Consider the following 72089-nt stretch of genomic DNA (forward strand, 5'->3'; position numbering starts at 1 on the left):
CACCATAACCATCTGCTCATAGGCAGAATATGGGTTCTAACAGACAGGGAGGGGACAGAGGTGTCACTGTGATGGTAGAAGTCACCTAGAAAAAGTAACAAATAAAAAACAAGAAAGTGATAAGCTCTGAGTACATGTGGTGAAGATATACTTGATTTTTTTGTTGCATTTTCGGTGGCAAAGAGCTTGTTTGAGCTTGATGTACCTGATTTTCTTTGATAGGGAAAAACGAATCCTGCACTCCCCACCCACCCCACCCGTCGACAGTACCCTCGCCACAAAATAATTTCCCGCGGCCATAGGGCAGGGTCGATAGTTCTCTGAATAGATGGGCACCTCTTGACTATTCCAATTGTACCAGTGGATGCCACTGAGAGTCACTGTTGTACTACTAATAACCAAAGCCATTATGATGAGGAATAAAACACAGCGAACCAGCAACAACATAGGCTACTGACTGCGTCATATTAAATATAATTTTGTATTTGAAGTATCAGTCTATCAGAATGTATTGCTAATATTTACTTTACATTGTGCAGTGTTGTTATAGGGGAAAGGTAAACCACATTTAATTAATTTGTTTGATACAATTATTGATAATTGATCATTTGTAGACCTACATGTTGTTACAGGTTGCTGGCTGTAGTTTAGCTGATTCATCAGGTGTTTAGGTAAATAGTCAAGGAATTGCGTCTGTCAATTCACATTAACGATGTAAACTAAAACAAATATGTACATTTTATCCCGGAAGTCGCCATGCCTGGATCCTGCATAGTTCAAATCCTCCAGACCGTGCTTCGCGACGGCTCAGGGCAGCTGGAGGAGGTGACGGATGAGGGAGATTATTCTCAACGACTACGACGACGACGACGCAAGACCGACCAGTATACAGGCGCTTCAGACGAAGCGGACAGGTGGCTGCTTAGTAGAAAATGGGCAACGCTGACTCCAAACTCAACTTCAGAAAAGCTGTGATACAACTAACAACCAAAACACAGGTATGTTAAAAATAATGACGCTCTTTGGTGTAGGCCAATGCAGCATTTAAATATTTATTAACAGTTCTGTTTTTCAAGATAAAAATAGCAATTCAAGTGGACCAGATGGTAGCCTGCCTACAAGTTGTAGTTGACACACATGGATGAGTGGGTGGTGAAGAAATACAGTAATGGTTACCATCAATCCAAAAGCAGGGTTTACTGGTTAAATGTAAACTTTTGATTAAAATGTAGTCCTAGGATATTTATATTTAGCTATTGACTATAAACTGACAATTAGATTAATTGTAGGGTACTGTTATAAATACTGCGAATTTTGTGTTATCAAATAGTGGACTCATAATATCGGCAACAATGTATCTATTTTGTAATCAAATGTTTGTAGTCATACTTCTGTAGTTATAATAAACACCACCAAGAGCCTCATATCAGGTGCAGACAGTCATTCTAAGGTGTATCCTATTCACAGAGCTATGATGAGATGCAGATATGAATACAGTACATTCGTGGGTGCTTCTGTGGCTGTCACTTGATAATTTTTTTTGAAAAAAGCTAGCCTAGAAACCATTTCCAGCTACATTTCTGATGACATGGTTGTTGAATGAATCATAACACTCAGACAATGTGGCTGATTTAAGGTGGGCTGAAAGACATTAAAGTTAGTCAAATAAGCATCAGTCTAAAGTGCACTGTTTAGGTGACATTTACTCTGTCATCAAGGCAAATAAAGGTAGCTGAATATATTGTTTGTACAACAAAACAAAAGTTAATTTCATCATATGCGTTCTTCTTTGTACGGTTTAGTCCTGGACTAAAAAGCAATGCTCAATGAAGAATCTCCATCAAAAGTGATTTTTTAGTCCATGACTAAGTTTATTATGTCTATATTTATCTGCTCTCCTCCTGTAGGCTACAGCCAAGCAGGGCTCTGAATTAATAATATATGAGTTAATAGAGAAGGGAAATGGCAGCATCAATGAGAGCACACATACATGATGTAGAGTGGTGTGACAACTGGGACTGGGTTTAGATGGGGCCTGGCTCTACGGTTGTGTGTGTCTGAGAGTGGAGCAGTGGCGGCTCCTGAAAAAATTCTCAGGAGGGGCAATTTTTCTGATGATTTAGGTGACCTACACACATTTAAAAAAAGATATGTCCAGCAACAACATGAAGACAGGAGCAGCATATAAGTCAATACCAGAAGCATTTATTGACTGATCTCAAAAGTGTTGGCTTACCAGGGTTGGTGGAGCCCTCAGTTTCATCTTTGCCTCGCAAAGCTAACTCAAACACTCCGCAAAACTTCACACACTGGATTAGCCGGCTGAGGATGTGGCGGTTCTTGCTAATGTCGTAGTAAATATATTTGTTATAGTGAATATGGAATATGATATGTTGAGTAAAATGTTGTGCTAAGATCTATTTAGGTCAGGAGCTGGTTATAAGTTCTGTTCCTATCCAATAACAATGGACAAAAGGGTCCTATCTTGTCAGCCTTGTCAGCAGGTGGCCAAGGACAACACCCACGCCATAGGCCTCTCAGTTCTTCCAACTCACGAGTTCTTGCTCTGAGGACACACACACACACAAACACACACACACACACATCATCACTGTTAAACACACACACACACACACACATCATCACTGTTAAACACACACACACACACACACACACACACACACACACACACACAAAAATCCCCTCTCTTAGGCTGAACATTTGAAGACAGAGAACCCGACTCAGAGCCAATGCAACAGTGACAGTAGCCTGGAGGTGACCTCGCCCAACTCATCAGGACCAATCAGAAGATCAGAACTACTAGATTGAACCTACTTCATTTATTGCATAAAATGTCTGCACACAATGTTTCGGGGCTCTCTTCAGATAATAATAATAATAATAATAATAATATGCCATTTAGCAGACGCTTTTATCCAAAGCGACTTACAGTCATGCGTGCATACATTTTTGTGTATGGGTGGTCCCGGGGATCGAACCCACTACCTTGGCGTTACAAGCACCATGCTCTACCAGCTGAGCTACAGAAAGTGGATACTCATGGATGCGCATTGCAATTGTAAAATGTCAACACAATTGGAGACACCACGTCATTTTTGGAGACATGTTATTGACAGTAAACTATTGTAGATGCGACTGCTAACTAAATAAAACATTTTAGCTGGCTAGCTAATCATCTTAGCTAAATGTGGGGCAAACAATTCAGTTATTTACCGTTAATTTGAGGGATTGGGGTGAAAGAAATCGAGTTACATAGTGATACTTTACGATATACTGTATTGACAATATCGCAATATTTTAGCGCTAGTTGGCTGTACCTGCACCAAAACACCATTATTGTTCCTTCATAGCTTGTTCTCAATCTTTTCACATTGGGAGCCAATTTGTTTTCAGCACTTTTATTTCCATGACTGATCAAAACTCGTTCTCATGGCTTTCTGATCCCTCTGCAACAGACATATGGTGCGCAATAAAATCACAGTATCGAATCGCAATACGTATAGAATCATGAGACTCGCAATGCTGATGCATATATCTTATCGTGAGGTTCCTGGCAATTCCCAGCCCAAGTTCATTTGCCACAACAAATCTCTTCGCTAGCAAACGCGATGTCTTCTCCAAAACGGCAATGTGTCTCCAGCAATGTTTACTTTTTTGACGTTCTATGGCATCTCCACTTTCCAAGCATATATGACCACATGTAATATTTTGGTAAGTGATGCAAATAGTGAACTATGTAGGGCCAGGATGTAAAATATATGTAGCTGCAGCAATTTCTCTTATCTGATATGGTAAGTAATGGGGCTTAATTTATAGCTCCCTAAGAGTTTGACGAACGGGTCCGTGAACGCGATTCCAGATATATTTACCTCTGAATAAACTGCCTTTATTACACCATATCCACCCTGTCCAAAGTCTCTACTTGGTCTCAGTTGGTTCTCCAGTAAACTTGTGATTATCAACACTAACCTCATCGTTGTGGCGGCGGACAGCTAGCCTGTATCCCTCGTCATCCAGTTGAGTGAGTGGCAATGTCTTTTTTCGTTCGTACCAATTTTTGGAAAATCCTCGGGTGTAGGACTTTCCGCCTTTAGTAGAAACCTGTTGAATTATTAAATTTGGTCTGGGAGGTCCTAATTGTTTCGTTGCCAATTTATCTTCATTTGTTCGCCGACAAAAAGGAACTTCTTTCAAACAATCCACTCTTTTCTCAGTTACGTTCATGGTTACGTAACGTATGACGAAAGCGCGTAAGTGCAAGCCCACAGACACCCATTGAGATTGTATTGAAGGCTCTGAAATTTGAAAAAAATAGATTTTACATGGGAGTCTATGACAGACTTCTGGGCGATTTTCAACCTGACTGAAATCGCCCCAAAAGGGGGGGGAGCCATTTGTAGCACGACTTTAGCCTGATTCGACATTTAGTGGCAGTGTGGCACTGTGGCAGATCAGACGTATAGATTACAACACTGATAACTACTGTTGCCGTGATATAATTGATTAGAAAAAAAATCCCTTCCTTTTCCCGTTTGGCAGTGCGTCGCCCATATCGCCCTATTGAACAGGCCGCCCCTGGAGTGGAGTGACATCTGGGTCTATCAGTGCGATGGTGTGCAGAATGGAGATAATTTCCTCTGACTCACTGCTTGGGTCAAAGCGTCAGACTGACACATAGTGCATTGCTAGGTACTGGCCATCATGGAGAATATAAAGGATAAGAAGACCTGAATTTGTGGTTGCAACGCTGTCACCATTACCACTACATAGGAGCATAGACTGCAGTGTGCAGACTGAAGAGGCTCTTGTTACCATGCTCACATGATGGGAACAGATGAAGGAAAAAGTTGCACTCTCATTTATTTTTCTTGCTGTGGATTTATTTGACTAAGGTTTTGGCTACAGAGCCTTCATCAGACAGGGTGTTGGGATGGGGAATATATCTGATCCCTTTTGTTGCCTCATCTCCCCCAGCCCGTGGAGACTACAGATGATGCCTTCTGGGACCAGTTCTGGGCGGATACTGCCACGACCGTCCAGGATGTGTTTGCCCTGGTGCCGGCGGCGGAGATACGAGCCGTCAGGGAGGAATCTCCCTCCAATCTAGCAACCCTCTGCTACAAGGTAAGGTAGGGTACTAGGATACAGCATCGCAATATTTTTTCTATGGCAAAAATCAGAACACGAAGCAGACCAAACTCTTTGGTCCTTTAAAAACCTGCTGTATGTAAAATATTGTGTGCAATAGCTTAGAAAATAAATAAATGGACTCTGGATGACAACATAATGATGTTTGTTTCCAGCATTAGGGCTGTTGTCCTAAATAAGTTAAATCCACTTTGTGGATACTTTTAGCAAAAATGTTTATTTTCAATGTACAATCTGTAGAAACAATGAGAATAGAAGGGTTCAGAACTTTTGTGAAACAGTACAGTTAAAAAATATATGGCAAATAGAAATCCAATATGGATGGTGTTAAGAGAGATGGGAGGTGTTGAATGGAGCTGAAGGATGGGACTAATAACAACTAACAACAGCTAATAACAACAAGATAACTAATGTAAAGCATACTGTGTCCATAATAAGTATATAGGTTATAAGTTGAGAGCTTTTGTGAAAGAGCACAGTTAGAAAGATATGGCATATAGAAGCAAACCGGATGGACATCATGAAAATGATCGGAGAGGTTGAGAGTAGAGGAGGTTCAGGAGTAAAAACAAACAAAATATAATTATTGTAAAATTGACTGTGTCCATAAAATGTATATAGTATGTATAAGCTGTAAGTAGAGGCCTAAGCGTTGTTGTTCACTGGTTTACTCCAATTAGGGAAGGGGTCGTGGGGTTGGAAAGTAATAAAGGGAAATATATTTTTTAAAAGGATATGTGTATACAGTGAGGGAAAAAAGTATTTGATCCCCTGCTGATTTTGTACGTTTGTCCACTGACAAAGACATGATCAGTCTATAATTTTAATGGTAGGTTTATTTGAACAGTGAGAGACAGAATAACAACAAAATCCAGAAAAACGCATGTCAAAAATGTTATAAATTGATTTGCATTTTAATGAGGGAAATAAGTATTTGACCCCTCTGCAAAACATGACTTAGTACTTGGTGGCAAAACCCTTGTTGGCAATCACAGAGGTCAGACGTTTCTTGTAGTTGGCTACCAGGTTTGCACACAGATCTTCTCCAAGTCATTAAGGTTTCGAGCCTGACGTTTGTCAACTCGAACCTTCAGCTCCCTCCACAGATTTTTTAAATGGGATTAAGGTCTGGAGACTGGCTAGAACACTCCAGGACCTTAATGTGCTTCTTCTTGAGCCACTCCTTTGTTGCCTTGGCCGTGTGTTTTGGGTCATTGTCATGCTGGAATACCCATCCACGACCCATTTTCAATGCCCTGGCTGAGGGAAGGAGGTTCTCACCCAAGATTTGACAGTGCATCGTCCCTTTGATGCGGTGAAGTTGTCCTGTCCCCTTAGCAGAAAAACACCCCCAAAGCATAATGTTTCCACCTCCATGTTTGACGGTGGGGATGGTGTTCTTGGGGTCATAGGCAGCATTCCTCCTCCTCCAAACACGGCGAGTTGAGTTGATGCCAAAGAGCTCGATTTTGGTCTCATCTGACCACAACACTTTCACCCAGTTCTCCTCTGAATCATTCAGATGTTCATTGGCAAACTTCAGACAGGCATGTATATGTGCTTTCTTGAGCAGGGGGACCTTGCGGGCGCTGCAGGATTTCAGTCCTTCACGTCGTAGTGTGTTACCAATTGTTTTCTTGGTGACTATGGTCCCAGCTGCCTTGAGATCATTGACAAGATCCTCCCGTGTAGTTCTGGGCTGATTCCTCACCGTTCTCATGATCATTGCAACTCCACAAGGTGAGATCTTGCATGGAGCCCCAGGCCGAGGGAGATTGACAGGTCTTTTGTGTTTCTTCCATTTGTGAATATTCGCACCAACTGTTGTCACCTTCTCACCAAGCTGCTTGGCGATGGTTTTGTAGCCCATTCCAGCCTTGTGTAGGTCTACAATCTTGTCCCTGACATCCTTGGAGAGCTCTTTGGTCTTGGCCATGGTGGAGAGTTTGGAATCTGATTGATTGATTGCTTCTGTGGACAGTTGTCTTTTAAACAGGTAACAATTTGAGATTAGGAGCACTCCCTTTAAGAGTGTTCTCCTAATCTCAGCTCGTTACCTGTATGAAAATAAAATAAATAAATAATTGGTCATTTAGCAGACGCTCTTATCCAGAGCGACTTACAGGAGCAATTAGGGTTAAGTGCCTTGCTCAAGGGCACATCGACAGATTTTTCACCTAGTCGGCTTGGGGATTAGAACCAGCGACCTTTCGGTTACTGGCACAACGCTCTTAACCACTAAGCTACCTGCCGCCCTTAAAAGACACCTGGGAGCCAGAAATCTTTCTGATTGCGAGGGGGTCAAATACTTATTTCCCTCATTAAAATGCAAATCAATTTATAACATTTTTGACATGCTGTTCTCTCACTGTTCAAATAAACCTACCATTAAAATTATAGACTGATCATTTCTTTGTCAGTGGGCAAACGTACAAAATCAGCAGGGGATCAAATACTTTTTTCCCTCACTGTATATATGTATGTATTTATATGCATGTGTGTATGTATATTTTAAAAAACAAATAGAAAAAATACAATCAAAAACCGCTTCGTGTTTGGTTTCCTTGCCACAATACTAACGAGTATCGCGATACTTGCATTGTCCCGGCCCTAGTAACAGGTGTGTTAAGTTGTGCTGTACTGTAGTAGCAGTTGTATTCTGAGTGTTATGTGGTGCTGTACTGTAGTAACAGGTGTATTCTGAGTGTATTAAGGGGTGCTGTACTGTAGTAACAGGAGTATACTGAGTGTGTTAAGTGCTGCTGTACTGTAGTATCGGGCAGGTGTTCCACCTGGGTTTGCTTCCAATATGTCTCTAGTGGGTTTTAAATGGTGTGTTTCATCCTTTTCTGTAGTTAAGCAGATTATATTGGGTACCTTGGATACAGTTGGTGTAAAAGGAATGCTAGTGTTTGTTGTTCCCAGTTAAGAGAGGTCAAAGGCCATATTACTGCAGTAGATGGACTGTGTCGAGCCTCAAGGGTCTACTGTATAAGACCTCAAATCGAAACACTTGCATAAGCAAGAAATGAAGCAGTGTGTGCGAGGGTGTGTTGTATTTGACTAACTGTACATGTTCATGTGTCCATTCTCCACCAGGCGGTGGGGAAGCTAGTCCAGGGGGCTGACTCTGGTTGTCCCTCAGAGAAGGAGAGACAGATAGTCCTTAACTGCACCCGTCTGCTCACACGTATCCTACCATACATCTTTGAGGACGCAGACTGGAGAGGGTTCTTCTGGTCTATCGTGCCTGGAGCTGGGGTGAGAATACTGTACTACTCATCAACGGCACCATCCAATAGAGATAAAAAATGCTGTGTCCCTGAAATGTTCTGTGCTATCCTAGCCGATTGGACATGAAGCCCTTTGAAGTTGTGATTTCATTATATATGCAATTTGCGGGCCTCCCGAGTGGCGCAGTGGTCTAAGGTACTGCATCGCAGTGCTAGCTGTGCCACTAGAGATCCTGGTTCGATTCCAGGCTTTGTCGCAGCCGGCCGCGACCGGGAGACCCATGGGGCGGCGCACAATTGGCCCAGCGCCGTCCAGGGTAGGGGAGGGTTTGGCCGGCAGGGATGTCCTTGTCCCATCGTGCACTAGCGACTCCTGTGGCGGGCCAAGCGCAGTGCATGCTGACTCAGTCGCCAGGTGTACAGTGTTTCCTCCGGCACATTGGTGCGGCTGGCTTCCGGGTTAAGTGGGCACTGTGTCAAGAAGCAGTGCGGCTAGGTTGGGTTGTGTTTCGGAGGACGCACGACTCTCGACCTTCGCCTCTCCCGTGTCCGTACGGAAGTTGTAGCGATGGGACAAGACTGTAACTACCAATTGGATTACACGAAATTGGGGAGAAAAAGGGGGTAAAATTCCCCCCCCCCCAAAAAAAATATATATATATATAATGCAATTTGCGTGGTTTATCAGTGGTCAGGGTCATTTTAAATAAAGTTTGTTCCCTTTATTATTTTTGGCTCCCCTTGGGAAATTAAGAGGGATGCATTTTCTATCGCATGCTGCCAAGGATGCCAGTCTCGCTTTCCCCTTGTCTAGAGAGTCGAGATTGTATCCTGGAGGCTTGAGTTGAAAAGATTGCCTGTTACGTAATCCGTTAAATTAACTCCCTGTCTCAGACTCAGCATGTTCTCTTCTCCCCATGAAGTTACATCATAATGCCTGCCTTGTATCTACCGAGAGAGGTGATTGGATCAGACCAGTGGGTTCATGACTGCTTTCTCCATAGTCCTGACTTTTACCCAGTACTGCCACTGACCGAACAAATAATCAGATGAATTAATTTATGTGTGTAGGTAGATGTAGGGGAGAGTGGGGTATGGTCAGCCATTTATTACGTTCAGCATCACTAAATCAAGATAAATATAGTAGTCTTCCTTTCCTTTTCTTTTCTTTATTGAACCTTTATTTAACTAGGCAAGCCAATTAAGAACACATTCTTATTTACAATGATGGCCTACCAAGAGGCAAAAGGCCTCCTGCGGGTACAGGGGCTGGGATAAAAAATAAAAATGTAGGCCACACATCACGACAAGAGAGACAACACTACATAAAGAGAGACCTAAGACAACAAGACAACATGGCAGCAACACATGACAACACAGTATGGTAGCAACACAACATGGCAGCAGCACAACATGGTAGCAGCACAAACATGGTACAAACATTGTTACGCACAGATAACAGCACAAGTGTCAGTAAGAGTGTCCATGATTGAGTCTTTTAAAGTAGAGATGGAGATAAATCTTTCCAGTTTGAGTGTTTTTTGCAGCTCGTTCCAGTCGCTAGGTGCAGCAAACTGAAAAGAGGAGCGACCCAGGTATGTGTGTGCTTTGGGGACCTTTGACAGATGACTGTCAGAACGGGTGTTGTACAGTGCTTTCGGAAAGTATTCAGACCCCTTGACTTTTTCCAAATGTTGTTACATTACAGCCTTATTCTAAAATTGATAAAACATTGATTTTTTTCTCATCAATCTACACACAATACCCCATAATGACAAAGCAAAACAGGTTTTGAGAAATGTATGCTAATTTATATTTAAAAAAAACCTGAAATAGTACATTTACATAAGTATTCAGACCCTTTACTCGCACCTTTGGCAGCGATTACAGCATAGAGTCTTCTTGGGTATGACGCTACAAGCTTGGCACACCTGTGTTTGGGGAGTTTCTCCCATTCTTCTCTGCAGATCCTCTCAAGCTCTGTCCGGTTGGATGGGAAGCGTCGCTGCACAGCTATTTTCAGGTCTCTCCAGAGATGTTAGATCGGGTTCAAGTCCGTGCTCTGGCTGGGCCACTCAAGGACATTCAGAGACTTGTCCCGAAGCCACTCCTGCGTTGTCTTTGCTGTGTGCTTAGGGTTGTAGTCCTGTTGGAAGGTGAACCATTGCCCCAGTCTGAGGTCCTGAGTGCTCTGGAGCAGGTTTTCATCAAGGATCTCTCTGTACTTTGCTCTGTTCGTCTTTCCCTCGATCCTGACTAGTCTCCCAGTCCCTGCTGCTGAAAAACATCCCCACAGAATGATGCTGCCACCACCATGCTTCACCGTAGGGATGGTGCCAGGTTTCCTCCAGACATGACGCTTGGCATTTAGGCCAAAGAGTTCAATCTTGGTTTCATCAGACCAGAGAATCTTGTTTCTCATGGTTTGACGGTCTTTAGGTACCTTTTGGCAAACTCCAAGCGGGCTGTCATGTGCCTTTTACCTAAGAGTGGCTTCCATATGGCCACTCTACCATAAAGGCCTGATTGGTGGAGTGCTGCAGAGATAGATGGTTGTCCTTCTGGAAGGTTCTCCCATCTCCACAGAGGAACTCTGGAGCTCTGTCAGAGTGACCATCGGGTTCTTGGTCACCTCCCTGACCAAGGTTCTTCTCCCCCGATTGCTCAGTTTGGCCGGGCGGCCAGCTCTAGGAAGAGTCTTGGTGGTTCCAAACTTCTTCCATTTAAGAATGATGGAGGCCACTGTGTTCTTGGGGACCTTAAATGCTGTAGATATTTGTTGGTATCCTTCCCCAGATCTGTGCCTCGACACAATCCTGCCTCGAAGCTCTACGGCCAATTCCTTCGACCTCATGTCTTGGTTTTTACTCTGACATGCACTGTCAACTGTGGGACCTTATATAGACTGGTGTGTGTTTTTCCAAATAATCTCCAATCAATTGAATATACCACAGGTGGACTCCAATCAAGTTGTAAAAACATCTCAAGGATGATCAATAGAAACAGGATGCACCTGAGCTCAAATTTGAGTCTCATAGCAAAGGGTCTGAATACTTACACTACCAGTCAAACGTTTGGACACACCTACTCATTCAAGGGTCTTTCTTTATTTTTTATTATTTTTTACATTGTAGAATAATAGTGAAGACATTAAAACTATGAAATAACACATGGAATCATGTAGTAACCAAAGAAGTGTTAAACATATCAAATATATTTTATATTTGAGATTCTTCAAATAGCCACCCTTTGCCTTGATGACAGCTTTGCACATGCTTGGCATTCTCTCAACCAGCTTCATGAGGTAGTCACCTGGAATTAATTTCAATTAACAGGTGTGCCTTCTTAAAAGTTCATTTGTGGAATTTCTTTCCTTCTTAATGCGTTTGAGCCAATCAGTTGTGTCGTGACAAGGTAGGGGGTATACAGAAGATAGCCCTATTTGGTAAAAGACCAAGTCCATATTATGGCAAGAACAGCTCAAATAAGCAAAGAGAAACGACAGTCCTTCATTACTTTACGACATGAAGGTCAGTCAATAGGGAACATTTCAAGAACTACGATGAAACTTGCTCTCACGAGGACCACCACAGGAATGGAAGACCCAGAGTTACCTCTGCTGCAGAGGATATGTTCATTAGAGTTACCAGCCTCAGAAATTGCAGCCCAAATAAATACTTTACAGAGTTCAAGTCACAGATACATCTCAACATCAACTGTTCAGAGGGGACTGTGTGAATCAGGCCTTCGTGTTTGAATTGCTGCAAAGAAACCACTACAAAAGGACACCAATAAGAAGAAGAGACCTGTCCAAATTGGAGATTTTGGGTTCCAAACGCTGTGTCTTTGTGAGACGTGGTGTGGGTGAACGGATGATCTCCGCATGTGTAGTTCCCAAAAAGCCAAGGTGTTATGGTGTGGGGGTGCTTTGCTGTTGACACTGTCTGTGATTTATTAAGAATTCAAGGCACACTTAACCAGCATGGCTACCACAGCATTCTGCAGCGATACGCCATCCCATCTGGTTTGGGCTTAGTGGGACTATAATTTGTTTTTCAACAGGACAATGACCCAACACACCTCCAGGCTGTGTAAGGGCTATTTGACCAAGAATGAGAGCGATGGAGTGCTGCTTCAGATGACCTGGCCTCCACAATCCCCCGACCTCAACCCAATTTATGTACATATTTATGTACATATTACTTCAACTACCTCAACTAGCCGGTGCCCCCGCACATTGACTCTGCACCGGTACCCCCCTGTATATATAGCCTCCCTACTGTTATTTTATTTTACTTCTGCTCTTTTTTTCTCAACACTTTTTTTTGTTGTTTTATTTTACTTTTTTATAAAAAATAAATGCACTGTTGGTTAAGGGCTGTAAGTAAGCATTTCACTGTAATGTCTGCACCTGTTGTATTCGGCGCATGTGGCCAATAAAATTTGATTTGATTTGAATTGAGATGGTTTGGGATGAGTCGGACCGCAGAGTGAAGGAAAAGCAGCCAACAAGTGCTAAGCATATGTGGGAACTCCTTTAAGACTGTTGGAAAAGCATTCCAGGTGAAACTGGTTGAGAGAATGCCAAGAGTGTGCAAAGCTGTCATCAAGGGAAAGGGTGGTTACAGTGAGGGGGAAAAAGTATTTGATCCCCTGCTGATTTTGTACGTTTGCCCACTGACAAAGACATGATCAGTCTATAATTTTAATGGTAGGTTAATTTGAACAGTGAGAGACAGAATAACAACAATAAAATCCTGAAAAACGCATGTCAAAAATGTTATACATTTATTTGCATTTTAATGAGGGAAATAAGTATTTGACCCCTCTGCAAAACATGACATAGTGCTTGGTGGCAAAACCCTTGTTGGCAATCACAGAGGTCAGATGTTTCTTGTAGTTGGCCACCAGGTTTGCACACATCTCAGGAGGGATTTTGTCCCACTCCTCTTTGCAGATCTTCTCCAAGTCATTAAGGTTTCGAGGCTGACGTTTGGCAACTCGAACCTTCAGCTCCCTCCACAGACTTTCTATGGGATTAAGGTCTAGAGACTGGCTAGGCCACTCCAGGACCTTAATGTGCTTCTTCTTGAGCCACTCCTTTGTTGCCTTGGCCGTGTGTTTTGGGTCATTGTTATGCTGGAATACCCATCCACGACCCATTTTCAATGCCCTGGCTGAGGGAAGGAGGTTCTCACCCAAGATTTGACGGTACATGGCCCCGTCCATCGTCCCTTTGATTCAGTGAAGTTGTCCTGTCCCCTTAGCAGAAAAACACCCCCAAAGCATAATGTTTCCACCTCCATGTTTGACGGTGGGGATGGTGTTCTTGGGGTCATAGGCAGCATTCCTCCTCCTCCAAACATGGCGAGTTGAGTTGATGCCAAAGAGCTCGATTTTGGTCTCATCTGACCACAACACTTTCACCCAGTTCTCCTCTGAATCATTCAGATGTTCATTGGCAAACTTCAGACAGGCATGTATATGTGCTTTCTTGAGCAGGGGGACCTTGCGGGCGCTGCAGGATTTCAGTCCTTCACGGCGTAGTGTGTTACCAATTGTTTTCTTGGTTACTATGGTACCAGCTGCCTTGAGATCATTGACAAGATCCTCCCGTGTAGTTCTGGGCTGATTCCTCACCGTTCTCATGATCATTGCAACTCCACGAGGTGAGATCTTGCATGGAGCCTCAGGCCGAGGGAGATTGACCGTTATTTTGTGTTTCTTCCATTTGCGAATAATCGCACCAACTGTTGTCACCTTCTCACCATGCTGCTTGGCGATGGTTTTGTAGCCCATTCCAGCCTTGTGTAGGTCTACAATCTTGTCCCTGACATCCTTGGAGAGCTCTTTGGTCTTGGCCATGGTGGAGAGTTTGGAATCTGATTGATTGATTGCTTCTGTGGACAGGTGTCTTTTATACAGGTAACAAACTGAGATTAGGAGCACTCCCTTTAAGAGTGTGCTCCTAATCTCAGCTCGTTACCTGTATAAAATACACCTGGGAGCCAGAAATCTTTCTGATTGAGAGGGGGTCAAATACTTATTTCCCTCATTAAAATGCAAATCAATTTATAACATTTTTGACATGCGTTTTTCAGGATTGTTTTTATTGTAATTCTGTCTCTCACTGTTCAAATAAACCTACCATTAAAAGTATAGACTGATCATTTCTTTGTCAGTGGCCAAACGTACAAAATTAGATATATATACATCAAATATATAATATATATTGATTTGTTTAACACTTTTTTGGTTACTACATGATTCCATATGTGTTTTTTCATAGTTTTATGTCTTCGCTATTATTCTACAATGTAGAAAATAGTAAAAATAAAGAGAAACCCTTGAATGAGTAGGTGTGTCCAAACTTTTGACTGGTACTGAATGTAAATACGTTTTTCATTTTATTTTTTATTTTTTGTAAATTTGCAAAACATTCTAAAAACTAGTTTTCACTTTGTCATTATGGGGTATTGTGTGTAGATTGATGAGAATTGTGTTTCATTTAGTCAATTTTAGAATAAGGTTGTAACGTGAGAAAAAGGGAAGGGTTATGAATACTTTCCGAGTGCACTGTTGAGCTCTCTGCTCAATATCACTTACCTTTCCATTTCTTGACCAGTTGTCTGGAAAAGAGATGTTGTTTTGATGTTCCAATTTGTAGGCAAGTTCTCTGAATTTGAGTCTACTAAGCCCATGAAACTAGTCTGCGAGATTCTTGATATGTTTAGCAAGCTCAGGCACCATGTCATCAGATAAGACCTTATGTGCCTCTGCTACTCTAGCATAGCCTCTCTTTCACACAGGTCTTTTTTGTCAATGTACTGTACCTCTTCAGTGTCATTGTCTATTTTGTCAGCCCCTTGCTGCTGCTCAAATGGACTTCTTTCCTTCTCTCACTTCCTTGGCTGCTTTCTCAAGAACCTCAAGGGGGGCTAGAACCCTGCTTGTTTTATGTTTAATTACACGGTGTATGATGATGTCTGCTCTGTAACAATACAAATCTTGAGTTCAGATGCATGACACATTGCAAAAATACTATGCATAAAACTGACAGAAAATGTAATCATCATTTGTATGGTGGCCATTGGCTCAACTTACCCCAAGGTAAACATTTGGTCTATATTAGCACACACAGTTGTCAGAGCAGCTTACCGATCAATGCACCTGTACACAGCCATTCTGAAATTAGCCCACCCAACTACCTCATCCCCATATTGTTATTTATTTTGCTAATTTGCACCCCAGTATCTCTATTTGCACATCATCTTTTGCACATCTATCATTCCAGTGTTAATACGAAATTGTAACTATTTTGCACTATGGCCTATTTATTGCCTTACCTCCATAACTTACTACATTCACACACACTGTATATATATTTTCTGTTGTATTTTTGACTTTATGTTTTGTTTACCCCATATGTAACTCTGTGTTGTTGTTTTTATCGCACTGATTTTCTTTATCTTGGCCAGGTCACAGTTGTAAATGAGAACTTGTTCTCAACTGGTTTACCTGGTTAAATAAAGGTGAAAAAAAAATAAAAAAAATAAAAAAATAAACACAGCTATAAGGATGCACTTTCATGCTATGTTTAGGACCTTGTATTGTAGCTTATAGAGACCCCAACTGATGTACAAAACAATCTTTAAATGATCTACTTTGGTTTCAAGCATCATGAGACCTATAACACAATAAAATCATTGGACTTTGTGAAAATCTTTTTTTAAAAAATTTTTTACCTAACTTGCTTACCACTTTTTCCATGTGGTTTTTCCTTCACAGACTCCATGAAGTGATGTCCTCATCCTAAATATTTGGTCAAGTGATTCATTTTGTGTATGGTTTCCTAGAAACAAGGGAAGGCTCAACTAACCCTTTGGCTCAACTTACCCCACTCTCCCCTACTTGTTACAGATCATTGGATAGAATAGGTTTGTCTTATGGTGAAAAGGATGCTGTTTATTTAGCACGAAACATGCACTGTGGGTTGGAGAATAGACAGACAGACAGAGGAGGACCATTCTTCCCGAGCCTCTGGTTTGATTTTTCATAACCCTTTTCAGCTTCGTATGGAACAGATTTTCTTCTTGAATCTGTGAGTGAGCGCCCCTCTCTCATACTGACTGTCCCCCACTACTGCAGCCGCTGCTGTGCTGTCTGTTGGGAACTGGAGGGAACTGCGTTTATTCAGGTTTTCAAAGTTCTGACCAGCCAGCGTTGCAAGATTAGCCCAAGCTGGGTTGTGTTCATTTGGACACACCATAGCAAAATGAAAATGTACGTTTCTTATTAGACAAGATCAGGTAGTACCTCCCTGTTTCAGTCCATTTTCTTCTGGGGTTTTTCCCCCTAATGAACACAGACCTGGTGTTGAGTCAGGTCACTGTCCCAGGCAGAGAGAGCTCTTTGAGTAGGGGATTTCCTTCTCCCTCTATGTCTGCTAATTGTTGGACCAGCTGGGTCTCCTGTTACCTGGCCTGTAGAGCAGCTCATTCTGCCTGATCACTACTCATATTGTGTCTCCCTCCCCCATCCCTCCCTCCTGGCCAGTGGTTGAATTGGGGAGGGATTGGATAACCTTTTAATTAAAGTGAGAGGCTGGATGGGTGAATGCCAAACTATTATGGGAGTCGGTGTGAATGCGGAACGGTTGTGCTAATCGGTGAAGAGGCATTCTCTACTACACACTGAACTGGTTGGGGTACTATGTTTGTCCCTATCGCTTCAAGGACCCAGGCAGTCACACACAGTCAGGCAGTTAAGGCGAAAGTGGCCTGAATGACTGCTACGTATTTGGAAAGGGTACTATTGTCTGGAAATACAATTGAGTTTTATATTTTTTTTGTCACATTCGTTATTGATAATCCTTAATGCAGTTCTACTTAACCCATTTTATACTAAATAATATACAGTGCATTCGGAAAGTATTCAGACCCCTTCCCTTTTTCCACATTTTGTTATGTTACAGCCTTATTCTGAAATGGATTATATTATTGTTTTCCCTCATCAATCTACACACAATACCCCATAATGACAAAGCGAAAACAGGTTTTTAGAATTGTTTGCAATATAAAAAACAGAACTATCTTATTTACATAAGTATTCAGACCCTTTGCTATGAGACTTGAAAATTGAGCTCAGGTCCATCCTGTTTCCATTGATCATCCTTGATGTTTCTACAACTTGATTGGAGTCCACCTGTGGTAAATTCAATTGATTGGACATGATTTGGAAAAACACACACCAGTCTATATAAGGTCCCACAGTTGACAGTGCATGTCAGAGCAAAAATCAAGCCATGAGGTCGAAGGAATTGTCGGTAGAGCGCCGAGACAGGATTGTGTCGAAGCACAGATCTGGGGAAGGGTACCAAAAAATGTCTGCATCATTGAAGGTCCCCAAGAACACAGTGGCCTTCATCATTCTTAAATGGAAGAAGTTTGGAACCACCAAGACTCTTCCTAGAGCTGGCCGCCCGGCCAAACTGAGCAATCTAGGGAGAAGGGCCTTGGTCAGGGAGGTGACCAAGAACCCGATGGTCACTCTGACAGAGCTTCAGAGTTCCTTTGTGGAGATGGTAGAACCTTCCAGAAGGACAACCATCTCTGCATCACTCCACCAATCAGGCCTTTATGGTAGAGTGGCCAGACGGAAGCCACACCTCAGTAAAAGGCACATGACAGCCCGCTTGGAGTTTGCAAAAAGGCACCTAAAGGACTCTCAGACCATGAGAAGCAAGATTCTCTGGTCTGATGAAACCAAGATTGAACTCTTTGGCCTGAACGCCAAGCATCACGTCTGGAGGAAACCTGGCACCATCCCTACGGTGAAGCATGGTGGTGACAGCATCATGCTGTGGGGATGTTTTCAGCGGCAGGGACTGGGAGACTAGTCAGGATCGAGGGAAAGATGAACGGAGCAATGTACAGAGAGATCCTTGATGAAAACCTGCTCCAGAGTGCTCAGAATCTCAGACTGGGGCGATGGTTCACCTTTCAACAGGACAACGACCCTAAGCACACAGCCAAGACAACGCAGGAGGGGCTTCTGGACAAGTCTCTGAATGTCCTTGAGTGGCCCAGCCAGAGCCCGGCCTTGAACCCGATCGAACATCTCTGGTGAGACCTGAAAATAGCTGTGCAGCGACACTCCCCATCCAACCTGACAGAGCTTGAGATGATCTGCAGAGAAGAATGGGAGAAACTCCCCAAATACAGGTGTGCCAAGCATGTAGTGTCATACCCAAGAGGACTTGAGGCTGTAATCACTGCCAAAGGTGCTTCAAGAAAGTACTGAGTAAAGGGTCTGAATACTTATGTAAATGTGATATTTCATTTTTTTTTTTATACATTTGTAAAAAATGTCTGAATCTGTTTTTGCTTTGTCATTAGGGGGCATTGTGTGTAGATTGATGAGGGGGTGAAAAAACATTTTTTTTTTACAATGACGGCCTACAAGGCTGTAATGTAACAAAATGTGGAAAAAGTCAAAGGGTCTGAATACTTTCCGAATGCACTGTGTACATGCACTATTAGTATCTAAAAGACATGTTCTTTCCTGTGGCCAAAACTCTTTGTCTGTCTCCTAGAAAGATGAAGGTGATGATGATGATGAGGAGGATTGTGTCCTAGGATGAGCCTGATGATGCTGAGGTCTGTCTCTCAGCAGGATGTTGATGATTATGACGATGATGATTATTATTATTGTGTCCCAGCAGGATGAAGGTGATGATAATGATGGAGCAAGGCCCCTGGCTGAGTCTCTCCTCCTGGCTGTATCTGACCTGCTCTTCTGTCCAGACTTCACCGTCCAGAGCCACAAGAGAGCCGGCCAGGTGAGTAACCTCGTCCAGAAACGCTATGAGAAAATTAGTGTTGACCAGTGTTCCTTTCATGAGAGGAAAAACCTAAACTACTTGACCATTTTTATATTTTAATATTTTATTTGATATTTTATAAACAATACAAAACAAATGACAACATCATACAAACATCAACATCACCCTGCCCAGACCCACCAGCTCACACCCCCATCTTCAGCGCCCGCATCACTTTCTGCCACATGGCCTCAAACTGCACCATTTTGTTTCTCTCCGTTGCCCACACACTTTAAACATCTAGATAATAAAGCATTTAACCTTTCCATTGCATTAACAACGGAGGATTGGTCGATTTCCAGTTAAGTATAAATTTTTTAAAGATGATTGACGAGAAAAGTATTGTCCAACCCATCGGGTATCTCACTGCACCCTCATATGCCATGTCTTGAAATATGCAGACAGACGGATTAAAAGTTAATTTACATTGTAATAGTTCAGACAGCCAACTTTCGAACTCCGCCCATAACTTTTGGACTTTATAACATTCCCAGAAGGCATGGATTATTGAGTCAATATTAGTTTTACACTTCAGACATGACTCTGCCGTTGTGCTGTAGAATGTGAATTTTGTCTACATTGGTCAAAAATTGCTTTTTAAAGCTGTCATTGAAGTAAATATATTTCCTATTTCCAAGTAATTTACAGTTTTTTTGCCTTTAGTTTTCCATGTACACCAATTTATCTGTGAATTCTGAAAAGCTATCCAAGGTTGTGTTTTTAGGGAGTGATATTGGTTCTTGTAGAATACGTTTAATTTTCTTCCATATTGTTATAGTGTTCTTAACTATGAAGTTATTCATGTTCTTAGCTTTATCCTTTGAAAATAGAGAAAAAAAATATTTTGGGGATGAGCATGCGCATCTTCAATTGTACCCATTGTTCCTCTAGTGCATTTAACTAAATGTATTAAGTAAAAGCCTTGGGTAGCGAGTTGATACAATTCCAAGTCTGGAAGGTTAAAACCACCCTCAGATTTAGGAAGATGTAAAACTTTCCTTTTTATTCTATGAATTTTATTTGCCCATATAAAGTATGTTATGACCGAGAATACTTTTTAAAAAATGAGTGTCTTCGGTGGAGTAATTGATATTACTGAAAATAAATACAAAAACGGTGAGAGCCATGCCATTTCTGAATAGGTTTATTCTACCTGTAAGATTTATGGGACGATTGTTTCATTTAATTAGATCTGCTTTCATATTGTTGAGTAATGGTATAAAGGTATTTGTGTGTATATACAGTGGGGGAAAAAAGTATTTAGTCAGCCACCAATTGTGCAAGTTCTCCCACTTAAAAAGATGAGAGAGGCCAGTAATTTTCATCACAGGTACACGTCAACTATGACAGACAAAATTAGATTTTTTTCTCTCCAGAAAATCACATTGTAGGATTTTTAATGAATTTATTTGCAAATTATGGTGGAAAATAAGTATTTAGTCAATAACAAACGTTTCTCAATACTTTGTTATATACCCTTTGTTGGCAATGACACAGGTCAAACGTTTTCTGTAAGTCTTCACAAGGTTTTCACACACTGTTGCTGGTATTTTGGCCCATTCCTCCATGCAGATCTCCTCTAGAGCAGTGATGTTTTGGGGCTGTCGCTGGGCAACACAGACTTTCAACTCCCTCCAAAGATTTTCTATGGGGTTGAGATCTGGAGACTGGCTAGGCCACTCCAGGACCTTGAAATGCTTCTTACGAAGCCACTCCTTCGTTGCCCGGGCGTTGTGTTTGGGATCATTGTCATGCTGAAAGACCCAGCCACGTTTCATCTTCAATGCCCTTGCTGATGGAAGGAGGTTTTCACTCAAAATCTCACGATACATGGCCCCATTCATTCTTTCCTTTACACGGATCAGTCGTCCTGGTCCCTTTGCAGAAAAACAGCCCCAAAGCATGATGTTTCCACCCCCATGCTTCACAGTAGGTATGGTGTTCTTTGGATGCAACTCAGCATTCTTTGTCCTCCAAACATGACGAGTTGAGTTTTTACCAAAAAGTTCTATTTTGGTTTCATCTGACCATATGACATTCTCCCAATCCTCTTCTGGATCATCCAAATGCACTCTAGCAAACTTCAGACGGGCCTGGACATGTACTGGCTTAAGCAGGGGGACACGTCTGGCACTGCAGGATTTGAGTCACTGGCGGCGTAGTGTGTTACTGATGGTAGGCTTTGTTACTTTGGTCCCAGCTCTCTGCAGGTCATTCACTAGGTCCCCCCGTGTGGTTCTGGGATTTTTGCTCACCGTTCTTGTGATCATTTTGACCCCACAGGGTGAGATCTTGCGTGGAGCCCCAGATCGAGGGAGATTATCAGTGGTCTTGTATGTCTTCCATTTCCTAATAATTGCTCCCACAGTTGATTTCTTCAAACCAAGCTGCTTACCTATTGCAGATTCAGTCTTCCCAGCCTGGTGCAGGTCTACAATTTTGTTTCTGGTGTCCTTTGACAGCTCTTTGGTCTTGGCCATAGTGGAGTTTGGAGTGTGACTGTTTGAGGTTGTGGACAGGTGTCTTTTATACTGATAACAAGTTCAAACAGGTGCCATTAATACAGGTAACGAGTGGAGGACAGAGGAGCCTCTTAAAGAAGAAGTTACAGGTCTGTGAGAGCCAGAAATCTTGCTTGTTTGTAGGTGACCAAATACTTATTTTCCACCATAATTTGCAAATAAATTCATAAAAAATCCTACAATGTGATTTTCTGGATTTTTTAAAATAAATTTGTCTGTCATAGTTGACGTGTACCTATGACTAAATACTTTTTTCCCCCACTGTGTATATATATATTGAGTTGCCAGTGCAAACAGGAGGGGGGGAGAGGGGACATCCCTGTCTTGCGCCCCTTTCTAAAGCAATTTCATCAGATAATGTACAGTATTAGTTGTGTATATTTTAGCTTTAGGACATTTATATGAATGTATTTTCCACATCAACAGCCATTATTGATAAATCTATAGCTTGTTATTTTGCATATTGTATAAAACTGAAACATTTTCTTGTATTTGTTTGTCAGTGTCTGTTTTTATTAAAGCCTGTTTGATTGATATTTATCAAGTCTGGTAAGACTTTTGCCATTCTATTGCTTATAAGCTTTGTTATTATTTATTTCAACTTGGGTCTATAATGAGGAAGAGACTCTCCAGATTTTCCTGGTTTTAATATAACTGAAATAACTGTTTGATACATGAAACTAGGAAGTACTGAATTGAGTGACATGTGTGTTGTCATTTGTGTAAATAGGGGGGCTACTTTGTCCCAAAATGTTGAATAGAATTCTATGGGAAAGCCATTCATTCCTGGTGCTTTTCTCCGTGCTAGGGCGGCAGGTAGCTGAGTGGTTAAGAGCGTTGTGCCAGTAATCGAAAGGTCGCTGGTTCTAATCCCCGAGCCGCCTAGGTGAAAAATATGTTGATGTGCTCTTGAGCCAGGCACTTAACCCTAATTGCTCCTGTAAGTCGCTCTGGATAAGAACGTCTGCTAAATTACTAAAACATAATAATAAAACAAATGTTTTAACAGTATCTAATATTTATTCTTGGGTGATCTCAGTTTTTAGTGATTTATTTTTGGTCAGCTGATAATTTCTTCAGAGTTATTGAGTCTAAGAAAGCTATAGGGTCCGTCCAACTGTTGTTTAATGTACAATGTGTATTTCATTTTCTGGAGGAAAATTGTAACTCAAGATCTGCGCACAGAAACGAGATTATGCAGACTTTCACATGAATCTCAAGTTAAGATTGGTCCATAAGAGAACAGAATGTCCTATTAGACCCCTTTTGGGGTTCCATGCTGTGTGTAATGTACCTGTTAGCTCCTTTAGCTCTGTTAGCTCCCCTGTGCAGACTAGGCTCCAGGGTTAATGAGTGACTCCAGTCCTCAGTGTGAGGTGAGGTGTGACCCTGGGCCATGTTTGTCAACTGGGCTGAGGAGTAGGGTGGTAGACACTCCTTATCCACTGTGTAAACACCTCTATGGTGTTGTTGCCGGCCACACAGGGCCCAATGGTGTTTGACAGGGCCGTGAAAATAAAATGGTCACCCTTCACCCTCCCGATCCTCCAGTTGACCACTCACTCACAGCTACTCAACACATGCGCGCGCATACGGAAATGTCACACTCAGTGGAGCACTTGATGGTGTGAGAAAAATGGACAGCAGAGTTGTGTGGATCAGGGTGGAGATGGAGAACAGCCAGGGGCTGTGTGTGTTCTGTTTGTCCCTATCTCTTCAAGGATCAAGGCAGTCACACACAGGCAGTTAAGGCTGAATGACTGCTAACACGCACGCACGCACAGACACACACACACGTATCTATCACTTCCAAGGTTAGAGTCAACTATTTACTAGAGTGAATAATATCATGACAGAGTTCCTACACAGCTGAACTTAATATAGTAATCCATGAAGATAAAAAATGGGGCTGCTGCTGACACACCTTCTAGGCAGTTAAAATGGCTGCCACAGTTATTTCCCTCTGCAGAGGTGTTTGACAGAAGGTGGGTAGTCAGATGAGTGCTCAGCTCAGGCCACTTGTAAAATCACAAGGTGGAAGGAAGTGTGAACAAAGACTGTGTCCCAAATGGCACCCCATTCCCTATATAGTGCACTACTTTTGACCAAAGCCCTATAGGCCCTGGTCAGGAGTAGTAATCTATGTAAAGCAGGGATGGGCAACTTTGATGGGGGTGGGGGCCACCAAAAATCGGAACTCATCATGAGGGGCCGGTCTGCGTACCCACATCTGTACCAACACATGCAGTCAGAGCCAGCCCTATCCTTTTGGGGGGCCATAAGCTACATTTTGTTGGGCCCCAAACCCCCCCCACCTTGCGAGCAAAACATTTTAGCGGCCCCCCTCTTGACAGTGGAGAGAAGTTTTAGAGTTAATTTCCTGCAATTCTACAGATTTTGCCGTGGGGCGTTGAGAAAATGTTGCAGTTTTAATGCAAGTTTGCTGCAATTCTATACATTTTGACATGGAACGGAGATAATATTTAGCAATTCTATAACTAATTTCATGCAATTTTACTAATTTTGCTATGGGGCGGAGAGAAATATTAGCAGTTTTTACTATGATATTGAATGAGAGTGAATAACAAAATCAGTTGTTGCCCCCGGTCAATAGTTTGACCATGATTAATACAAGTTTAGATAGCTGGCCGCTAGACTAACTTACCAATTTTCTAACTGACATTGGCTAATTGAGTGACTTGGCAGTGACTGACATAACAAAATAAAAACTGCTGATGCACAACCACATTTTGAAATTGCACCTTGTGTATTCTAACTCTCAACCCCGACTGAGTCCCCCCCACCCCCCTACAAAAGGGACGCCAGTTGCCCATCCCTGATATAAGGGTTAGGGTGCCATTTGGGAAGCAGCCACAGTCACGCTGCCTCGTGCACATGACCATGCTTCCCCCTGTCGATCAGGCTATTTGTCTCAGTTGACTGCTACTGTAGTGCCATGCTTCATCTTGCCAGTCACCCACTCATTACCGACAAGCCCCTATGCATTCAGTTCATGATTTATCTCTCACAGTCCAGCACCCCCATCCCTCTGCTGATATGAATAAAGCACCATCCACCATGTCCTCTGTGATCACTGCACTGTAGGGTGGCAATAGTGAGTAACTGACATCCCATTTGACATTCATTAATTATTTACATGACACATTGTGCAATGAATCATGTTTTCTAGTAAACCAAACAATAATTGTGCTACATTAGAGTGTAACAACATTTATTAGAATTTTGTAGGATTTCATAAAAATAAATACTACTAGATTAGGTTTGAAGGTCACATCAGTGTTCTCCTTTTTCCAAGGACACAGAGGAGGACATGCAGTCGATAGACAGCTGTGAGTACATCTGGGAGGCAGGGGTGGGGTTCGCTCAGTCACCCCCTCTCAACTACATCCACGACCTCAACAGGTGAGACCGCTGCACCAGGAAGGATGGAGAGAGGGCATCCCTGAATTCCTAGATCTACTTGTGTAGGATTGGATAGATATAATCAATACAGCGACAATTCCACTTCGCTTATCAGGGGGCAAGATGGAACTCCCACTATATTGCTTACACATATCCAACCCTCTCAGATCTAAACAAGTGCCTAGAGCAGTTGGGTTTTAGTTTGTAAAATGGATTCAGAAAATCTGTTCCCAAGTATTCCCACAAATAACAATACACGTCATCATGTCTCAATGTAATCAAGGTATGAAATGATTGTTCAAATACAATCTCTTTTTGGGCTTACTTGTGGTAAATTTGCAGTGTACAAATTATTATAATTGTTTTCCGAAACCTGACCGTTCGCTGGGATAAAAAAATTGGCCCGTGGCTGAATCTAGTTGCCTTCCTCTCTGGCCTAGAGGGTAGGGGCTAGGGGTTGATTTGGGATTTAGAAGATTTTTCCATCTTTCTCTCCACTGTCTTGGTCAGGACGGAGCTGCTGAAGCTGCTACTGACCTGTTTCTCTGACGCCATGTACCTGCCCCCCTCTGCTGAGAACAACATCCTCAACCCCTGGGTTACCTTCTTCAGCTCTACAGACAACCGGTAACACACACACACACACTTTATGACTGATGATTTAGTTTAAAGCGTGTGCGTGTGTTACACTAATCCTAACCTCTTCCTCCCCGTCCCAGACATGCCCTGCCTCTCTTCACGTCTCTCCTCAACGTGGTGTGCGCCTATGACCCAGTGGGGTACGGTATCCCCTACAACCACCTGATGTTCTCTGACTACCGAGAGGTGCTGGTGGAGCATGCTGTCCAGATCCTCATAGTGACTCTGGAGCACGAGACTGGGGCAGCCCAACACAACCTGGACCACTCAGACTCCCTCTCCGCCTCTGCCATGGAAGACCAGGAGGTAAAAGAGACCCTGAATCTCAAATCCCTTACCCCACAGATATCAAACTCATTCCAAGGAGGGCTGAGTGTCTGCAGGTTTTCGCTCCTCCCTTGTACTTGATTGATGAATTAAGGTCCCTAATTAGTAAGGAACTCCCCTCACCTGGTTGTCTAGGTCTTCATTGAAAGGAAATACCAAAAACCAGCAGACACTAGGCCCTCTATGGAATGAGTTTGACACCCCTGCCTTACCTCTGAGAGATCTGGACAGGAATAAACAACATGGTGGTAGCTCCAGCTTGCCTTTGGCCACGTGGAATTGTTGGTTGTTGTATCATCTGATAACTTTTCTCTTCCTTGTGTTCTCAGCCTGTGGGACCATACAACCTGTTTGTAAACTACCTGTCAAGGATCCATAGGGAGGAGGTAAGAGACTAATGTACACTGTTCAAACGGTCAATCCAGAGCCATATGACTCAATGGGTCAATCAGAGGTCCTTTTTTAACCCTTCAAGTCACAGTAAAGTGATAGAAGGTTGTTGTTTTGTCCTTCCTGTCTTTCCCCAGGACTTCAACTTCATCCTGAAGGGCCTGGCCAGACTGTTGACCAACCCTCTGATCCAAACCTACCTGCCCAACTCTACCAAGAAAATCCAGTTCCACCAGGAACTCCTGGTGCTCTTCTGGAAGCTCTGTGACTTCAACAAGGTTCGGACTGGAGCGCTAGCACCGGCATCCCATCATACCTACATTGAAGGATACAACAGTGCTCTAGTAGCCTTAATACTATCCTAGATGGACTAGTAGTCTCACCCCATCACTTCTAGCCTGGTCCCATATCTGTTTGTGATTTCAACAAGGTTTTGGAGCACATAGAGTGCTTCTGCCTAAGACCATCCTAGGTCACATGGTTCCTAATTTCTGTTCTAGCCTCACTCTTCACAGCTGTCCCCCCTTCTAGCCTCATGCTTCACAGCTGTCCCCCTTTCTAGCCTCACTCTCCACAGCTATTCCCCTTCTAGCCTCATGCTTCACAGCTGTTCCTCCTTCTAGCCTCACTCTTCACAGCTGTCCCCCCTTTCTAGCCTCACTCTCCACAGCAAATCCCCTTCTAGCCTCACGCTTCACAGCTGTTCCTCCTTCTAGCCTCACTCTTCACAGCTGTTCCCCCATCTAGCCTCACCCGTCACAGCTGTTCCCCCATCTAGCCTCACCCGTCACAGCTGTTCCCCCATCTAGCCTCACCCGTCACAGCTGTTCCCCCATCTAGCCTCACCCGTCACAGCTGTTCCCCCATCTAGCCTCACCCGTCACAGCTGTTCCCCCATCTAGCCTCACCCGTCACAGCTGTTCCCCCATCTAGCCTCACTCTTCTCAGCTGTTCCCAACATTAGTGGTCCTTAGTCGTATATTTACAGCTCATTGAATAAGAATAATTTAGCAGCTCTCGTTTAGGTTAATTAAGAACACTGTGAGGGGTATCTAGAGAGTAGGGTAAAGTGGCACATCTGTGTTTGTTAGGTGCCACGGTCTCTGGAGCTCTGTGCCACACACTGCCTCTCACATCCATCCACCTCTCAACACTTTCTGCATCCCAATTCTCTACCCTTCTGCACCTCAACACTGTGCCATTTATCGATCTGTGCTGCCTGGTATATGCCTCATTGCGTCGCACGTTGACTACATGTTTACGTCCTCCTCTCTCTCACATAGGGGATGCACTGAGGAGATGAGGTGCCTTTTAAAGTGTTTCTCTCTAAATAAATGTTTCATGTTTCATCACTTAAGTTTGCAGCTTCTCTAGAGGGCAAGGTCTAAAAGATTGTGATAATAATTTAATTTTAACTTTGACAAGTCCTGTCTAAAGTGTTTGTGTCTAACCTCTGGGTTTCTGTCTCTGACATTTTTAAGTACAGTACTGTTGTTCCTAACTGTTTCCACACTGTACAGGCTAGACTATTCATATAATATTGAAGCTCACTCTCATAGCCCCTTTGTGGGCTAAAAGAGATTTAAAAAAAAGAACTTTCTGTTTTTTTGTGTTTCAGAAGTTTCTGTTCTTCGTGTTAAAGAGCAGTGATGTTCTGGATGTCCTGGTGCCTGTCCTGTTCTACCTGAATGATGCACGGGCTGACCAGTGTGAGTCACACAGAACTGTGTGTGCGTGCACGTTCCGAATGCAGTCTGTGTATGTCTTGGGATTGTTGGGTACTAGGGGTACATGCACTCTGTCTTAGTTTATAGTGTGTGTTTGTGTGACATGTACTGTGTGTGTGTGTGTGTGCAGCTCGTGTGGGCCTGATACACATCGGTGTGTTCATCCTGCTGCTGCTGAGTGGAGAGAGGAACTTTGGTGTGCGTCTGAATAAACCCTACTCGGTACGAGTCCCCATGGACATCCCTGTGTTCACTGGAACACATGCTGATCTGCTCATCATGGTGAGTAGTGCTACTGGTGCTGTGTGGATGGGAGACGTCTCAATGCTTCCCTGGATGGGTGTGGAATGAGGGAATTATATATTTTACCATGCACTGATGAAGGTCTTTGTTGACCGAAAAGCCTGGCACATAAACGGAAATTAGCATTGATTCAAGTGTGTGGAGACTATTCATAGTACGCTATTAAGATAACTGTCCACAGTTGCCTTATGTTAGTTCATTTGTGATTGTCTAGATTTTCCACAAAATCATCACGGGTGGACACCAGCGCCTGAAGCCTCTCTTTGACTGCCTGCTTACTATCATAGTGAACGGTGTGTTACTATTCTATTTAAATCTGTGGGTGAGTGTCTGACTGTCAGTGAAATGGTCGCCACCTGTTGGCTGCATCTGGGTATTGCAGTTTCTTGACACCAGTACTCCTCCATCCTCCAGTGTCTCCCTACCTGAAGAGTCTGTCCATGGTAGCAGCCAACAAGCTGCTCCACCTCCTCGAAGCCTTCTCCACCAACTGGTTCCTGTTCTCTGCCTCCCAGAATCATCATCTGGTCTTCTTCCTGCTCGAGGTCTTCAACAACATCATACAGTACCAGTTTGATGGTAAGGCCCAGCTGTTAGTTAGCTCGGGTCCCAGATCACTTTGTGCTGTCTTGCCAAACATGGCAATGAGTGACAAGGAGTTGGCAAGACAGCACAAAGTGTTCTGGGACCCAGGCTCTATAGACTCACGTTGTCAGTCGTCACACAGTAGTAGAGCAAACCTGGGGTCGAGAGGTTGGCTCACTCCTCGAAAGATTTTAGCGAGCACTGACTTGGCAGTATCTCTTGGCGGACAATGAGATTGCGTCAACATGGTTGATGTTAAATGACCAGAACATAAACTACCAGACTGACACTATTTAAAAGCACTTTTTTCTGGAATGTGCCTTTAAACGTTGACATTATAAACATGCCCACTGTTTGTTCCTCCTCCTTCCAGGTAACTGTAACCTGGTGTATGCCATCATCCGTAAGCGCAACATCTTCCATCAGCTGGCCAATCTGACCTCTGACCTGGCCACGATCCACAAGGTAAAGAGAGAGCGAGAATATGCTCTCTAATGTAGAACTCTATCCTTTATAGAATACAACTTTGTCCATGTTACAGTGAACAGGGGATCTTAAAATGAAAAAGGGGCCAGCACTCACTTGACACAGTTGCAGCTGAATCATTGAAGCTTTAATTTATAATGTCCTTCTCCATCCACATAACAAGGCCCTACAGATGAAGAAGAAGACCCTGGCTGGTATCTCCCGTACCAACTCCCAGGAGACCATCTCCATGGATGGGTCCCGACCGGCCGTCCCAGCCGAGCCAGGGACCCTCAAAGCCAGCCTCGTGGCAATACCAGGTACCCCCCTCCTCTTTGGAGCTCTCCATGCATGCATGTATTTTGCAAAGCACATTTCCCTATCGTATGTTAATGTTTTCTATTAACTGGGCTTTGCCGGGTGTCCACTAAGCTTCACTCTACAACTCGGTTCATCACAGATATTGGAATTCTCAAAGCCCTTTTATCAAAACATTTTTAAAAACAGCAGTTGATTTGGTTTTGTCATTTTCACGAAATATCATAGCAACCCCTTATTTGAGATCAGTTTCATTGTTAGAAACCATTGAACAATTCTCTAAGGGTCTGTGTTGTCACTGTAGCTATTGACAAGCTGACAGAGAAGGCTCAGGTCTCTGAGGATGGCACCATGGTCTGTCTCCAGCACAACACACACTCCCCACAGATGGCCGCTGACCAGCACACACACTCTCCGCAGCCTCAGACGGCTGGTGACCAGCACAAACACTCGCCACAGTCTGCTGACTCTAACACCAGTGGTAAAGCAGGAGCCAGCGACACAGAGTCCAACTCAGGGAGAGACACCGAGGTAAGAGCTCTGATTAGGGTCATGAACCCAGCTCACTGGAAAGCAATCCTTGGGGGAATCATTTAGAGTGAATAACGAATATGTATCGGGACAATGTATACAGATATACAGTACGTAACTTCTCCGTGACATGATTTCGTGAAGAAAATGCTGTTGAGCCTAGTGACTACTACAATGGTTATTATTTTTCCTGTCAGGAGGCCTTTCAACCAGAGTCAGAACCGGCCAGGAGTCGTTTGTCCAGAGTGTCAGCATCAGCTACATACTGGAACCCCACTCCAGACTGGGTAAGAGCCCTCCCTCCCCTTTCCATTGAACCCTAAACATGCAGTACATTCACAGCTGGGGTGTTATGGACATCATTGGTAAGATCCTTCCTTCCTTCCTTCCTTCCTTCCTTCCTTCCTTCCTTCCTTCCTCCCGATAGATGGTGACCTGCTCTCCTTTCTCTGTACTGTTCTCTGTCAGGTCCTCTCCTGGAAGAGGAAGCTTCCTCTCCAGACGATCATGAGGCTGCTACAAGTCCTGGTTCCTCAGGTGGAGAAGATCTGCATAGACAAGTAAGAGAGGTGGATCCTACTCTTTCCAACAGAGTTAAATAGGGGAGAGGGGGGTGGGTCACATTTCAATTCAAGAGAGTAGGACTGAGAGAATCTGTAGGATTCAATAGGATCATGTGATTTTGATTGTGGAACCCATAAGTGACCAGAACACAGAGTGATCAATAGAATTCCCTAGAACTGGATTAGCATAGATGAGAGAGATTAAATGTATGGGTATAACCTGCCCAGGGACCGTAGTAAAAAAATAGCTGTCTGGCTAAAACGGGCACTTTTACAGTAATGTTGATTAATGTGCACTGGCTAAAACTGGCACTTTTACAGTAATGTTGATTAATGTGCACTGTCCCTGTAAAACTAATTGTACTGAAGTATATGTCTATCTCCTCCAGGGGCCTGACAGACGAGTCAGAGATCCTGAAGTTCCTGCAGCATGGTACCCTGGTGGGCCTGCTACCCGTGCCTCACCCCATCCTCATCAGGAAGTACCAGGCCAACGCGGGCACCGCCATGTGGTTCCGCACATACATGTGGGGTGTCATCTACCTACGGTAAGCAACATGGGCCAAATGAAAAGGGAAACATTAAGATATTTACAATAGTTCATGATGGTGATGACAGTAAATACTTGTAGTAAAAGACCCAATCCATATACAGAATGAATAAGACAAGACACTATAGATTAAGTTAAGATCTACTTTGGAGTAATTACAAAAGAGCAGTGCAGGGTATTCCTGAATCCCGAAAGCAGGATTATTAAATTGGCCAGCTAACTTTGATTAATAGCCACATTACTTGATTTTCTGGTTGATAAAGAAAACAACATTTGTATATTGGTTGTTGTCAAGTCAGTTATACATTATCATTATATTTCTCAAAATTATGAAGTTATTTCAAGCAATTTTGGTCATCTGCTTAACTCATTGATCCAGCCATCTGTACCAGCCCCCAGGTCTAGGAACAAAGTGTACCAGCTGGTGGTCAGTCAGTGTGTTTGTAACATCTACTTGCCGAGTCACTTATTCCATGAATCACAGGTGATTGTCATGGTCTCTCAAATCAAATCTGATCTTTGTTAACAATGACATGATTCCTCCATCTCCTTTCCCCCGGGGCTTTTGTTGTTACCGTAGTAACGTGGATCCTCCTATCTGGTACGACACTGACGTCAGACTGTTTGAGATCCAGAGGGTCTAAGTGGAGGAGGTGAAGAGGTCTCTACGACTGCGTCCGAAATGGCACCCTATCCCCTATATAGTGCACAACTTTTGACTGGAGCCTTATGGACCCTGGTCAAAAGTAGTGCACTATATAAGGGGATAGGGTGCCATTTGGGAAGCACTACGTCTCTCTGGAACTGGGTTGTCTGGCTGGTTCCCCCTCAGAACCACCAACCAATAACCCTCTCCTACCAACTGCCATCTTCAAAGCTGAACAGAAGTCTGGATGAGGAAGAGGACAGATGAAGATTAACGGACAAGAATTGACAGTGTTTGTTTTCTGCATTTTGTTTCTTGCCAACCCGTAAATCATCATGTAATAAACCACTTTTACTACAAGCTGTCTGCCACTACAACTGCCAAAAGATCTGCCATATCAACCCTGTACTCTACTCTACTGGTGTAGATTTTACATGTCGGTATATTCCTTCACTTCTTCAACCTTGATGTATCTTTTTTTGCCAAACAAAAAACATGTATACACTACTGTATTTTTTAAACATTTTTAGTCATTTAGCAGACGCTCTTATCCAGAGCGACTTACAGTTAGTGAGTGCATGCATTATTTTTAAAATATATATATATATTTTTTTTATGCTGGCCCCCTGTGGGAATCGAACCCACAACCCTGGTGTTGCAAACGCCATGCTCTACCAACTGAGCTACATCCCTGCCGGCCATTCCCTCCCCTACCCTGGATGACGCTGGGCCAATTGTGCGCCGCCCCATGGGTCTCCCGGTCATGGCCGGCTACGACAGAGCCTTGATTCGAACCAGGATCTCTAGTGGCACAGCTAGCCCTGCGATGCAGTGCCTTAGACCACTGCGCCACTCGTTACGTGAGGTATGAGGTTTGCCATTGTTTTAAGTTTTTGTATGTTTTAGATTATGTATTGCACTTATTTTCAGTATCTCCTTCATTTTTGGTATCCCTATTATCGCGTTAAAACTGCTTTTCATTTTGATGTGAAATAGAGACTTAGACTAGCGTGAGCCTCACTAAAGGATGCAGCTTTAAGAAACCTGTCACGTCTGAATTATAAAGGGAGACCAGGGCTTAATCCCAAATCACCCCTTCATTAGATCCTCCGATAGCCACTTCGACCGAGTCAGCTATGCTGCTGGCTTCAGAGTGAAGTGGTATCCCATAACTCACTGCATTATTTTTGAGTTTGCGTAATTTCACACAAAATAAATGCGGTGGGGCTATGAGACACCTGCATTTGTTTGTGTCTGATGTCGAGGCTTGACACATGTATCATGAAATACTTCCCACATTAAATGTTTGTTACCAAGGTTTATATCTTGTGAAATGATGGGGAATTTTCTCATTTGAATTTAATGCTTTTTTAAATTATTGAAATGTTGAACATGAATTGCATCATTGAAGTCACACGTGTCCTGAAATTGATGGGTTTCTTCGGTCCCCTCACCACTCTTGAAGTCACCCTCTGTTTCATCAGAAACACATGACAACGGAGGGCCCTCCAAGCGAGTTGGTAGGGGCGAGGGGCTGGTTTGCAATTCACCATATGTGCACTGACCGGGACCTCGGTGAACTGACTGACGGAGACAGGGAGGGATATCTCTATGAAATGTATTGGCTTTTGAACTGCATGCAAATTGCATTGCTGGTGAAGATACTGTTGTATTCTGTGTCTGATTTCATAATGTCAATATATTCATAAAGTACCGGAGATATATGTAATATATAATTATATAAAATTATGAATCAAAGTTCACGTGTAATTAATGTCAAAACATATATAGTGGGTAAAGTATTTTAAACATTGTCAGTTTTAAAATCGAAGTCATTCCGTAATGGAAATGTTTACATCTCATCTTTACAGTTAACTGATATTTAGCTAGTCCCTAGTAGTCAGTCTGCACAACTTTTCACCAAGGATATGAAAAGGTGGAGGGATCTCATTATGGCCCAGAGGTGATGAAAAGTAAGTCAGTTTGTCCCAGTAGAAGAGAGAACAGAGGAAGAGAGGAGAGGGGAAAATGGCACTGTAGTTAGCCCTATCCATCATGCTGTGATGAGTAGCTCCATTAGGGCTCCCACAGAGTGCATCCTGTAGAAGACTCCCAGAGGCTGACCCAGGTTGACTAGGACAAACCAGGCTGAGAAGCCAAAGAACTGCTTCCACAGACCGTTCTCAAACTGGGAGTGGGCTCCAAACGCTGGGATCACCTGCAGCTGAGGTGGGGAGAGAAAAGATAGGTGTACAAATTAAATGACATTCAATTGGAAAATGGATAGAGCCTGACCCCAGATCTGCATGCGCTTTCTTGTCAATTCCTATGCCAAAGAGAAAGCATAGGAGTTGGCAAGAAAGCACAAACAGATCTGGGACTAGGCTAGGTAAATACTGTGTAACACTATAAGCCCACATAAATAATAGCCTCAGCACTACTCACCATGATATTAGAGAGAATGAGGCAGGCACAGATCTCCTGTGTGGCTCTCTTGTACCAGGTCGTTTTACCATCCCCTACATGGTCACCAGGTGGTGCAGATGCTGCCTTTCCTGTCTCCAGTAGAGCTATACCTCCTCTGGCTTTATCCATGTCTTTCCATTTCTCTATGGTCTTCGTCTTCTGCTCTGGGACAAGAGAGGGGTCACATTATCAGTGTGTAACTATAGTTATGTGCACAACTGAATGTGTTCAACCAAAATGTGTTTTCCGCATTGAACCCTTCTTGAATCAGAGAGGTGCAGGGGGCTGCCTTAATCAACGTCATCGGCGCCCGGGGAGCAGCTGTTGTTGGGGGTTAACTGCCTTGCTCTGATGAGATCCGAGCCACTTTGGTTGATCATGTGGTCAACCATGGTCTAACAATGAGGGAGGCTGGGCAAAGAGTACAGCCAAATTTGAGCAGTTACACTGTAGCATCCATCATCCGGACATTCCGAAATGAGAACAGGTAAGAAATCTACTCTCACTAGAAAATTGCAGTACTGCGTATCAATACAGTACTCAATGAGTACAGTAGTACAGTATTGCCTGTGGGACTGTTCTGTAGGACTGTAAAAATAAAGTATATTTCAAGTATTTGGGAAATGTATTTCTACTTTGTATTTACAGCATTTTACTATTTGTTTGGCAGAACTGAAAGATTACCAACACAAGGTGGTCGGGAACGTGTTCTGTCTCCTGAACAGGAAACTGAAATCATGAACATGGTCCTAGAAAATAACGCCATAACATTACGGCAAATACAAAGAAAAATAATAGAAAACAATGAGATATTTCAAAATATTGATAGGGTAAGCTTATCAACACTGGACCGTGTCTTGCGCAGAAATAATCTCAGGATGAAGCAGGTCTACAGGGTGCCATTTGAACGCAATTCAGAAAGAGTCAAATAATTGCGATATAACTATGTGCAAGTGAGTCCTATACAATCCCACAATTGATGCATACTCTCAACACTGTATAAATTATACATATTTCAGTATTGTAATCATAATGATTGTGCTTCACAATAGTGACCACTCCATGTCTATTTCTGATATTGCCATGTGTTTTTCAGAGAGTCCTTGAGCTAGAGGTGGCTGCAGTGGAGCACCAGTTAATCTTCATTGATGAGGTTGGATTCAACCTCACAAAAAGACGAAAGAGGGGAAGGAATATCATCGGCCAGCGTGCCATTGTTCAAGTCCCTGGCCAGCGCGGATGGAACATCACAATGTGTGCAGCGATTACCCACCACGGCGTCATCCATCACCATGCTACCCTTGGCTCCTACAACACCGCCCATCTGATCACATTCCTGGACACCCTACACAACACACTCATTCCACCAGATCAGGTAGATGGCCCAGAGCAGCTCAGGTACATTGTCATTTGGGACAACGTAAGTTTCCACAGGGCTGCTCTGGTTCACTGCCCACCCACGCTTTTTAGTTGTTTATCTCCCTCCATATTCTACATTCCTCAATCCTATTGAGGAATGTGGTGGGCATCTTCTGCCTGGAGATGGAAAGTGTATGACCGAAATCCACAAACGCGTATACCTCTTCTCCAAGCTATGGAAGACGCATGTGGAGATATAGCAGCTGATGCTTTTCATGGCTGGAATCGCCATGCTAGGCGATATTTCCCCCGCTGCTTGGCCAGGGAAAACATTGCTTGTGATGTGGATGAGGTGCTGTGGCCAGACCGCAACAGAAGAGTATACATTAAATTCTTCTGTTTTGTATGTAGACCACTGTATGTGCAACTTTGTGTTGGTTGGGAATGGGAACATTGTTTTTGTGGGAAAAATGAAATATATTTGTTACCGTGTATTTGTGTGTTCTGAGTATAAAAACAATATTCTCAAATATTTTACAACACACTTATGTATGTACTGTCTGTAGTAATGGCAACACTGAACCAAAAAAAGGCCTAAGTCATTATGATGAAGAAGTGTTTTCCATTCATCATAGTGTTTTACATTGAGCACATCAGTATTCAACTGGTTCTTATAAATGTCTATTCATATGATGGTTTGTGTGTGTCATTTGAAAACAAAATACAATTTTGATAAGAAATAACATTGTTTTGAATGTAAAGTTTCATTTTGCTGGAGAATTGAGGGGTTTTGCCCATTGTGTGTGTGTTTTTTGATTTGTGTGTAGAGTCCTTTGTTGCCTTGGCCGTGTGTTTTGGGTCATTGTCATGCTGGAATACCCATCCACGACCCATTTTCAATGTCCTGGCTGAGGGAAGGAAGTTCTCACCCAAGATTTGACGGTACATGGCCCGTCCATCATCCCTTTGATGCGGGGAAGTTGTCCTGTCCCCTTAGCAGAAAAACACCCCCAAAGCATAATGTTTCCACCTCCATGGTTGACGGTGGGGATGGTGTTCTTGGGGTCATAGGCAGCATTCCTCCTCCTCCAAACACGGCGAGTTGAGTTGATGCCAAAGAGCTCGATTTTGGTCTCATCTGACCACAACACTTTCACCCAGTTCTCCTCTGAATCATTCAGATGTTCATTGGCAAACTTCAGTGTGTTACCAATTGTTTTCTTGGTGACTATGGTCCCAGCTGCCTTGAGATCATTGACAAGATCCTCCTGTGTAGTTCTGGGCTGATTCCTCACTGTTCTCATGATCATTGCAACTGCACGAGGTGAGATCTTGCATGGAGCCTCAGGCCGAGGGAGATTGACAGTTCTTTTGTGTTTCTTCCATTTGCGAATAATCGCACCAACTGTTGTCACCTTCTCACCAAGCTGCTTGGCGATGGTCTTGTAGCCCATTCCAGCCTTGTGTAGGTCTACAATCTTGTCACTGACATCCTTGGAGAGCTCTTTGGTCTTGGCCATGGTGGAGAGTTTGGAATATGATTGATTGATTGCTTCTGTGGACAGGTGTCTTTTATACAGGGAACAAGCTGAGATTAGGAGCACTCCCTTTAAGAGTGTGCTCCTAATCTCAGCTCGTTACCTGTATAAAAGACACCTGGGAGCCAGAAATCTTTCTGATTGAGAGGGGATCAAATACTTATTTCCCTCATTAAAATGCAAATACATTTATAATATTTTTGACATGCGTTTTTCTGGATTTTTTTGTTGTTATTCTGTCTCTCACTGTTCAAATAAACCTACCATTAAAATTATAGACTGATCATTTCTTTGTCAGTGGGCAAACATACAAAATCAGCAGGGGATCAAATACTTTTTTCCCTCACTGTAGTTGACTGCTTTTGAACATATCTTGAAGATATACATGGTTTATGTTCCTCTTGTAAACAATGGCGTAATGCAACTTTATATTGTGGGTAATGACAAGGTAAGACAGGTGCGCTACGCTCTTTAAACATTTATCAGTTATAGGCTCTTATTTAAGGGGTCAATCTGCGATTGCTACTTTAATTGTTTTGACTTTTAAATTATTTACACACACCCATTGATTCTTGAATGAGTAGGTGTGTCCAAACTTTTGACTGGTACTGTATATACAGTACCAGTCAAAAGTTTGGACACCTTCTCATTCCAGGGTTTTTCTTTATTTGTACTATTTTCTACATTGTAGAATAATAGTGAAGACATCAAAACTATGCAATAACACATATGGAATCATGTAGTAACCAAAAGTGTTAAACAAATCATATAGCCACCCTTTGCCTTGATGGCAGCTTTGCACACGCTTGGCATTCTCTCAACCAGCTTCATGAGGTAGTCACCTGGAATGCATTTCAATTAACAGGTGTGCCTTGTAAAAAAATTAATTTGTGGAATTTCTTTCCTTCTTAATGCGTTTGAGCCAATCAGTTTTGTTGTGACAAGGTAGGGGTGGTATACAGAATATACTGGGAGACAAATTCACCTTTCAGCAGAACAATATCCTAAAACAGAAGGCCAAATCTACACTGGAGTTGCTTACCAAGAAGACAGTACATGGGTGAAAGACCAAGTCCATAGAATTATGGCAAGAACAGCTCAAATAAGCAAAGAGAAATGACAGTCCATCATTACTTTAAGACATTGAAGGTCTGTTACGGATACAGGTATCCTGTGTGTGTTTTTGTGTTTTTCCTCTCCTTCTGCCCTAATCACAGGTGTCCTTTATGTTCCTGATTGGTTGTCGTTGGGGTGTCTCACCTGTCCGACATCCGTTTGGCTGCTGATTGCTGAGGTGGTCCAATCAGTGGACATTCCTCTGTATTGCACCACCTGTTTCTGTTTTTTCACTTACACCTCCCATTGGGAAAAGGGGGATTTAAGCAAGTTGCCCTTGGGCATACATTACCCGTAGGAAGAAAATTGTCTAAAAACACTAGTTAGACCTGAGTGGACCACCCACTGTAATTTTTGTATGATTAGCAGTAGCTTAGCGGTTCTTGAGGCAGGCAAAATCAGTTTAGGGTTTTCTTACATTATTGTTTAATTTCTTGGGTCCTGCTCAGCCCTTTTTCCCAAACCTTTACCGTGTGTTCAAAATAAACATCTTGTGTTTGATGGTAGTTTATGATTGTCGGTGTATTTTTTGTTCTCACTGTTTCCATGTCATGATTCTAATTGTGTTACGGGTCTCTGTTCCATCCACCCTAGACTTTTAAAGCCACGGGGTTCATAACAAGGTCAGTCAATACGGAACATTTCAAGAACATTGAAAGTTTCTTCGAGTGCAGTCACAAAAACCATCAAGCTCTATGATGAAACTGGCTCTCATGAGGACCGCCACAGGAAAGGAAGACCCAGAGTTACCTCTGCTGCAGAGGATAAGTTCATTAGAGTTAACTGCACCTCAGATTGCAGACCCAATAAATGCTTCACAGCGTTCAAGTAACAGACACATATCAAACATCTGTTCAGAGGAGACTGCGTGAATCAGGCCTTCATGGTCGAATTGCTGCAAAGAAACCACTACTAAAGGACACCAATAATAAGAAGATACTTTATTGGGCCAAGAAACACAAGCAATGGACATTAGACCGTTGGAAATCTGTCCGTTGGTCTAATGAGTCCAAATTTGAGATTTTTAGTTCCAACCGCCGTGTCTTTGTGAGACGCAGAGTAGGTGAACGGATGGTCTCCGCATGTGTGGTTTCCACCATGAAGCATGGAGGTGTGGGGGTGCTTTGCTGGTGACACTGTCTGTGATTTATTTAGAATTCAAGGCACACTTAACCATCATGGCCACCACAGCATTTTGCAGCGATACGCCATCCCATCTGGTTTGCGCTTAGTGAGACTATCATTTGTTTTTCAACAGGACAATGACCCTAAACACACCTCCAGGCTGTGTAAGGGCTATTTGACCAAGAAGAAGAGTAATGGAGTGCTGCATCAGATGACCAGATGGCAAAATAATTTGGACACCCCTTCAAATTAGTGGATTCGGCTATTTCAGCCACACCTGTTGCTGACAGGTGTATAAAATCGAGCACACAGCCATGCAATCTCCATAGACAAACATTGGCAGTAGAATGGCCTTACTGAAGAGCTCAGGACTTTCAATGTGGCACCGTCATAGGATGCCACCTTTCCAACAAGTCAGTTTGTCAAATTTCTGCCCTTCTAGAGCTGCCCCGGTCAACTGTAAGTGCTGTTATTGTGAAGTGGAAATGTCTTGGATCAACAACGAGTCAGCCACGAAGTGGTAGGCCACACAAGCTCACAGAACGGGACCGCAGAGTGCTGAAGTTCGTAAAAATAGTCTGTCCTCGGTTGCGACCCTCACTACCGAGTTCCAAATTGCCTCTGTAAACAACGTCAGCACAAGAGCTGTTCGTTGGGAGCTTCATGAAATGGGTTTCCATGGCCGATCAGCCGCACATAAGCCTAACATCATCATGCGCAATGCCAAGCGTTGGCTGGAGTGATGTAAAGCTCACCGCCATTGGACTCTGGAGCAGTGGAGTTCTTTGGAGTGATGAATCACGCTTCACCATCTGGCAGTCCGACGGACGAATCTGGGTTTGGCGGATGCCAGGAGAACGCTACCTGCCCCAATGCATTTTGCCAGCTGTAAAGTTTGGTAGAGGAGGAATAATGGTCTGGGGCCAATTTTCATGGTTCAGGCTAGGCCCCTTAGTTCCAGTGAAGGGAAATCTTAACGCTACTGCCTACAATGACATTCTAGACGATTCTGTGCTTCCAACTTTGTGGCAACAGTTTGGGGAAGGCCCTTTCCTGTTTCAGCATGACAATGCCCCCGTGCACAATGCAAGGTCCATACAGAAATGGTTTGTCGAGATCGGCGTGGAAGAACTTGACTGGCCTGCACAGAGCCCTGACCTCAACCCCTTCGAACACCTTTGGGATTAATTGGAACGCCGACTGCGAGCCAGGCCTAATCACCCAACATCAGACCCCGACCTCACTAATGCTCTTGTGGCTGAATGGAAGCAAGTTCCCGCAGCAATGTTCCAACATCTAGTGGAAAGCCTTCCCAGAAGAGTTTTAGCTAGCTAACTGCTCTGCAGTGCAAGATAGCTTGACTTGCTGTAAAGTTAGAGAAACAAGTTGAGGAAAAAGTAACTAAACAAAACATGTTTTATTACCACCTGAAACAATATATTTATCCTGTCTTGAATGAGGTCATATTTTTCAATGTCCCAAAATAAATGCAATCTATGATGTGAGACAGGCTCTCCTCCATCTTGCATTACAAACACTACACTTGTCTATTCAGTAGCGGGGCAAGACTCTGTGAAGATGATGTACGGCGTAATTAAATACATTACGATGTGTACGGGGCATTTTGCCCCATTCACATTCAAATCTGAGCAGTCCATTGCATTGGATGTCATTCATTTCCAATTGGGACCTCCGCAACAGAGTGGAATCGCAATACCCCCTTGCAGTTGAAGACTCCGTTGCGAGACGGATGCCGCATACTTCTCATTTTTTCCAACTTTGTGTCGTCTTTAGTGCAGCCAGAGTCCGTTATTGGAACAGGAAGTTACCAAACCACAGAACAAGATGGAAATGTGGTTTTTGGTGATGGCTTTATGACAGGATAGCTAGCAACTTGCAAACAATACCCATTCCTATAAGTGAGTACTATTTTAATAGTAATGTTAAATAATACACATTGGCTATTAAGCCATCTATATTATGACTGTTGCCTTCAGTTTGAGTTTATTGTGATGGTAATGACGTTTGTTTTTTTATGATGATTATTAGGTGGAGGTCGCAAGCTACAGCATCTTCATCCTAGCCTAGCTTTTAGCTAGCTAGCTGCTCTTTAAGCTAGTTTGACTTTCTAGAAAGTTAGAGATACAAGTTGAGGAAAAAGTAACTAAACATGTTTCATTATCACCTGAAACAATAGGTTTCTCCGGTCTTGAATGAAAAGGTCATATTTTGCAATATCCACCAGGCTTTCCTCCACCTTGTTTTGCGTTGTGAAACGCTATGCTCTCTGTCCAGTAGCGGAACCAGATTGCATGAATATGACGTATGGCGTAATTAAAACGTCACAATGTAAACGGGGCATTAGTTACAGAGTTCTCTAGCTAGCTAAAATAGGAGAGCCATTTTGCGCAACAGTGGCAGCAAAGATTTTTATAACTAACCCTGTCGTGGCAGTGTGGATTCGATTACATCGACTTCGTAAGTATGATAGCAACATCACAAGGCCAGAGAGGTTGTGCCCAAGTCAGACCTGGGGTAAAATAGTAGCTAGCTAGTTGGCTATTTGTTTTCATAAACTGGATGACAAAGTTGGCTATTTCCCCCTGTGTTTTCTTCTACAGTGCACTAGCTACCTATTTGACAGGTGTAAACAAGAGACAAAATATCCACAGGAAAATATTGTAGCTATCCTCATTATATGAGCCATGTTACAAGTTGGATGGCGGCCATGAGGCAAGCGGAAAGCACTGCCCAGACATGTTTGGGGGCTGAGTAGTCGAAGCACAGGGTGCATGTTTTGGTTTTTGCCCTAACTACACATCTGATTTGAATAACCAACTCATCATCAAACACTGATTATTTGAATCAGCTGTGTAGTGCTAGGGCACCCAGGGGGACCCCAGGACCGAGTTTGGGAAGCCCCTGCTGTACACCATCCCATGGTTCCTGGAGAGCTACAGTCCTGTAGGTCCAACCATAATCTAGTGAAATGGTTCCCAACTCCGGTCCTCCCAACAGCACACACATTTGTTGTAGCCCCGACAAGCATACCTGATTCAACTGATTGAGGGTCTGATGATTAGTTGAATCAGGTGTGCTTGTCCGGGCCTACAATAAACATTTGTACTGCTGAGGGTACTCGAGGACCGTAGTTAGATCTAGTGCATCTGATTCTAATAATTAGCTGGTTGATAAGCTGGATCAGGTTAGTTACAACTGGAGTTGGAGTGAAAACCTAAAGGAGAGTAGCTGGTACTCTTCGCTGGTATGCACATTAGGGAAATGAAGGTTTGATGGAGAAATTAGGTGGGAAAAAAGTCAATTTAACATAAACACACAGGATCACATTAAATTCACTATTCAATACGGAAGAAAAACATGTCGATATGTGCCTGTTGTCTCAGGTGCTGTTTCCTAACATGACTCACAGCTGTACACACTAAAAATAAAAGGTTCCTGAAGTATCCTTTAGGCGGGGTTCTTCAAATTGAAACTGTGGGGGAACCCCTATAAGTTCTTTGAAGAAACCTTTAAAAGGGTTCTTCAAAGAACCCCTTTTAATGGATCCTCGAATAACCTTTTGAATAACCTTTTGGGGTTAATTTTTTAACTACGCCCCCTACCCTATATTTATTTTTAATAATAACACAATATTTTTGTTGTCAGTGCTATTATGATTTTAGTGGCAAAGCAGAATTAAGAAATCCAAATATGAGGTGAACTCCCAGCAGAGCCCCGAGTCCAATGGGTATATCGTCTGGCGTGTTGATGTTAATGTGTTGATGTTCTCCGTATCCATAGCCAGAATGATTTTGCAGTGCATGGTTATCGAACAAGTTTCCTGTTATATTCATCAGAGGTGTAGGGAGGGTGAAGTCTGTGAATCCAAAAAATAGTAAGTATACAGATGATTAACAAATCATGGACACGACAGTATTTATATCTTGTTTTTTGTGGTAAATGTGAATGAAAACTGTTTTGATAATGGTTTCATACACATACAGTGGGGAAAAAAAGTATTTAGTCAGCCACCAATTGTGCAAGTTCTCCCACTTAAAAAGATGAGAGAGGCCTGTCATTTTCATCATAGGTACACGTCAACTATGATAGACAAATTGAGAAAAAAAAAATCTGAAAATCACATTGTAGGATTTTTAATGAATTTATTTGCAAATTATGGTGTAAAATAAGTATTTGGTCACCTACAAACAAGCAAGATTTCTGGCTCTCACAGACCTGTAACTTCTTCTTTAAGAGGCTCCTCTGTCCTCCACTCGTTACCTGTATTCGCCAAGATGGCGAAGTAGTGCAGTCCTGTTTCTGTCGTGTGTCTGTAAATAGCCTGTAAATACCCAGTTTTTTTTGTATTTTTCGTACATATTTCCCTATCAGACTTTTCATCCTTCTACAAAATATACTTTCCTGCAACCCGCCTCACTCAATGTGGAACGGATTCTATTTTTGACTTACCTTTATCTAGAATCTAGAATCTCCAGTTGAAACTAGCTAGCCAGCTAACTAGCTACTTGCTATTAGCCACAGCTAGCGGTGTTTCACCCAAAACATTGGATTTTTTCCGCGGGATTAATTTTAATCATTGGACATTGATCACCGGATATTCGGCCAGTCTGCACAGCGCGTTATCGACCCAGATCATATCAGTTTTTCCGCCGGAATCACTGAATCACTGGACCTTTAACTCCGGATTCATCGCTACCAGCTGGCTACAACAAAACGGACGCTGTGGCCTGGCTAATCATCCTGAGCTAGGCCCATCTCCCGGCTATCTACCTCTCTGTCAACCGGACGGGACCACCTAGTGTTGACACGAAGCCCCGCCGATCCTACACGACTGGTCTGCCGACGAAATCGTCTGATGTGGTTACGACGTTAACCACGAAGATTCCATCCATCGGCTAGCCCTGGCCCGCTAGCACATGCTATCCGTGGCCTCTTACTCACTAAACTGAACTAGCTACTGAACTAGCTACTTGCTATTAGCCACAGCTAGCGGTGTTTCACCCAAAACATTGGATTTTTTTCCGCGGGATTAATTTTAATCATTGGACATTGATCACCGGATATTCGGCCAGTCTGCACAGCGCGTTATCGACCCAGATCATATCAGTTTTTCCGCCGGAATCACTGAATCACTGGACCTTTAACTCCGGATTCATCGCTACCAGCTGGCTACAACAAAATGGACGCTGTGGTCTGGCTAATCATCCTGAGCTAGGCCCATCTCCCGGCTATCTACCTCTCTGTCAACCGGACGGGACCACCTAGTGTTGACACGAAGCCCCGCCGATCCTACACGACTGGTCTGCCGACGAAATCGTCTGATGTGGTTACGACGTTAACCACGAAGATTCCATCCATCTGCTAGCCCTGGCCCGCTAGCACACGCTATCCGTGGCCTCTTACTCACAAGTGCTTCACCACCGGACCTTATGATAACTCAGCTATACAGCTGATATCTGCTGGACTGTTCCTTTTTATGGTACTACATCCTGTTTATGTTTAGCCTCAGCCCAAACATGGTTAGTTTATTGTTGTTTCGGTTATTTCTAATTGTACTATATCACTGTAGACCCCCCAGCCTAGCTAAACCTGCCTCAGATAGCTCCTTTGTCCCTCCCCCATACACTCAGAGACCGACTCAATTGATGCCTCTAGAGATACTATCTCTTTCATTGTTACCCAACGCTTAGGTTTACCTCCACTTTACTCATATCCTTCCATATCCTTGTCTGTACATAATGCCCTGAATCTTTTCTATAACACCCGGAAATCTGCCCCCTTTATTCTATGTACCCAACGCACTAGAAGACCAGTTCTTAAAGCCTTTAGCCGTATCCTTATTCTAGTCCTCCTCTGTTCCTCTGGTGATGTAGAGGCTAACCCAGGCCCTGCAGCCCTCAGTATCACTCCTACTCCCCAGGCGCTATCATTTGATGACTTCTGTAATCGCAAAAGTCTTGGTTTCTTGCACATAAATATCAGAAGTCTACTTCCTAAGTTTGAGTTATTCACTGCGTTAGCACACTCTGCCAACCCTGATGTTCTAGCAGTGTCTGAATCCTGGCTCAGGAAGGCCACCAAAAATTCTGAAATTTCCATCCCCAACTATAACATTTTCCGTCTAGATAGAACTGCCAAAGGGGGTGGAGTTGCAATCTACTGTAGAGATAGCCTGCAGAACTCCATCATACTATCCAGGTCTGTGCCCAAACAGTTTGAGCTTCTACTTCTAAAAATCCACCTTTCCAGAAATAAGTCTCTCACTGTTGCCGCTTGCTACAGACCCCCCTCAGCCCCCAGCTGTGCCCTGGACACCATATGTGAATTGATTGCCCCCCATTTATCCTCAGAGTTTGTACTGCTTGGTGACCTAAATTGGGATATGCTTAATACCCCAGCCATCCTACAATCCAAGCTAGATGCCCTCAACCTCACGCAAATTATCAACGAACCTACCAGGTACAACCCTAAATCCGTAAACATGGGTACCCTCATAGATATCATCCTGACTAACATACCCTCTAAATACACCTCAGCTGTCTTCAACCAGGATCTCAGCGATCACTGCCTTATTGCCTGCGTCCGTAACGGGTCCGCGGTCAAACGACCACCCCTCATCACTGTCAAACGCTCCCTAAAACACTTTAGCGAGGAGGCCTTCCTAATTGACCTGGCCCAGGTATCCTGGATGGATATAGATCTCATTCCGTCAGTAGAGGATGCCTGGTTGTTCCTTAAAAGTAATTTCCTCTCAATCTTAAATAAACATGCCCCATTCAAAAAATACAGAACTAAGAACCGATATAGCCCCTGGTTCTCCTCAGACTTGACTGCCCTTGACCAGCACAAAGACATTCTGTGGCGTACAGCATTAGCATCAAATAGCCCCCGCGATATGCAACTTTTCAGGGAAGTTAGGAACCAATATACACAAGCAGTCAGGAAAGCAAAGGCTAACTTTTTCAAACAGAAATTTGCATCCTGTAGCACTAACTCCAAAAAGTTTTGGGACACTGTAAAGTCCATGGAGAATAAGAGCACTTCCTCCCAGCTGCCCACTGCACTGAGGCTAGGAAACACTATCACCACCGATAAATCTACAATAATCGAGAATTTCAACAAGCATTTTGCTACAGCTGGCCATGCTTTCCATCTGGCTACCACTAACCCGGCCACCAACTCTGCACCCTCTGCTGCAACTTGCCCATGCCCCCCCCGCTTCTCCTTCACACAAATTCAGACAGCTGATGTTTTGAAAGCGCTGCAAAATCTGGACCCCTACAAATCAGCTGGGCTAGACAATCTGGACCCTTTCTTTCTAAAACTAGCCGCCGAAATTGTCGCAACCCCTATTACTAGTCTGTTCAACCTCTCTTTCATAACGTCTGAGATCCCCAGAGATTGGAAAGCTGCCGCGGTCATCCCCCTCTTCAAAGGGGGTGACACTCTAGATCCAAACTGCTACAGACCTATATCCATCCTGCCCTGCCTTTCGAAAGTATTCGAAAGCCAAGTTAACAAACAGATCATCGACCATTTCGAATACCACCGTACCTTCTCCGCTATGCAATCCGGTTTCCGAGCTGGTCACGGGTGCACTTCAGCCACGCTCAAGGTCCTAAACGATATTATAACCGCGATTGATAATAGACAGTACTGTGCAGCCGTCTTCATCGACCTGGCCAAGGCTTTCGACTCTGTCAACCACCGCATTCTTATTGGCAGACTAAATAGCCTTGGTTTCTCAAATGACTGCCTCGCCTGGTTCACCAACTACTTCTCAGATAGAGTTCAGTGTGTCAAATCGGAGGGCCTGTTGTCTGGACCTATGGCAGTCTCTATGGGGGTGCCACAGGGTTCAATTCTTGGGCCGACACTTTTCTCCGTGTATATCAATGATGTCGCTCTTGCTGCTGGTGACTCTCAGATCCACCTCTTCGCAGACGACACCATTTTGTATACATCTGGCCCTTCATTGGACACTGTGTTAACAAACCTCCAAACGAGCTTCAATGCCATACAACAATCCTTCAGTAGCCTTCAACTGCTCTTAAACACTAGTAAAACTAAATGCATGCTTTTCAATCGAACGCTGCTAGCACCCGCCCACCCGACTAGAATCACCACTCTCGACGGGTCTGACCTAGAGTATGTGGACAACTACAAATATCTAGGTGTCTGGTTAGACTGTAAACTCAACTTCCAGACTCACATAAAGAATCTCCAATCCAAAGTTAAATCTAGAATCGGCTTCCTATTTCGCAACAAAGCCTCCTTCACTCATGCTGCCAAACATGCCCTCGTAAAACTGACTATCCTACCGATCCTTGACTTCGGCGATGTCATTTACAAAATAGCCTCCAACACTCTACTCAGCAAATTGGATGTAGTCTATCACAGTGCCATCCGTTTTGTCTCCAAAGCCCCATACACTACCCACCACTGTGACCTGTACGCTCTTGTTGGCTGGTCCTCACTACATGTTCGTCGTCAAACCCACTGGCTCCAGGCCATCTATAAATCACTGCTAGGCAAATCCCTGCCTTATCTTAGCTCATTGGTCACCATAGCAGCACCCACCCGTAGTCTGCGCTCCAGCAGGTATATCTCTCTGGTCATTCCCAAAGCCAACACCTCCTTTGGCCACCATTCCTTCCAGTTCTCTGCTGCCAATGACTGGAACGAATTGCAAAAATCTCTGAAGCTGGAGACTCTTATCTCCCTCAATAACTTTAAGCATCAGTTGTCAGAGCACCTTACCGATCACTGCACCTGTACACAGCCCATCTGAAATTAGCCCACCCAACTACCTCATCCCTATATTGTTATTTATTTTGCTCTTTTGCACCCCAGTATCTCTATTTGCACATAATCTCTTGCACATCTAGCATTCCAGTGTTAATACTATTGTAATTATTCTGCACTATAGCCTATTTATTGCCTTACCTCCATAACTTGCTACATTTGCACACACTGTATCAGGGACGGCCTGTTCAATAGGGCGATATGGGCGACGCACTGCCAAACGGGAAAAGGAAGGGATTTTTTTTCTAATCAATTATATCACGGCAACAGTAGTTATCAGTGTTCACGTCTGATCTGCCAGCCACTAAATGTCAAATCAGGCTAAAGTCGTGCTTCAAATGGCCCCGCCCGTTTTTGGGGCGATTTCAGTCAAGTTGAAAATCGCCCAGAAGTCTCTCATAGCCTGTCATGTAAAATCTATTTTTTTCAAATTTCAAAGCTTTCAATACATTCTCTATGGGTGTCTGTGGGCTTGCAATTACGCGCTTTCGTCATACGTGACGTAACCATGAACGTAACTGAGAAAAGAGTGGATTGTTTGAAAGAAGTTCCTTTTTGTCGGCGAACAAATGAAGATAAATTGGCAACGAAACAATTAGGACCTCCCAGACCAAATTTAATAATTCAACAGGTTTCTACTAAAGGCGGAAAGTCCTACACCCGAGGATTTTCCAAAAATTGGTACGAACGAAAAAAGACATTGCCACTCACTCAACTGGATGACGAGGGATACAGGCTAGCTGTCCGCCGCCACAACGATGAGGTTAGTGTTGATAATCACAAGTTTACTGGAGAACCAACTGAGACCAAGTAGAGACTTTGGACAGGGTGGATATGGTGTAATAAAGGCAGTTTATTCAGAGGTAAATATATCTGGAATCGCGTTCACGGACCCGTTCGTCAAACTCTTAGGGAGCTATAAATTAAGCCCCATTACTTACCATATCAGATAAGAGAAATTGCTGCAGCTACATATATTTTACATCCTGGCCCTACATAGTTCACTATTTGCATCACTTACCAAAATATTACATGTGGTCATATATGCTTGGAAAGTGGAGATGCCATAGAACGTCAAAAAAGTAAACATTGCTGGAGACACATTGCCGTTTTGGAGAAGACATCGCGTTTGCTAGCGAAGAGATTTGTTGTGGCAAATGAACTTGGGCTGGGAATTGCCAGGAACCTCACGATAAGATATATGCATCAGCATTGCGAGTCTCATGATTCTATACGTATTGCGATTCGATACTGTGATTTTATTGCGCACCATATGTCTGTTGCAGAGGGATCAGAAAGCCATGAGAACGAGTTTTGATCAGTCATGGAAATAAAAGTGCTGAAAACAAATTGGCTCCCAATGTGAAAAGATTGAGAACAAGCTATGAAGGAACAATAATGGTGTTTTGGTGCAGGTACAGCCAACTAGCGCTAAAATATTGCGATATTGTCAATACAGTATATCGTAAAGTATCACTATGTAACTCGATTTCTTTCACCCCAATCCCTCAAATTAACGGTAAATAACTGAATTGTTTGCCCCACATTTAGCTAAGATGATTAGCTAGCCAGCTAAAATGTTTTATTTAGTTAGCAGTCGCATCTACAATAGTTTACTGTCAATAACATGTCTCCAAAAATGACGTGGTGTCTCCAATTGTGTTGACATTTTACAATTGCAATGCGCATCCATGAGTATCCACTTTCTGTAGCTCAGCTGGTAGAGCATGGTGCTTGTAACGCCAAGGTAGTGGGTTCAATCCCCGGGACCACCCATACACAAAAATGTATGCACGCATGACTGTAAGTCGCTTTGGATAAAAGCGTCTGCTAAATGGCATATTATTATTATTATTATTATTATTATTATCTGAAGAGAGCCCCGAAACATTGTGTGCAGACATTTTATGCAATAAATGAAGTAGGTTCAATCTAGTAGTTCTGATCTTCTGATTGGTCCTGATGAGTTGGGCGAGGTCACCTCCAGGCTACTGTCACTGTTGCATTGGCTCTGAGTCGGGTTCTCTGTCTTCAAATGTTCAGCCTAAGAGAGGGGATTTTTGTGTGTGTGTGTGTGTGTTTAACAGTGATGATGTGTGTGTGTGTGTGTGTTTAACAGTGATGATGTTTGTGTGTGTGTGTGTCCTCAGAGCAAGAACTCGTGAGTTGGAAGAACTGAGAGGCCTATGGCGTGGGTGTTGTCCTTGGCCACCTGCTGACAAGGCTGACAAGATAGGACCCTTTTGTCCATTGTTATTGGATAGGAACAGAACTTATAACCAGCTCCTGACCTAAATAGATCTTAGCACAACATTTTACTCAACATATCATATTCCATATTCACTATAACAAATATATTTACTACGACATTAGCAAGAACCGCCACATCCTCAGCCGGCTAATCCAGTGTGTGAAGTTTTGCGGAGTGTTTGAGTTAGCTTTGCGAGGCAAAGATGAAACTGAGGGCTCCACCAACCCTGGTAAGCCAACACTTTTGAGATCAGTCAATAAATGCTTCTGGTATTGACTTATATGCTGCCCCTGTCTTCATGTTGTTGCTGGACATATCTTTTTTTAAATGTGTGTAGGTCACCTAAATCATCAGAAAAATTGCCCCTCCTGAGAATTTTTTCAGGAGCCGCCACTGCACTGTATATATATTTTCTGTTGTATTTCTGACTTTATGTTTTTTTTTTTACCCCATATGTAACTCTGTGTTGTTTTTATTGCACTACTTTGCTTTATCTTGGCCAGGTCGCAGTTGTAAATGAGAACCTGTTCTCAACTGGCTTACCTGGTTAAATAAAGGTGAAATAAAAAAAATAAAAAAAAAATTAATGGCACCTGTTTGAACTTGTTATCAGTATAAAAGACACCTGTCCACAACCTCAAACAGTCACACTCCAAACTCCACTATGGTCAAGACCAAAGAGCTGTCAAATGACACCAGAAACAAAATTGTAGACCTGCACCAGGCTGGGAAGACTGAATCTGCAATAGGTAAGCAGCTTGGTTTGAAGAAATCAACTGTGGGAGCAATTATTATGAAATGGAAGACATACAATCTCCCTCGATCTGGGGCTCCACGCAAGATCTCACCCCGTGGGGTCAAAATGATCACAAGAACGGTGAGCAAAAATCCCAGAACCACACGGGGGGACCTAGTGAATGACCTGCAGAGAGCTGGGACCAAAGTAACAAAGCCTACCATCAGTAACACACTACTCCGCCAGGGACTCAAATCCTGCATTGCCAGACGTGTCCCCCTGCTTAAGCCAGTACATGTCCAGGCCCGTCTGAAGTTTGCTAGAGTGCATTTGGATGATCCAGAAGAGGATTGGGAGAATGTCATATGGTCAGATGAAACCAAAATAGAACTTTTTGGTAAAAACTCAACTCATCGTGTTTGGAGGACAAAGAATGCTGAGTTGCATCCAAAGAACACCATACCTACTGTGAAGCATGGGGGTGGATACTTCATGCTTTGGGGCTGTTTTTCTGCAAAGGGACCAGGACGACTGATCCGTGTAAAGGAAAGAATGAATGGGGCCATGTATCGTGAGATTTTGAGTGAAAACCTCCTTCCATCAGCAAGGGCATTGAAGATGAAACGTGGCTGGGTCTTTTAGCATGACAATGATCCCAAATACACCTTCCGGGCAACGAAGGAGTGGCTTCGTAAGAAGCATTTCAAGGTCCTGGAGTGGCCTAGCCAGTCTCCAGATCTCAACCCCATAGAAAATCTTTGGAGGGAGTTGAAAGTCTGTTTTGCCCAGCGACAGCCCCAAAACATCACTGCTCTAGAGGAGATCTGCATGGAGGAATGGGCCAAAATACCAGCAACAGTGTGTGAAAACCTTGTGAAGACTTACAGAAAACGTTTGACCTGTGTCATTGCCAACAAGGGGTATATAACAAAGTATTGAGAAACTTTTGTTATTGACCAAATACTTATTTTCCACCATAATTTGCAAATAAATTCATAAAAAATCCTACAATGTGATTTTCTGGAATTTTTTTCTCATTTTGTCTGTCATAGTTGACATGTACCTATGATGAAAATTACAGGCCTCTCTCATCTTTTTAAGTGGGAGAACTTGCACAATTGGTGGCTGACTAAATACTTTTTTCCCCCACTGTACCTTGTCCATAATGTAGAGGCCTATGGGATTTTCATTGAAGAGGTCAGGGAGGAGGATAAAGGCTAAGGGAGGATGGTACATGTGATCTGCATAACATACCAATACCAATTGACATACCTTTGTATGCCTCCTCGTCTGTATACCTGCAGACACAGACACAAAAGTGAGCAGTTCAGTCATCTGCACCCAATATAGCTAGCCTTCAACATATTCTTATTGCCTACATATTCTTACCTCTTTGTTGATTGATATCTATTGAATTGTGTCCATTTTCTGTTTTAGAAAGATATGCACAAATATGAAAAGATAGATGGTATCATCATAAAACAATATGAATTTAGATCATACAAGGGACAAATCTTACCTTAAATTGAGGAGATCTTTACATTTCAGTTAAGTGCCTGCACCTGCTGTCCTTTCACATTAAAATCCAAATGTTTCAGTTGGGCAGTTAGGTTCCTGCAAGAACCCCCACCAACTAAGGAGGTTCCTCAATGAACCCCACCTCCTATGGGGTTCTTGGAAGAACCATTTGGGGGCAATTTTCATTGCCAAGAACCCTAAGGTTCTTCAAAGAACTTTGAGGATCTTAGAAGAACCCTTGTTGAACCCCTCATTTTTAGAGTGTAGGAGGGCTGTGCTGGAATACCTGTACACTGGGCGCTTTGTTCCTGCGCTGACCTGTTCTTGCCAACTGTCTTTGCTTCCCACACCTAGTTGCAGGTATCTACTTGTTTTTGAGCACACCCTCCCATATTTCTGTTACTATAAATAATGATGTTGGTAGCTGGATTTGGCAATATGCAGTAGTTCATAGTGACAGTGTAGGTTTGTTGTAGCCCTGGTGTCACGCCCTGGCTCTGGGGACTCTTGTATGTTGAGCCAGGGTGTTAGTTTCTTTGTGTAGTGTCTATGTTTCGTTTCCTATGTTCTGTTCTAGGTTATGTGTTTCTATGTTGGCCGGGGTGGTTCTCAATAAGAGGCAACGAGAATCAGCTGTTGCTTGTTGTCTCTGATTGGGAACCATACTTAGGCAGCCTTTTGTGCACTTGTGATTCGTGGGATCTTGTTCCGTGTAGGTTTGTGTTTTGTTAACCGAGGACTTCACGTATCGTTTGTTGTTTTTGTTGTGTTATTGTGTTGCTAAGTACTCTATTAAAGAAGATGTACGCATGTCACGCTGCGCCTTGGTCCACTCATTATAACGATCGTGACACCTGTACAAGCACACCTGATTCAACTCATTGTTAAATTAGGTGTGCTTGTCCAGGGTTAAAATTAAATGGGGTACTGTTGGGGGTACTTCAGGGACCACCAGACATTTCACATACAGTATTTGTAGTAGCCCTAAACTGGCACAACTGATTCAATTAGTCAACTATCACCAAGCCCTTGACTAATTGAATCAAGTGTGCCAATTCAGGGCTACCACAAATATGTGGTCCCCAAGGAGAGGGTTGGGACGTACTGCTGTAGGTCTTATAATTCTGTTGATTTTGGGATATCCTGCGTGTTATGCCTCTCTTTCAGAACTCTACACCAGTGTTCCCCAACTCAGTCCTCAAGTACCCTCAACAGTACCATGATATGATGGGGATGATACTGACAGAGATGTGCTGGTATAAGCTCTACCTAAAGATAGCTCAGATAAGATGGAGGATCCCTTGTTCCTATTGCAATTCAATGGGTGTATATTTACTTTACTGTTTTTCTACAATCTCCCATTTCATGTGTCCTCTTCTTGATGCTTTTTTAACCATTCTGAATTGATACAAAACTCATTACCAGTGGTTTTCAATCCTGGTCCTAGGGACCCAAAGGGGTGCATGTTTGTTTTTGCCTTGGCACTGCACAGCTGATTAAAATGCTCAACTCATCAAGCTTTGATTTGAATCAGGGGTGTAGTGCTAAGGCAAAAACAAATGTGCACCCCTTTGGGTCTCCAGGACCATGATTGAGAACCACTGCTCTATACTATTGACAAAGAAAAGAAACCTTTGTTGTGAAAAATACAATCATTTAGATTAGGTTACATATTGCGTCAAGGTATTGATTTCCTGGTCACAGAGATGAGGAGAGAATGGATTTTGAGACCCATGGTACCTGGTAAGACTAATGTTGAATTTATTACCACGCGTCTATTTTCTTCCCTGTAGGTCCCCCTGGTCTTCACAGTAGGGTAAGGGTTACCCTGTGGTTATCCTGCCCTTTACTAATAGTGGCTACCTGCAGTGCACAGCACAAAGTTGGAGACAACCATGTATCTGAATAAAGCATGCATTTTACGTTTGTGGCATGTGATGTATTAACCCTGCTCTAAACTGGTTCAACTGCAAGTTGACTCAAGTTATGCATAGCATAATGACAAGGATGTGCAGTAAGATGTTTTTATACTTTTGTTTATTTAAACATTTAATATATCTTGAAACTCCTTATCCTCCAGTAACCCCATGTAGCACCCATCAGAAAAGGGGAATTTGCTCCTTGTGGAGCAGACGACTCACGCCAGCAGCACAACTGGGTTCTCTGGTCCCAGCTGCTCACCTCGCAGGGCCCACTCCTTCAGGCACAGCCTGTAGGCGGAATTGTCTACAAAGAACAAAGCAAATATCTGTCATGCACCTTAGTGAGACTAGCTAACTATTTTCTTGCCTATTGTGCAGTGGAGGATAAAAATACCTGTATGCTTATGGATGTGCAGCTAGCTATGTAGCCGATCTGTGTATGGACCCTAAAACGTTTGGTATAAATATTAGTTATCAGCTATCATAGCCGGTTGTATCAACTTCAAAACAGTCTGAATGACATTAATGAAGCCTATGGATTGAGTAGAATATAATATAACTTTGTGCCAAGGATACAAGTCATGTATACATGTAGTTATTACCATGCATGAGATCCCTGCATTGTAGCCTGTACATTGAATATATTCACTGATCAGGTATGAATGTCTGTGAGACATTCTTTTTCAGTCATATCCAATACCAGGAGTATCAAACTCCAGTCTTTTAATTAACACTTTGTCTGCATGTATGTATTACAATTATACACTTCAACAGTATTTACCAATCCTGGTCCTGGGACATCAATGGTTACACATTGTAACTATGCAATAGACTACAAACATGACTTGTAGTCTATTTGACGCACCACCACAGTTTATCAAAAGGGGACCATCGCACTCTCCCAGAAGCTTGGGTGGTGCGTGAAACCTGTGAATTCAGACAAATAAAAGGTGTGATGGGTCCGCACTCAAAAAGATGTTGCATAAAGCTTAAAGCAGTTTACGCACACAACCTTTTCCACCGATACTACACATTTATGGAGCGATTTCAGTGCCAACAGATTGTATTTGAATTCCATAATTTTGAATTTGTATTAGGATATTGAAATTGAATTTAATATTTTTGAATTTGTAATGCACAAATTGAGTAATTGAATTCATAAATTGAACTTGTATTTCATGAGTTGAAACTGAATGGAATGAATATTGCATTCATTTAAAATTCTAGTTCTATTTAATTGAATATTCAAGTTCAATATTTATGTTTTCAGTTTCAATATTGTAGATATTGCATTCATTGTCTTTGAATCAAGTTTACAAAGCATCATTTGAAGTTAATCAAGGTTTCATGTTTCAACTTCTCAGATGCAGTTTTCAAATTCAGTTCTTTAAATTCAGATTCAAAACCAGAGACAACATCCTGGTACTTTGCCAGCCAGGAAAGGTAGAGGAGAACAGATAGAATCAAACACTCTTTGTGGTAAACAGAAGTTTCTGGTGGTTTCTAAAGCCAATGTGGCATGTTGAATTCATTTCCAATGAATTTGAACCGTTTTGGCTATGAGCTATTATGACCCCATTCCTGAAATCTAAGACTCTGGAGCATGGATGTGCCTTCTGTTCCCCTCCATGATGGTCACAGGCTGTGATAGAAAGGGAGTGTCACAAAAACCTGAATTTGGCCCCCATCAGAATATAGTTGATTCAGCTCATACCGAATTCAAACTCAGGACCTCTGCCTCGCAAACACACGTGACCACCCTCCTGAAGCGTTCTTCAATTGCGCAATGAGCAATTACTTCAGGCTGATGAGTGAATTTCACAGATCCCCATCTGCTACATTCACCCCCTTAACTCACTCCACAGCGACCGCAGCGGTTGAACCAGCGCAACTGTAGAGTCGAGCCCAGTGGGTACCGCTTCCCACTTCTTAGTGAGTACCGCTTCCCCCTGATTCAGCTCATTATGGAGACTCGAACTCAGGACTTCTGCCTCCAAAACACACGTGACCACCCTCCTGAAGCATTCCAACCCATCATGCTATTAAAAAAAGCCTTCTTCAATTGTACAAGGGGCGACACTTCAGGCTGAGGACTGAGTTTTACAGATCCCCATCTGCTACTCCAATACAAGTCTTCAAGATCCAGCAAGGTTACTCGCATGGTTTGGTGATTCATGCTTATGTGATGAGAACCTTGTCTGAGACCTGAACATGTGTTAGTTTGTGTTAGACATCATGTCATTTCAAGCAGGGGCGGACTAGCAATCTGGCATTTTGGGCAAATGCCAGTTAGGTTTGTCCATTTTTAGCCCAGTGGGCCTGTCTAACCTTTTTTTTTTAAAGCAAAATTATAATTATCTGGCTAATAATGGTGGCCTCAAGGAAAATAATGGGCCAGTGTGGGGGCCTGGAGGGGGAAAAAATGGGCCAGTGTGGGGGCCTGTCATGCCAAATAATGTCCCCCAGCCAAAAAGTGTCCCCCCCAGCGTCACAATGGGATTCGATAAACTATTAGCGTCTGTTACTATATCAACGGTGTGATTACCTAATGATTAGAATTTTGGAGATCATTACAGCCTAAATGACGTTATTTTCATCATCACTATTCAAACAAGGTTGATTTCCGTGACAATTTCGCTGTTTAAACAAGTTTTGTTTAGCTAATAAAATGAAAACATTATTTCAAACTACTTTTGGGTACCTTGTTAACATTACAACATGAAATCCATGTCTTAAACGTTTCGGAAATAGCAAAGAAAACATGTAATCTGCTTGACACATTAAAGTTACTTACCTTACAGATCACAAAGTCAGTTCATTTCCACTCCATTCATATGCAAATCCATTTGATTCATACACTGGCATGTCTGGCTGTCATGTTTTTATTTTAACCTGCTCTTCCCTTATCTACACTGAAATAATATAATTTCAGTAGTCCTCTGTCATGATTCTTTTTTTAAAATCTCGCATAGCTCATTAGTACACCCTTGTGGTTGAATATATATGTATCTATTGTCGGTCCTAGGATACAACAATGAATAATGTGGAACAAATAAATACCATCAAAGGATACCTTAAAACTTACAATAATGAACACCTTGTGAAACAGCTGTGAAAACCAACCTGGCAATATTTAAGATTTTAATACATAAACTTAGATTTTTTTTGGTACAGTTGTGTCATGAATTTATTTTCACAGATTTTTTGTACACTCACATGGCAATCATAGACTGAAATACTGAATTCTGGTGTGTGGAATATAGAGGAGGTGGGTGCTGTGTGGGTGGGAGGTTCTGCCTGTCACTTGTTCTCAACAGGCAGCCAGTCTCGGAAGGAGGACTTGAAGAGGGAGACTGCAAAGTCCAGGCACTGCTGCTCTCTTTGTTCTGAGTGTTTGCAGCGCTAGTGTTTTTAGTTAATGATTTTTTAGTATGATAGTGTATGATAGAGCAATAAAACTTTCTTATCAGATAATGACAACATGACAATAACAGTAGCTGTAGATGATGTCATGAAAAGTTGGAGGGTGGTTGGAAATGGAGGACATCAGGTGGATCCATGTCTGGGTGTTAGGCAGAACCCCTAGGTCCTGGAGAACAGGAGCAGAGTTAAAGGGAACAGGGGAGGAGACAGAGACGTAAACAAGCAAACACACAGGTTACACTTTACTGTGAGAAAATTTGATGGATTAGTGCAGTGTTATAAATGGGAGATATGTACTTTTCAGCCGTTTTGGAAGGTATAGCCTACCTCAAGCTGGTCCCCTTCCGACTCAGAACACAGAGAATCAGACCTATCCAAACTCACTGGCTCTGGTGGATGGGATTTCTCCTGGGGGGCTCGGACAGTCAATGGTCCTAAAGTCATTTGGAGAGGTAAATTGAAGAGGTACATTTTTATAAACTCAGCATAACTACCAATCCTTTTTTTGTCAAATGTCAACCAAAGCTTAACGTACTTTGTCTATTGGGCTTCACCGAAGTGTAGGGTGTCAGGGCTTTCAGTGGTCGACTGTCCAACTGCTCCAACTGGAGAAGATTTTTGGCTTCCACCGAGGCAACCCTGGGAAGACAAAGAGAAAAATATCAGTGTTAGGGAAACTAAAACTAGCAAAACTTGCAAAGAGAATTACCTTCAGGTTGTTCTCCCACCGTTCATGGTACCCGTCAAGGGACTTGCCCATGGCAGTCTTGAGGGTCTGGTTGGTCCATTCACCAAACCTGGAGGAGGGGGTAAAGGAAAGCGATATCTATTGACGCTGTAAGATATTGAAATATGTCTGATTATGTACCATGGAAAATGGGGGAAAGAATTGTAAAAAAAGAAATAAAACAAACCATTGGTGACAGAATATAACCTAGAACATCCGTACCTTGTTCCAGCGTTCATGACCTCGGTCACTCAAGATTTTTTAAACATTTTTGTCATTTTTAGCAGACGCTCTTATCCAGAGCGAGTTACAGTTAGTGAGTGCATACATTTTCATACTGGCCCCCTGTGGGAATCGAACCCACAACCCTGGCGTGGCAAACACCATGCTCTATCCACTGAGCTACACAAGGAGAACCGTGGGTGTTGAAGATGTCCATCATCGCCTTGGAGGTGGCCTTGCCAGTCTCGTCTTTGATGGGTATCATACAAAACAAAAATCTATTTTTGGTTCCAGCACCCTTTTTTAATGGGTTACAGAAGGGAATTTAGAGTTAAACACGTTCTCTTCCATTCCTGACCTTAATGGGTATTGCCTCCACCCAATTGGTAAAGTGATTGGTCACCGTCAGACACCAGCTGTTGCCATTCCTGGATTTCGTGAAGGGTCCGATGGGGTCCACCCCTAACATTTAAAGTGTTAGAGAGAAGATTACTTTATTATTACCCGTATCTGTGTCATACAGTATGCAGATTTTCATATTTGTAAGGATACTGACACACACACATTCTATAATATTGAACTCTGCTGTGGTCAAATAAAGCAACCTAACAAGTTGGAAGAGACGAGTTGTTGAAATACGGAGTCTAAGTACATTTGCACTGCTGTCTCTCTCTCTCTCTCTTCCACTCTCTTCCCACCTCTCTCTCCCTCTCTCACTTTCATCCTTTCTTTCTCACTTTATTCCTCTCTCTCCCCCCTCTCCCTCTCTCTGTGTCTCTCTAGAGAAGACACCTACAATGAGGGAAAAAAGTATTTGATCCCCTGCTGATTTTGTACGTTTGCCCACTGACAAAGACATGATCAGTCTATAATTTTAATGGTAGGTTTATTTGAACAGTGAGAGACAGAATAACAACATAAAAATCCAGAAAAACGCATGTCAAAAATGTTATAAATTGATTTGCATTTTAATGAGGGAAATAAGTATTTGACCCCTCTGCAAAACATGACTTAGTACTTGGTGGCAAAACCCTTGTTGGCAATCACAGAGGTCAGACGTTTCTTGTAGTTGGCCACCAGGTTTGCACACATCTCAGGAGGGATTTTGTTCCACTCCTCTTTGCAGATCTTCTCCAAGTCATTAAGGTTTCGAGGCTGACGTTTGGCAACTCGAACCTTCAGCTCCCTCCACAGATTTTCTATAGGATTAAGGTTGGAGATTGGCTAGGCCACTCCAGGACCTTAATGTGCTTCTTCTTGAGCCACTCCTTTGTTGCCTTGGCCGTGTGTTTTGGGTCATTGTCATGCTGGAATACCCATCTACGACCCATTTTCAATGCCCTGGCTGAGGGAAGGAGGTTCTCACCCAAGATTTTACGGCACATGGCCCCGTCCATCGTCCCTTTGATGCGGTGAAGTTGTCCTGTCCCCTTAGCAGAATAACACCCCCAAAGCATAATGTTTGATGGTGGGGATGGTGTTCTTGGGGTCATAGGCAGCATTCCTCCTCCTCCTCCAAACACGGCGAGTTGAGTTGATGCCAAAGAGCTCGATTTTGGTCTCATCTGACCTCAACACTTTCACCTAAATAATAATAATATGCCATTTAGCAGACACTTTTATCCAAAGTGACTTACAGTCATGCGTGCATACATTTTTTTGTGTATGGGTGGTCCCGGGGATCGAACCCACTACCTTGGCGTTAACAAGTGCCATGCTCTACCAGCTGAGCTATAGAGGATCACCTAGTTCTCCTCTGAATCATTCAGATGTTCATTGGCAAACTTCAGACGGCCCTGTATATGTGCTTTCTTGAGCAGGGGGACCTTGCGGGTGCTGCAGGATTTCAGTCCTTCACGGCGTAGTGTGTTACCAATTGTTTTCTTGGTGACTATGGTCCCAGCTGCCTTGAGATCCTTGACAAGATCCTCCTGTGTAGTTCTGGGCTGATTCCTCACCGTTCTCATGATAATTGCAACTCCACGAGGTGAGATCTTGCATGGAGCCCCAGGCCGAGGGAGATTGACAGTTCTTTTGTGTTTCTTCCATTTACGAATAATCGCACCAACTGTTGTCACTTTCTCACCAAGCTGCTTGGCGATGGTCTTGTAGCCCATTCCAGCCTTGTCTATAATCTTGTCCCTGACATCCTTGGAGAGCTGATTGATTGCTTCTGTGGACAGGTGTCTTTTATACAGGTAACAAGCTGAGATTAGGAGCACTCCCTTTAAGAGTGTGCTCCTAATCTCAGCTCGTTACCTGTATAAAAGACACCTGGGAGCCAGACATCTTTCTGATTGAGAGGGGGTCAAATACTTATTTCCCTCATTAAAATGCAAATCAATTTATAAAATTTTTGAAATGCGTTTTTCTGGATTTTTTTGTTAAAAAAACTATATGTATAGCTAGCAACATGTAGACAACCAACTAGCTAGATGAAAAATTGTTGTACATAGCTAAATCCGTCCAGTTATCTAATAGAAGTTAACTGCTTAATGTTACCCTGAATTGTGAATTTCTCTGAATTTTGTGCCTCTTGTCGAGATCAGTGGTGCCTTCATAGTACTTCGCCTGGTTGGAAAGATAAAATAAAATCTCATCGAGGGATGCCATTGAAGTGCAAGCTACATACAAACAGAAATCTACAATAACAGTTACAGTAGCTAGCTAATGTTAGATAAATAAAACGGTTTGGCTAGCTAGCTGGCTAGCTACAGTAGCTGGCTAGCTGACAAGGCAGGCTGAGGTAAATAAGTACAGTAGCTAGCAACATCAATCTAAAAACAGCTTAAATTATTTATTTCTATTTAACAATATGTTCTTATATAAAGACAAATATATGGTAAAGAAGAGTGTTCTCTTTCCAGTCTTTTCGGTCCTCTGAAGCAGTAGGTAGTCAGCAGGTAGTAACTGTCAAAAACACCATCCTTGGAGAGCAATTCTGAGGTAATAATTTTGTGCGGATTGAGCGAGCACTTATGAGGTGAAATAGAACTAGAACTGCCTGCGTCCTTCGTCCTTTGCGACCGCTACGAGGTAAAATAGAGCCAAGCAACCAGCATAGCAATGGACGCTTTGGTTCATTACGTAACCTGGTCAGAATTTTGCAAGTTCTAACAACAGCCCTAGCAACAGAAGCTATAACTCATTGAATTCCATTGTGATGCAGGGGGGATACACTTTTTGGCAGGGGGACACTATTTGGCATGACAGGCCTCAAAGAAAAGAATGGGCCGGTGTGTTAGAAATGCCAGGGCTTCTTTTTGGTCCCAGTCCGCCCCTGGTTTCAAGTCTCCAGCAAGGGTAGTCATTATAAGGTTAACATGTGACTGACTGGGTTAGGAATGAGTTAGCCTGTTGAGCTAAAGCCTAGGTATTGGTCCTGTGACTTGGATGGGTTTCGTCAAGGAGGAGGACAAAGGGGGATGAAGTGTACCACAGGTGGTTTGGTGACCACTCTCGTGTGATGAGTAACTGGAAAAAGTTTCATTGTCTGGTGCACAGGAGACCTTGTCTTTATTTCTCAGCCAAGGTTGCTCATGACCTTGTGAGCGGCCTGATCCCACAAGCTAACATGAATGGTTTGCTACAAGCGGTAATCAGTCTGGTAATTACGAGGCTTCTCATCACATGGATGGATCATCAAACCGACTCTGTTGCACTATCATTAAATGGGGTGCAGTATGCCTGATTTCAAACCCAGTCAGTTATATTGGAGCTGTGATCTCTGAGTAGGAGGTCAAAGGGGGGTGAAAGTTAACTGAGGTGGTTCGATGAACCTTGCTGGAGACTTGAAGACTTGTGTTAGCTTCCTGAACTAATCTCTATGGGCATTATCTAAGTGGGCTAACACAGTCTTGTGACATGCAGTGCATGCTCCCTCTGGATGGCAGAAATGCAATAAATTAACAAGATTCCACTTCGAGTCACTTTCACTGACCCAACATTCCCTAACCTCTTCTCCACCCAACCTGGCACCACAAATTAATCTGCCAGAAGGCAAGGATCCATTCTCTCCAAAAATGTCACTCCCACTGGGCCAGAATTATCTTTGTCATCTTCAGGACGAGGCTCAAACTCGGCTGTCTTCACCGCACCTGCCACCGCAGATAATTCATCCTCACTCTCGCCATGTTCAATTTCCTCCTGTAGCTCTTCCAAAAGTTCTGCGTGATCCACCACTCCATATTCACTCAAAACATGCTTCACCTTTCACATGTATTTCCTGTCTGCCATCTTCTGCTTAATCAGATCTTCCAGAAGGCTTGTCCATTCCCCCATTCCATATTTACTTATAATATGGTCCACTTTTCTCATTTTTTTTCCTGTCCTTAGAAAGTTTTTAAAGTCTCTGAAAAAGTGTTCTATTGAAAAAGTTTGGTAACTAGCTAGCTAGCTAGCTACCTTTTGAGTTTGGATCCCGTGACGCGGTTGGCATCAGTTGCTGGGACCGTTACTATCTGTTCAGGGATCCTGCTGTTTGGATCCCTGCTGTTTGTTGCTGATTCCATCTTCCCTGCGATCCTGCTCTGTCTGGAACTGCGAGGAGTAACAGCGTAGCCTATGTTGCTACCATGACAAAGACCAAAGCCGGTGGGAGTACCAGTACATGATATCAATGATGGAGAAATCTGATTATCTTGAGGGACAATCAAGGCGGAACAACATTGTTGTGGACGAAATTGCAGAATCTCCACATTGACCTGGACGGAGTCTGAGGACAATGGGAGAGAAATGATCTCGGAGAAACTGAAGATGGACCACAGGAAGATTGAGGTGGAGCACGCCCACCACTGGCCCAGGTGACAGGCCCATGCTGATAGTGGTCAAGTTCCTCAGGTTCAAGGACAAGGTAGCTGTTCTGGAAAGAGCCAGGAACTTGAGAGGAACTTACATCTTTCTCAACGAGGGCTATCCTGAAGCTTTGGGCCAGAAGAGAAAATAACTTATCCCGGCCATGAAAGCTGCCAGAGCGGGTGGGGACATTGCTTACATCCACTATGACAGGCTCATTGTCCACCCTCCCTCACAAAAGCCTGGAAGGGATGAGAGAGCAAAGCCTATGGGTTCGTAGCTTCAACCCCGCAGCAGCACACACACACACACACACTTCCACACACCAATGGACTGCTGAATGTTTTTTCTTTTTTTTCTTGCTTTGTTTGTTCTTTTCCATATTATGTCTATCACTGAGAAGCTACCCAGGAACGGGCTGAAAATAGCCCATATTAATATATGTAGCCTTAGAAATAAGGTTCTTGAAATCAATAACTTGCTAACATCCGATAACATTCATATATTAGCCGAGACTCACTTAGATAATTCCTTTGATACAGCAGTAGCAATACAAGGATATAACATCTATGGAAGAGACAGGAATGCTTATGGGGGAGGTGTTGCTCCGTATATACAATGAACAAAAATATAAATGCAACATGCAACAATTTCAAAGATTTTACTGAGTTACAGTTCATATAAGGAAATCATTCAATTGAAATAAATTCATTAGGCCCTAGTCTATCGATTTCACATGACTGGGGATACAGATATGCATCTGTTGGTCACAGATATCTTTTTTTAAAAGGTAGGGGCGTGGATCAGAAAACTAGTCAGTATCTGGTGTGACCACCATTTGCCTCATGCAGTGCGACACATCTCCTTTGTATAAAGTTGAGCAGGCTGTTGATTGTTGAATGTTGTCCCACTCCTCTTCAATGGCTGTGCGAAGTTACTGGATATTGGCGGAAACTGGAACACATTGTCATACACGTCGATTAAGAGCATCCAGAGCATGCTCAATGGGTGACATGTCTGGTGAGTATGCTGGCCATGGATGAATGAACTGGGACATTTTCAGCTTCCAGGAATTGTGTACAGATCCCTGCGACATGGGGCCGTGCATTATCATGCTGAAACATGAGGTGATGGCGGCGGATGAACGGTACGACAACGGGCCTCAGGATCTCGTCACGGTATCTCTGTGCATTCAAATTGCCATCGATAAAATGCAATAGCTTATGCCTGCCCATACCATAACTTCCACCATGGGGCACTCTGTTCACAACAGTGACATCAGCAAAACACTCGCCCACACGACGCCATACAGGCTGTCTGCCATCTGCCAGGTAAAGTTGAAACCGGGATTAATCTGTGAAAAGCACACTTCTCCAGTGTGCAAGTGGCCATCGAAGGTGAGCATTTGCCCACTGAAGTCGGTTACAATGCCGAACTGCAGTCAGGTCAAGACCCTGGTGAGGACGACGAGCACACAGATGAGCTTCGCTGAGACGGTTTCTGATGGTTTGTGCAGAAATTCTTAGGTTGTGCAAACCCACAGTTTCATCAGCTGTCAGGGTGGCTGGTCTCAGACGATCCCGCAGTTGAAGAAGCCGGATGTGGAGGTCCTGGGCTGGCGTGGTTACACGTGGTCTGCAGTTCTGAGGCCGGTTGGACATACTGCCAATTTCTCTAAAACGACGTTGGAGGCGGCTTATGGTAGAGAAATTAACATTAAAGTCTGTGGCAACAGCTCTGGTGGACATTCCTGCAGTCAGCATGCCAATTGCACACTCCCTTAAAACTTTAAACATCTGTGGCATTGTGTTGTGTGACAAACCTGCACATTTTAGAGTGGCCTTGTATTGTCCCCAGCACAAGGTGCACCTGTGTAATGATCATGCTGTTTAATCAGCTTCTTTATATGCCACACCTGTCAGGTGGATGGATTATCTTGGCAAAGAAGAAATGCTCACTAACAGGGATGTAAACAAATTTGTGCACAACATTTGAGAGAATGTTGTGTGCGTATGGAACATTTCTGGGATTTGTTATTTCAGCTCATGAAACATGGGACTAACACTTTACATGTTGCGTTTATATTTTTTCCCTGTAATCACAGCCAGTTTGGAAGCCTTTGTTTAGGCCTCTAGAAGTCAAGTGATATAAAACATCAAATATTTATAAATATTCTGTAATATACAAATGCCAACCTGCTTTCACCAATCCCATGTAATCGCAGTAAAATAATGTTAAAAACCATTATTACCATTAAAGTAGCATTTACTTTCTTACAGTATAGTAGGCTAATTTTACAGTAATGTACTGTATTGTTGCTCTGATATTACAGTAACTTATAGGAAGCTGGTGGCAAGTAAATGTGAATATTACAGTAACGTACTTTGCACTATTCAGAGATGGGCGAAGATTCATCAAAAGATATCTTGTTACAAATACAAAATACCTTGAAGACCAATTTATCCTTAACTACAACAACATTCTCAGTAATGGGTACAGAAACGTTTTACTTGCTGCCTGTAAGTCGCACTGGACAAGAGCATCTGCTAAATGACCAAAATGTAAATGAATTGTAGTTCAGGCTAGTGAAATACAAATGACGGAATAGGTATTGAAACTAATGAAATACCTACAGTACCAGTCAAAAGTTTGGACACACCTACTCATTCAAGTTTTTTTTTTTTTTTTTTTTTACAATTTTCTACATTGTAGAATAATAGTGAAGACATCAAAACTATGAAATAACACATATGGAATCATGTAGTAACCAAAAAGGTGTTAAACAAATGAAATTATATTTTACATTTGAGATTCTTCAAAGTAGCCACCCTTTGCCTTGATGACAGCTTTGCACACTCTTGGCATTCTCTCAACCAGCTTCATGAGGTAGTCACCTGGAATGCATTTCAATTAACAGGTGTGCCTTGTTAAAGTTAATTGTGGAATTTCTTTCCTTCGTAATGCGTTTGAGCCAATCAGTTGTGTTGTGACAAGGTAAAGGTGGTATACAGAAGATAGCACTATTTGGTAAAAGACCAAGTCCATATTATGGCAAGAACAGCTCAAATAAGCAAAGAGAAATTACAGTCCATCATTACTTTAAGACATGAAGGTCAGTCAATCCGGAAAATTTCCTGAACTTTGAAAGTTTCTTCAAGTGCAGTCGCAAAAACCATCAAGCGCTATGATGAAACTGGCTCTCATGAGGACCGCCACAGGAATGGAAGACCCAGAGTTACCTCTGCTGCAGAGGATAAGTTCATTAGAGTTAACTGCACCTCAGATTGCAGCCCAAATAAATGCTTCACAGAGTTCAAGTAACAGACACATCTCAACATCAACTGTTCAGAGGAGACTGCGTGATTCAGGCCTTCATGGTCGAATTGCTGCAAAGAAACCACTACTAAAGGACACCAATAATAATAACAAGAGACTTGCTTGGGCCAAGAAACACGAGCAATGGACGTTAGACCGGTGGAAATCTGTCCTTTGGTCTAATGAGTCCAAATTTGAGATTTTTGGTTCCAACCACCGTGTCTTTGTTAGACTCAGAGTAGGTGAACGGATGATCTCTGCATGGTTCCCACCATGAAGCATAGAGGAGGAGGTGTGATGGTGTGGGGGTGCTTTGCTGGTGACACTGTCAGTGATTTATCTACAATTCAAGGCACACTTAACCAGCATGGCTACCACAGCATTCTGCAGCAATACGCCATCCCATCTGGTTTGTGCTTAGTGGGACTATCATTTGTTTTTCAACAGGATAATGACCCAAAACACACTTAATGATATCATTGGTGCCCGAGATTAGTTGTTGTTGTGGGTTAACTGCTTTACTCAAGGACAGAATGGCAGATTTTTTTCAACCTTGCCGGCTCAGGGATTCGAACCAGCAACCTTTTAGTTACTGGCCCAATGCTCTTAACAGCTAGGCTACCCGCCGCTCTTAACCTACTGCCTACCGTGCTGCCAATAATTTACTGTAAAAAATGTTTACAGCGAGCTCATCAGGCAACTGTCGAATAATTCCCTTTTGCGTGTTCAGAGCTAGTAGTGTAGTATACAGTGGCCCGTGTTATAAAAATGCAATGAAGCAGTAATGATTCAAAGGTTAGGCTAGTATTCAAGACTGAGTTGAATATGTGTCAAAGTCGCGTCAATTCAAATCTGGTATTAGGAACAAAAGAGGTCAACACGACTTCTAAGATATACTAGTTATTTTAATTAATGCAAAAACCTTCAATGGTAAATATGATGTTTCGTATATACGGGCTCTTTGAAATACCTCGCAGGGCACTTCAGAGAACTAAAGACATTGTTCCAGATTCAATACTCAAATACTCTGACAGAGGGAATTTCCCACTTCTCTGCTGGCCAATTAGAGTAGAGACTTGAGCGTGGTTTAAACTTTACTCAGCCAATCCGTTGATGCACCCCTGTTGCCAGCCTCTTCTGTTACCAGGCATACGTTCCTCATAACAACCTGTCATAGTGAGAAGAGCCAGCTCCCTTAGACATCATTCCTATGTCCAAGGAAGGTTCACAGATCACAAAGAACCAGTATAGTCTAGCATTTGGAGACAAATCCTTATCTCCCTTTACCCCCTAAAACAGCTCTTCACATCAATCACAGCCTCCCAGGTGTCACAACCTACATTAGCCCAGTCAAGAATGCATTCTTTCTAAGTTAGTCATCCCATCAATTTAGGAGAATAATAAATCCCCAATAATCCCCCTTTTCACACCTAATAAGGTGTGATTCAAAAAATAAGAAAACACAGATTGTCATTCATTATAATACAATACAAACAAAAAATCACACTTTTATTAATAGGCCATAATGATACTAAAAAATTAAAACCCTCAGTCCATCTACACCCCACTTGCAAATTGTTACCAGTCATCAAAGAACTTCAAACCATCACATAAGGAAAGACAAACATTCACATGGTTAACTTGATTAATAAAGCATAAAACACAGGATTAATAGAACACAAAACATAAGACTATTAAAACATAAAACACAAACAGAGAAGTATATTTTGGCCCCCTTTAGACACCCTCTAGTGTCACTCCACCAAGCTTGGTAGGTCATATCCTCAATTCCTTAGGTCGGAGTCCAGGATTGGGCCGTATCTCACCATCTGTTGGGAAATCACCTTCTCCATCTCCTTTCTCACCAAACCTCAGACACAGGAAATAAGACAACATCCACAAAGAACAAGTATACCCATAGAAGCTATAACTTCACCCAGAATAGTTACAACAATAGTTTTCCATTTATCAAATATGTTATCAAACCAACCGTTCATGGAGCTATCAATACCAGATCTCTCAGCCAGTTTGTTCGTCAGTGCAGTTACTCCCCTGAAGCTCTTTTGTCACTGACCCATCCGGTGCTATATTGTTTGAGGATGAAAATACAGCACATAGATCCAAACAGAACACAAACTCCGCCCCGCTCAGCCAAAAGCATATCTAAAGCTATTCTATTCTGCCATGTCATTAAGCTAGTTGCCGCTGTCTGCTCATCTAATCCCTTTATTGCATCACGAGTGTGGTTTATAAATCTTAGCTGGTTATAGTAAATATAATTTATCCAATCTACGTTGTTATTAATTGTTGACCACCAAAAAATACTTGATTCAAACTCAACTGCGATCTGATTCCTAGCTTTGAATTTTTCTGGAACCCCTCGAGGTACTCCTATCCCATCAAAGGATCCTTTCATCAAAGGATCCCGGGAGGAGGTCTTACTTTCTACGTGACAACTCACCAGTCTCTGACACGTTTGATTGTTTACATATGTAGTTGAGTTCACAATCAGTTATCACCACACAACCATCAGATGTCAGCACAGGCCTGGTTTTAGTTCCTAAAATCCTCTGGCTGCAACAAAGAGGAGAGATTAGTCATGTTCTCTTTTAGTTGTGATATTCTCTGTGTAGGAGCAGAGCTAAGATGCCCTACTCTTTATCCTATCTTACTAGTCCTAGAAAAACAATTAGAATCCCCTGAGACTTCAAACGTAGGCAACCTAGGTCGGAATGACTTTGTTATCGGGGATACAGATAGTTCAAGTTACTACAAGACTCTTTCACCATATTCCCAGGTGGCTTGCATGGAGGATAAACTTGTTTTTGCGTACTTCAGACTTTCAGACAGTACCTACCCTTCTATGGATCGCACTGCCATTTCTGGTAATTCCCTACTTTCACAATACTACACCTGTCCCTAAACTGTGTATGGAGATTTACATATCCCCCACGCTCTCGATATGAGCAACTACATAGTCCCAGGATGTACATGGTGACATACATATAGTGATGTCCTCCCCTAAAGTCCCTAATCTTCCCCTTTCCCTACATCTAGCTGTCTCCTATGCCTTCATAGACTGTGCTCAGGTATTATTTTATTAACTTGTTTTAGGTTAACTACTACTTTTGGCTGATCAGAAGGGTTTGAGTGTGTTAGGAATATGGCCCCCACAATCAGACAGCTACCTACCGTCAGGAGACCTGTGAATCCCCACCCTTGCCCTGAGAACATGTCAGACGCCAACCCATTGCTTCACCTTCTACCAAACTCACACAGGGATGATCAGACAGGGTAAGGGAATCTTTGTTAAGGAGCCAACCCCCAAGCCCTAATGGTGATCGGTTCTTTCTCCTAACTCTGTGTTTGTTCATCAGGTGTAACTGGGTTTACCTTTTTGCAGTGTGTGACATGCACCCAGGTGGATCTAATAGGACTTGATAGGGCCCTTCCCAACAGGCCTGCTTCCAGTTTTTCTTCTTTTAGGGACTGGATCCACACCCAGTCTCCTGGTGAGATAGAGTGGGTCACCTTCTCCTTTAGTTCACCTGTGGGGCACAAAACCTCTGACATACAGGTGTGGTTAATAAAATATCTTCACACATACATGTTGAGCTCTCAATTTCTATTGTTGTTGGGTTTTTTTTTAAAGTATTTTTTTATTTTAATCCTATCATTATTATTTAATCCTATCACTATTATTTAATCCTATCACTCCCCCTTTTGACACATGATTTGCCCATGTGTCAATATTACCACCTTTCTAAACCATTCCTTATGTAATTTATCATCCTATTGCCATGCCTTTCATTTTTGGGATTATCTTTTGCTTCTTTATTGCTCCTCCCACTTCCTTTGTCTTTTATGGCAGCTAAATTCAACTTTCATCCAGTTCAGAATCATTTAGTAATCCAATCAATCAATCTCTTATCTTGTAAAAACACTCATGTTTAGTTCAAACTCTGTTCTACCCAGGCTCTCCCGGGCTTGACCTGAAGACTAATTGTTGGACATGACAAGTCTATTCCTAGGTCACCTAAGTCCTCTGTCCAGCAACAAAGAACAAAAATCTCTATGTTCATGATTAACCCAGTTCTATCTAATTGCCCACCAAAAAACCTCATCATCTTCAAATCACGACCAATGTCATATCCCTCGTTACTCTCTACCATTTGGATAACATCCCTGATGTATGTATGCCTCCTTAGAGTTCCAAATTACTTTACCATGAGCTGCCATTGCCTTCCCATAGATAAGATCACTCAATTTACCCGTATGCAGTACATAATGGAGTACCCAAGCCTTACAGCAGTTCATCATTACCAAAAAGCTCATCATTTGTTTTTTTGTTTCAACGGTTTTGGCGCTTCAAGTATAGCAGTTTTCCTGGATGAGTTTAACATTCGCCCCTCCTGTGTTATAGTGTGTCCTAGGTAAATGACCTCACTCTGCCAAGGAAGGTTAACAATTGGATTGTA

At 42.8% G+C, this 72089-nt stretch overlaps 1 protein-coding gene across 2 annotated transcripts; it reads left to right on the forward strand.

Moving 5' to 3' along the window:
- Positions 1 to 895: 895 nt before the first annotated feature.
- Positions 896 to 32291, forward strand: LOC311128709 (protein HID1-like). 2 transcript variants are annotated; one of them, XM_084160946.1, is made up of 20 exons: positions 896 to 998; positions 4996 to 5145; positions 8269 to 8430; positions 19123 to 19242; positions 25123 to 25229; positions 25740 to 25856; positions 25949 to 26174; positions 26525 to 26581; positions 26723 to 26863; positions 28204 to 28294; positions 28443 to 28594; positions 28830 to 28908; positions 29030 to 29194; positions 29574 to 29665; positions 29850 to 29985; positions 30288 to 30514; positions 30712 to 30801; positions 30983 to 31074; positions 31467 to 31625; positions 32208 to 32291. In XM_084160946.1, exons 1-20 carry the CDS (start codon positions 933 to 935, stop codon positions 32269 to 32271), a joined length of 2493 nt encoding a protein of 830 aa, XP_084017072.1. In that variant the 5' UTR covers positions 896 to 932; the 3' UTR covers positions 32272 to 32291. The 2 variants fall into 2 exon arrangements, with proteins under 2 accessions (XP_084017072.1, XP_084017073.1); XM_084160947.1 differs by having other exon boundaries at positions 19126 to 19242.
- Positions 32292 to 72089: the final 39798 nt, after the last annotated feature.

The sequence above is a fragment of the Coregonus lavaretus genome, assembly GCF_964263955.1.
Source record: "Coregonus lavaretus genome assembly, chromosome: 1".
Classification (NCBI taxonomy): Eukaryota; Metazoa; Chordata; class Actinopteri; order Salmoniformes; family Salmonidae; genus Coregonus; species Coregonus lavaretus.

Bases quoted from the DNA above. Each gene is read 5' to 3' on its own strand.
- LOC311128709 (XM_084160946.1), top strand. From the start codon at position 933: ATGGGCAACGCTGACTCCAAACTCAACTTCAGAAAAGCTGTGATACAA. The intron at 999-4,995 runs GTATGTTAAAAA...CATCTCCCCCAG, and splicing joins AACTAACAACCAAAACACAG to CCCGTGGAGACTACAGATGA. The intron at 26,175-26,524 runs GTAAAAGAGACC...TTGTGTTCTCAG, and splicing joins CTGCCATGGAAGACCAGGAG to CCTGTGGGACCATACAACCT.